This window comes from Hemibagrus wyckioides, linkage group LG11 (assembly GCF_019097595.1).
Source record: "Hemibagrus wyckioides isolate EC202008001 linkage group LG11, SWU_Hwy_1.0, whole genome shotgun sequence".
NCBI lineage: Eukaryota > Metazoa > Chordata > Actinopteri > Siluriformes > Bagridae > Hemibagrus > Hemibagrus wyckioides.
In genome coordinates this window covers 27,421,922-27,494,010 of record NC_080720.1, presented here as the reverse complement: position 1 = coordinate 27,494,010, position 72,089 = coordinate 27,421,922, and the positions used below count along the sequence as shown (strand labels likewise).

The 72,089-nt window shown below is 37.7% G+C and overlaps 2 protein-coding genes across 2 annotated transcripts; both read left to right on the top strand.

The window, feature by feature from the left end:
* Positions 1 to 13,090: 13,090 nt before the first annotated feature.
* On the top strand, positions 13,091 to 27,238 carry cacng4a (calcium channel, voltage-dependent, gamma subunit 4a). Its single transcript, XM_058402238.1, has 4 exons — positions 13,091 to 13,788; positions 20,938 to 21,021; positions 23,633 to 23,773; positions 23,985 to 27,238. Exons 1-4 carry the CDS (start codon positions 13,560 to 13,562, stop codon positions 24,506 to 24,508), a joined length of 978 nt encoding a protein of 325 aa, XP_058258221.1. The 5' UTR covers positions 13,091 to 13,559; the 3' UTR covers positions 24,509 to 27,238.
* A 2,661-nt stretch (positions 27,239 to 29,899) lies between these two features.
* cacng1a (calcium channel, voltage-dependent, gamma subunit 1a) lies at positions 29,900 to 46,868 on the top strand. The gene is made up of 4 exons (XM_058402192.1): positions 29,900 to 30,411; positions 40,200 to 40,274; positions 44,809 to 44,946; positions 45,577 to 46,868. Exons 1-4 carry the CDS (start codon positions 30,177 to 30,179, stop codon positions 45,807 to 45,809), a joined length of 681 nt encoding a protein of 226 aa, XP_058258175.1. The 5' UTR covers positions 29,900 to 30,176; the 3' UTR covers positions 45,810 to 46,868.
* Positions 46,869 to 72,089: the final 25,221 nt, after the last annotated feature.

The window sequence follows — 72,089 nt, the reverse complement described above, 5'->3', positions numbered from 1 at the left end:
GTGGAAGCAACTCAGCCACGAAGTGGTAGGCCACGTAAAATCAGACAGCCGGGTCAGTGCATGCCGAGGAGTGTACACAAGTCGCCAACTTTCTCCAGAGTCCATAGCTACAGACCTCCAAACTTCGTGTGGCCTTCAGATTAGCTCAACAACACTGTGTAGAGAACTTCACTGAATAAAACACCTTTGGGATGAATTAGAGCGGAGACTGCGAGCCAGGTCTTCTCATCCAACATCAGTGCCTGACCTCACAAATGTGCTTCTAGAGGAACGGTCAAAAAAATTCCCATTAACACCCTCCTAAACCTTGCCTTCCCAGAAGAGTTGAAGCTGTTATAGCTGCAAAGGGCGGGACAACTCCATATCAAACCCTACAGATTAAGAATGGGATGCCATTAAAGTTCATGTGCATGTAAAGGCAGATGTCCAAAAACTTTTGGCAATATATCCAATAGCAAACAGTCAAAGAACAGAGCAAAAAATTAAAACTGGTACACACACATCTAATGCATTTTAAAATAGAATAGAATATTTATTTGTCACATATACATTACAGCACAATAAAATACTTTCTTTGCATATCCCAACATTGGATGTTAGGGTCAGAACACAGGGTCAGCCATGATACAGTGCCCCTGGGGCAGTGAGGGTTAAGGGCCTTGCTCAAGAGCCCAACAGAAGCAGCTTGGCAGTGGCAGGGCTTGACCTTGATCCGATCATCAACCCAGAACCCTAACCACTTGAGCCACCACTGCCCCAGTATCAGCTTATTGTTTTGTTTTGCCTCAGATTTCTCCTTTTCAGACCCTTAAGTAAAAATTTAGAGCTGTGATTGTACAGTGACCGCATTACATGATTGCGACACATTGATGAAAGTGAAATGCAATGCACATGGAATTATATTATTAGAGATCAGACAGCATAAAGACACAACGTGAATGACGGTTCAGTGTTTGTTTTCTGCATGGCATTAATGAGAAGTATGAAGAAGAGGAAACTAAAAAGCTGGAAATGATTCGGATGATGATGTAGTTCTTCTTACATTCTGAAATATATACAGACTCTGCTTCCTATTTTGCTAAAAATATACACTGTTTATTCAATGTCTTCATTTGGGATAAGTGGAAAATTGTGATTTTATTAGATTGTTTTTTATTTATGCACATTTTTACTTTTCCTCAGTTTGTACAGTTTGCATGTGTCCATTTCCTGACAAATTTGCAACTGCTCCTGGTACTGAAACCTTTTTGCAGCACTATTGACTAGAAGAGGAGATGAAGGGAGAGCTTTTCTTTTCCTCCGAATAAATAGACAAGTAGCTCCCTTTAAACGGTGTTATGAGTCCATCTAGTGGTCTAAAGCATGTTTATAAGCAGGTTTATTTCTTTTTTTGTCTGCTACAGGGTGCTCTAAATGCAGAACGAGTAATAAAATACCTTACTGCTGGAGTGTGAAACTATACTGAGTTCAGAATTTTAATGTATAATATAGACTGGAAGAAAAAACTCCAGTTATGTAATTCTACCATTTGTAATGAAACAAATAAGCCTGCTTTATCTTTTTTTTTTTAATATTTTTTTCTGAAGACATGCAACAGTAACTTATGTGGCACAAATCAAGAATATTGCTATATGCACAAAAATATTTTCTAAAATTCTGGTCATCAGAATGAAATGTTTTAGACCAAATTTTTACGCCCGTTTCCTACAGGTATGTTCTGATATTCAGATACATAGACATCACATTTACTTTCACAACATTCAGTGTATTTGTTTTAACCCTGAAGGTTTTAACCTGGTTTGTTGCTGTTACAAGTAAACGGTTTGAGTCAGTTTGATTGTGTCAGATTTTTTGTGATTTAATCAGCAGGATGTGGATTTTTTCTTCTCTCTCTAACCAATCAAGTCCTAGAATTCAGAAGGATATGAAGTGACATATACTATATTGCCAAAAGTTTTGGGACACCCCTACAAATCACTGAATTCCGGTGTTGTTTTTCAGGGGTTGGGCTCGGCCCCTTAGTTCCAGTGAAAGGAACTCTTAATGCTTCAGCATACCAAGACATTTTGAACAATTTCATGCTCCCAACTTTGTGGGAAGAGTTTGGGAATGACCCCTTCCTGTTCCAACATGACTGCACACCAGTGCACAAAGCACGACTGATGTGGAGGAGCTTGACTGGCCTGCACAGAGTCCTCACCTCAACCTGATAGAACACCTCTGGAATGAATTAGAGGGGTGACTCTCAGCCAGACCAAAACTGGGACGTCTGCGTTTACATGCACATGAATCTAATATGGAGTTGTCCCGCCCTATACAGCTATAACAGCTTCAACTCTTCTGGGAAGACTTTCCACAAGGTTTAGGAGTGTGTTTATGGGAATTTTTGATCATTCCACTAGAAACACATTTGTGAGGTCAGGTACTGATGTTGGATGAGAAGGTCTGGCTCACAGTCTTTCATTCCAGAGGTGTTCTATCGGGTTGAGGTCAGGACTCTGTGCAGGCCAGTCAAGTTCACACCACACTCGGTCATCCATGTCTTTATGGCCCTTGCTTTGTGCACTGGTGTGCAGTCATGTTGGAACAGGTAGGGGTCATCCCCAAACTGATCCCACAAAGTTGGGAGCATGAAATTATCCAAAATGTCTTGGTATGCTGAAGCATTAAGAGTTCCTTTCACTGGAACTAAGGGGCCGAGCCCAACCCCTGAAAAACAACACCTGAATTTAATGATTTAGAGTGGTGTCCCAAAACTTTTGGAAATATAGTGTATCTCTGATATTATTTTGTGTCTGTCTTTTGTGTGAATTGCCCTCGGATCAGATTCTCTCTCTCTCTCTCTCTCTCTCTCTCTCATAATAAACACCTTTTTGACTGAGCCTCCGAATTCATCTTTAGTATCATCCCCTCTGTTCCTCTTCACAGTGAAATTTTCTCCACCATAATCTTCAATAAATTAAAAAAAAAAATCATTAGACTGAGTAAATTGCTTTGGTATAAGAAAGATAAAACACTTCAGGACATGCAGTTATTGGACAGTTCAGTTATTGGAAAACAATCAGCTAGTGGATAGGAAGAATAATGGCCAGGCCACAGCACAGCACATCACACACCACAGCATAGCACACCCTGTAGTTTTATATTCCAGACATATTATATGTAAAATTGCATGATCCCAAAACTCTAAGCTGTCTGAAGATGCATCACACACTGTTCAATAATGTACATCACACACACTCTGTGTATACATTAAGAATAAACACCAACACAACACCTGGCTGTGAAGATCCTGAAATGTGTAAGATTTCAATGTCTGCTGATTTCACTCCTGCTGGCTTCTGTGATAGCTCTTTGAGAGAGAGAGAGAGAGAGAGAGAAAGAGACAGAGACAGAGAGGAAGAGAGAGAGAGAGAGAGAGAGAGAGAGAGAAAGAGACAGAGACAGAGAGGAAGAGAGAGAGAGAGAGAGAGAGAGAGAGAGAGAGACAAAGAGGCAGAGACAGAGAGAAAGAAAGAGAGAGAGTAAGAGAAAGACAAAGAGAGAGAGAGAGAGAGAGAGAGAGAGAGAGAGAGAGAGCATGACAGATCAAACTGCTCCTTGACTTATTTATCATCCTTACACAGGGAATCAAACATCTCCTGACAGAGTAAATGTTAATGTTGTCAATGTGTGTGTGTGTGTGTGTGTGTGTATTGTATTGTTCACTACTCTGAAGTCTTCTCAGTGTTTTTAATGTTAATACATGACACTGAATATGATACCAGACTCTTACATTATCTATTGTGCAAATATTGTTTTTCCAATCAGAATATTCATCAGAGTAGTTCTCCTACACACACACACACACACACACACACACACACACACATGAAACACCACCCCTATTTGTGAATGCTCAGTAAAAGTCTAGCCAAATGGGCAGTAATAGTTTTGACAGAACCTCACACTGCTCATATGTGAGATGTGGTTAAGGCTTGGGTTTACTGATTGGAAGGTTGTGAGTTCCAATCCCAGGTCCACCAAACGTCCACTGCTGGGCCCCTGAGCAAGGCCCTTAACCCCTTAATTGCTCAGTTGTATAAAATGAGATAAAATGATAAAAATGTAAATGCTCATATTAATAAAATACCCTGTGGTCATCTGTGTTGCAGGACCACTGAGTTAAAAGTAATAATAATGAGACATGTAGAGGGTCAGTGTTGTGCTAATTACAGTAACACTTTGTCTTGTTGAACTGGTTTGCTTTTTATTTCTTCTTCACAAGGCTCTAAGTCATTTTCTTCATGCCGTGTTAGATCGACAAACATTTCAAGAAACGTATTGATGCGCCAAATCGTTTTATTGCTACTTTTATTTTTAGAAAGTTATAACACCCAGCACTCGGTCTTTCATCTCTCCTTCTGACCAGTTTCCCTCCATTGACTTCCATTGACCATCAGCTGTTTAAAAAATCGAAACCTTCTCGAGCGCTGATCGGACCGAACTCTCTCCGGCTGTGTTCTTTGCCTCCATATGGATAAGAAATAATAACAACTACATTTCTGAATAAATGATGAACTCTGTAAAAGTTTGTTCTTGGGTTTTTTTACAGTTATTTATTGGTGAACTCTAATTTACCTGAATTACAAAATGATGATATGGCTAACATTTTGGAAATTAATTTTTTTTGGCTAGATAATTTACAGAAAAATACTGTTTTTTAGAGGTTTTACATAATTTTATTGACAATCCTAATTATAAATAAATATTACAATAAAGCATTAAACTGGATTACAAGTCAAATGAAATGCTGATTATTATTATTATTATTATTATTATTATTATTATTATTATTATTATTATTATTAAAATAAGTAAAGAACCAAGAAAATGAACAAATAAACAAATTGATTAAATAAATAAATAAATGAATAATTATAAGAAATAACTGTACCTACATTTACCTACATGTATAATTCAGTTATAAATTACAATAATTCTTTTTTTTTAGTAATTAATAACATTTTCTACAGTATTTTTTAACTTTTCCTCTATTTATTTTCTCTAAATCCACCAGTTTTTTTTTTAAGAATAAAGAACACATCCGAAAAGACCAGCAATGTTCTAGTCAACTTTTTTTTTGACACCCCGTACCTCACATCCAAATTAACAGCTTACATTAACAAGTTTCTAATCCTGCCTTGAACCTGAACTGACGTTGAACTCTGCACAGATTTTTCTGTTCTTCCTGTTCCGACACCTCAAATCCTGCATGATAATTAACTGAAATGGGAAATGAAATGTGTTTGTGATATGAATCAGGCAGTGCAAGAAAATGGCAAGTGGAGATGAAAAGAAATCTCCACATTGTATTATCGCCGTCGTAACAAGGCGGAGTGATGACGTGGTTTCAGCATCTCCGAACAGATTTGTTCACTCAGTCTGTCCTCATATGACTCCACTTTATCTTTCTCCTAAACTGTTTGATGCTGCTGAATACAGCAGAACTGAATACAATGAAAATCAGTTAGAAAACAGAAACGTGTTTCTCTCTGGGTTAAACCCTGTCATTATGTCTGACCACTCCAGGGCTTGAAATACCATAACTAGTCATGGTTTTTCTAATGAAATGTATACCACAGAGATGAATTCTCACTTCTGATTGGTCAGCAGGTCTGTCAGTAGTTCTATACCCAGATAGCAAAATAGGTCTGGCCCACACAGTGCACTTACACTCGGCCCACATACCACAAAGAATGACGGCCCTTTGGTTGCCCATGTCTGGTTTGCCAGATGTGGGCCAGCACTGGGCCACACCACATAAACCAAACCATAACCAGGCCACATCTGGCATGCCATCATATAAGCAGTGCCATCACTGACAGACCTGCTCCGCATCTGGTTGACATACCACTTGCCATGCCAGAACTCAGCCAGCATTGCCGGCTTAATGCCAGATCTGGCCCAGACCCATCTGCTATGTGGGTAGTAACAAGCTGCATACTGTTGGGAAGTAAATACATAAACACAGTATGTTGATATTTTCTGCAAGGAGACATTTATTTATAATTTTTGGTCTCCAGTGCTGTAACCAGTCCAAGCTTTAAAGTTAAAACGTTAAGATTTCCAACATGGGATGATTCCTAAGTAACATTTACTTTATAGTATAACTTTTTTCTATGGTGTGGGTGTGTTTTGTTTTGTTTTTTATTCTACTTTATTCTAGTTGCATTTTTATCAACTTTTCGAAGAGAAAGTGAAAAAAAAAAAAAGAGGCTGGTGATGGAATGACTGCTGTTTACTGCTGTTATAACATACACTATATTGTCAAAAGTTTTGGGACATCTGCCTTTACGTGCACATGAATGTAATTGCAGCTATTACAGCTTCAATTGTTCTGGGAAGGCTTTCCACAAGGTTCAGGAGTGTGTTTATGGGAATTTTTTGACCATTCCTCTAGAAGCGCATTTGTGAGGTCAGGGACTGATGTTGGACGAGAAGGTCTGGCTCGCAGTCTCCACTCTAATTCATCCCAAAGGTGTTCTATCGGGTTGAGGTCAGTTCCTCCACACCAATCTCGCTCATCCATATCTTTATGGACCTTGCTTTGTGCACTGGTGTGCAGTCATGTTGGAACAGGAAGGGGTCATCCCCAAACTGATCCCACAAAGTTGGCAGCATGAAATTGTCCAAAATGTCTCGGTATGCTGAAGCATTAAGAGTTCCTTTCACTGGAACTAAGGAGCCAAGATCAATCTCTGAAAAACAACACCTGAATTCAATGATTTGGAGGGGTGTCCCAAAACTTTTGGCAATATAGTGTGAGTAACAACACGAGCTAACTTGCATTGTTGGATTTCCACAATGTTCAATTGTCATGAATTTAAGTAGAAGTGGAGGCTTTTATTGTGAAAGAAACAAATAAGAAGAGAAAATAAATTCAAAAGAGCAAAATACAGAAGCTGTGAGCAAGCCTATGGAAGGCAAAGCAACAACAACTGAGGCAGAAATGCAAATCAACATGAAATGAGAAACAGGATGGAATGATTAGTGCGACATGTAGCAAAGAAACGTGCAGGGAATGATGGGTAATGAAGCACTGATTCTGCATAGCCATGTCAGTAAATAAAAACAAATAAAATAAAATGTTGCTCTTCAATTAAAAATAAAAAAAAAGAACTGTTCAGTCAGGCACTTCAGGATATGCTGTTATTGGAAAATAATCCAATCAAGACAACCGGCTGTTAATTATTTTTCTGATAACAATTTTCCAAAACAGCCCTAAGTGTATTTTTCCTAACTTATCAAATTAGATGAGGTGGAACAAGTATGGTGGTGATATGAAATGCTTCCGTTTGCATATCATGAATAGAAATCAATCAGTCAAGGTGTAGTAGAATTATAGCGGTTAGATTCTCCAGGACATGAGTGACACCTAGCTCCAGACCAGATCTCATACAAGGAAAAGGTAGTGTGAGTTAATAAGAGGAAGCTAAAGATGCAATACTGAATAGTAGAGCGAATACAGAGGCAGGAATAAATTATGACTGCTTGTGTCTTCATCCAGTCACAAAGCAAGAGTTTGGTCTGTCTTTCTCTGTCAAGATACAAGTCCCACTCCCGAGCTCCCAGTGTTCTGAGTTCCCAGTGTGACCACTTCTTCTTTCTGGACCTGCCTGATCCATCCAGATGCTCTACCCCTGGTTGGAGTCTCGTCGCTGCTGGGGATCAATCTGCGTGGACAACCTGTGACCCAGGTTACTGCTGTGGATGGAACCACTTGGAGACTTTCACCCTGTCTCTGAACTGCCGATGCATCAGTTAGCTTTCAGCAGGAAAGAATCAGTGCTAAGTCTATAATCAAGTCTGAAACTACACTGACCTATTAGTTCCTCAAGAACTCTTGGTTGCAGTTGAAGAAAGGAGTTATCAACATTGACATTATTTACTGTCCAGTGTCACCCAATTGAGGATGTGCCTTCCTGGTTCCGCTCAAGGTTTCTTCCTCATATCATCTCAGGGAGTTTTTCCTTGCCACCGTCACCTCAGGCTTGTTCATTAGGGATAAATGTTGGGATAACGTTTTATAATTTTTTTTCTACGTTTCAATACTTCTGTAAAGCTACTTTGAGACATTGTTAAAAGCTATACAAATAAATCATACTGAATTGAATAATTTAGTACTAATTCAATACGAATTCACATGTCAAGAGAGCAACATTTCTATTGGTGAGATATTTGGCATGCTACATGAAGGTACTACATGGTTAATGGTTAATGCTGGTATTAGCTACTTTCTATTCAGATTGGGGCTTGATCATCTGTCAAAACCTCCAGAGACACAATACCATATCCAACTCTGTGCACTCTCTGTCTAGGTTCCCTTCTAGGTTAGAAAATGTCACGTTCTTCATACGTGGCACTATACATACTGGCCCTCATTTTTTAAATTGTGTTTAAATGTATTTGTTGATAAAATCGCACCAAAAACATCATGAAAATGTACAAAATATTCATTAATGACAAGTTTTAAGGTTCTCATGTGTATACGATGATAAATTAGCATGTGTGCTAACAGCACAGCTGATTTAAATGTAGACACACCCACAAAACTCCATAAAAGGCAATGCTCACAGAGAGCTGAAAACTACCAAATGACAGCTAAATGGTAAAAGAGTGCTGACTTAATGGATCAAGAACTCTTCCTCTTTAAAAACTGTGTCATTTAACTGAATATCCAGTCCAAATAATTTATCTTAATTTTGGATTTTTTTTTTTTTTCAATTGCTTTGCTGAGTTTTACAAAATTTCATAAAATTTGCATTTGCAATTGAAATAAACTTGACTTTTTAAAAAAAAAAAAATTCTACAATTCTGTATATAAATCTGCAGTAACTCATAATTAATTATAAAGTTTGACACAGGTTTACTTCAATGTGTCTCTTTTTTTATTTTCTTTTAAAAATCATGGTTGGTAAAAAAATAAAATAAAAAATACAACATTTATTCTCCTAAAATATATTCCTTCACATCCAGGTTGATAAATGATGCAATGATAATCCATCCATCCACTGTCTTTACCCACTTTATTCCTAATTAGGGTCACAGGGATCTGCTGGAGACTATCCCAGCACACATTGGGGTACACCCTGGACAGGTCACCAGTCCATCACAGGGCCACACATATAGACAGACAACCACACACACTCACAGTCAACCTAACGTACATGTTTTTGGACTGTGGGAGGAAACCGGAGTACCCGGAGTAAACCCACGCAAGTACGGGGAGAACATGCAAACTCCACACAGAAAAGCCCCTATGCAATGATAATAAAGTGTAAAATAAATTTATGTCCTTGTTTGAATCCTATACATCTCACAATACACACCCACACACATAACCTCCTTTTCATAGCCTGTCTCATCTATTTATCTTATTCCTGTCTGTGCTTAACCTGTCCTCCTTTGACCCAGATGAGACCTGAGACACACCAAGCACTTATGACTAATACAATGTGACTCTCTGTGGGGCGCTGACAGTAATTGCTCAAGTCACCGCTCCATAAAAGATAGGTGTACATATTGAGGGAAGCACACATAGCCTGAAGCCTCCATTATTTCCTCTGATATTATCGCAGACGAGGCTGATGCGCTGATGTCACAGGCATGGAAGTGAGTAGAAAGGAAACGCTACATCTCAGCTGTATATGTTGGCTGATTTGCCGGTGTGGGCGCTTTTCCCCTCGGGGGCATGGAAGCAATACAGAGTGGCAGAAACTGGGGGCCTCTGTGAGAGAGACAGAGAGAGAGAGACGCAATTCAGAATGTTAGCAGACACAGCAGTCTCTGTCTCTTCCTGTCTGCTCCGATTACCTCCCCCCCACGCCGAGAAGAGACCTACAGCCGGGGTCGAAAAACAGTGAAGAGAATAACCTCACATACGTGCATTCAACAACATATAGGTCTGTTCTAACTGCATGTACTTATATTTAGCGATATTTATCCCTCTCTGTCTTATGCTAACTAGCTTACTCTCTGGTGCAATCTCAGCTGGAAAGAGAAACTGGAAGGAGATGATAATTAGAATTCTGAAGACACTAACCGCCTCGCCCTCATTTAGCAGAGTTCACACAGCACTGGAAAGGAGGCGACTGTTAGATTGCAATAGTAATGCCACATGGTTTTCAGTCTAATGATGATCACGAGAAGAAAACGAGCATCGATTTGAAAGTGAGACGATGCACACAGTCAAAACAAGATGTTGTCTCCACCTCATTCTTATTTAAATGTCCTTGTTAGATAGTAATGAAACACTTCATAACAGCCTTGCTTATAACAATGTAGTCCTGTTTTTATAACAATGTTATTCTATTTTGTCCTTTCCTGGACATTGTGTGTAATAATGGTGTTAGTGAGCCAAATATTGCCCATCATTTATCTGTCTTTATCAGTGTGCCAATCTTTTCAAATGTCAAACCTGCACACAAATTCCCACCGGATTTTTAGGAAATGTTTCCCTGTACTCAAATGTGTATGCTGATAAAAATCGGTCAGCCGTAAATGATCGAGTGCCTTCATGGTGCAGGTGGTGTACTTTTAGTGATGCAAACAAAACTCCAATAACGGCTAAAATCTTCTTAACAATAACAAAATGAAGAATAAATTGTAAAAGAGCACTTCTTAGGCATGGCATGATGTAGATCCAGTAATCCAATAATGCAGCATAGCCGCTGCACAGGATCAGCTATCATACACACACACACACACACTTCCAGTTTTTACTTTTGTTCTCGTTGAATGGCTAGTCGTTTCTGTCTTTCTTCATGTCTGCGTTATTGAAATTAATAATAGATTTGAAATTAAAACCATAAATTTGGTTTCATAATTGACTTTCACGTTACGTAAATTTACATAAACTCAGGAGCTTTGGTACAATCCTTTTGTTTCAGTACACACTAAAAGGATTCTCATGAATATCACATTTCTCTGTGTAAATAATCTTGTTTGATAAATGTCTTCTGAGGTGTGAGAGAGTGACCATTTCGGATACAGTGTGCAATGCTAAACCGGTGGCATAAGTTTTCCCTGACCTTTCAGCAACTTTAGCTTTGTCTCTAGTGAAAAATTAAATAATCAATCCTGTCTTCACTGATATTAAATACATCTCGACTACTTGATATATTCTCAGATCAAGGTGAACCCGACCCAGGAAAACGTTCAAAGAGCAGCATCAGTTTAACATGGCTGATGCTGGCTTGGCAATAAATGACCGCTGATGTCTTTGGGTGCACTGTGTAAAATGATTATCATCATAAATCAGCCACTGAGAAATCAGATTATTGTTCACCGTGCTTGTTTCCACGGCTAAATTAGGTTAAACCACATCAAGCAGTCCTGGCGATATCTGTTTTTTTTTTGTGCTTTATTAAGTGGAATAACATTCCACTGGTTTGCCTCACGGAGCAGAAGGTGTGGCTTCTTGACACTTCATATGAGATTCACAAAAGAATCACGTCTCCTTGAACGAGTCTTTTAACTGAGTTGATCAGGCGAATAGATTCACATGAACGAATGAATCAAAACTTTTGTAAAAGATGACTCCTTCTTACATGATTTACACCAGCCAGGCATATCATTATGACCACCTGCCTAATATTGTGTCAGTCCCCCTTTTGCTGCCGAAACAGCAAAATGCACTGTGTATTCTGACACCTTTCTATCAGAACCAGCATTAACTTCTTCAGAAATCTAAGCAACAGTAGCTCGTCTGTTGGATCGGATCACACGGAGCCAGTCGCTCCACCACCACTGTTCCTTCCTTGGACACTTTTAATAGATACTGACCACTGCAGACCAGGAACACCCCACAAGAGCTGCAGTTTTGGAGATGCTCTGATCCAGTGGTCTAGCCATCACAATGTGGCCCTTCGTCAAACTCGCTCACATCCTTACACTTGTCCATTTTTCCTGCTTCTAACATCAATTTTGAGGACAAAATGTTCACTTGCTGTCTAATATATCCCACCCACTAACAGGTGCCATGATGAGGAGATAATCAGCGTTATTCACGTCACCGCTCAGTGCTCAGAGTGTTATGGCTGATCGGTGTATTATTTAACGATTTCACATTGCGCTAATGATTGCCATTTGAAAGCCATTTTTATCACCTGAGGTCACGTGCACATAATGAAATCTAGTCGTGTAGTCATCTATTTGTGAATGTCACATAAGCATCCACTGATATTTAATTAATGTATTATATCCAAAACAATATGTTGGTTCAATCCCACAATGCAATACATTGTTTGTTTCCAGAGCAGATTAACTGATTACTTACACTGTGAATTGTACTGCTAATACTCTGTAACGGGAACTTATTTGTTATAGGATGTTATACAGACATCAATATATTAATAGTGTAAATCATAAACCCATGACTGTAGCACTTAAATCCCAAATTTTACTGAGCTGTATACAGAAAGATCTATGATTCTTTAGTGATGTTTTATTTGTGTGGCTATGCAGCCAAAACTGCATGTGTCGAAGACAGGAAAGCATAGGAAGTCCAATCTGGTGAGTCTGTACACACTGTACCCACTCTGATTCCTGTTGGCTGACTTGAGTGATTTTTTAAGGTGCTTTTCAGCTGACTACAACTGTAAAGAGTGATTATTTGAGTTACTGTAGCCTTTCTATCAGTTCAAACCAGTCTGGTCATTCTCCTTTGACCACTCTCATGAACAAGGGGTTTCACTGTTGTCAAACTATTGTATGTGAGTTATTATTATTATTATTATTATTATTTATTTTTTTTTTTTTATTATTTTTTTTTTTTATCTGTATGTGTATGATATTATGCACTGTACTCCTCCCAGGTGATTAACTTTTGGATAACTGAATGAATTTGCAAGTGAAAGAGTGTTCCTAATAAAGTGGACGGTGGTTGGGGAAAAAATGGAACATGTCTATCACAGTCGTGATCTTTATATAAGACTGTTCTGACGGGGATTTAGACCGAGCTGCTGTCAGACAATGAGACTGAACGGGTTGAAGGAGTTTGTTTGAAAGAATCGAATCAGCAAAGTGACTCGTCAATGATTATTACTACCCGAGCGCGCGCACTTCACCAACGAGGGGTGGAAAGGGAGCACGAGAGCGCAGAAGAGCATCGTTTTCGTACCTTGGTGAGAAGTTTGCTACCACCCAACGCTCGGCTTGAACCATTTCTTTTTTGTTTCTTTGTTTGTTTAACAAAAAGATTCCAGGATGCTCGGGATGAACGCGCGTTACAGGATCCGCACGTGCGCTTGCCTGTGCTGATCTGATCCCCGTTGCGCGCGGGCTGTGAGCTTGGGGACGCGCTCTATTGAGTCGCTCCATACCAGTTTAAAAAGAAAAACTTTTTTTTTTTTGAACATTCGTTTATTTTTTAACTTTTTTACATTTTAACGCCAAAGACTGAGGGCTTTTCTGAGGATTAGGAATCAGGCTCAGCACGTGCGCTCGCCCTGCGTTCGTGGTTAGGAGCGCGCGAATGTTGACGCCAGCGCGTGCCGGATGAGCATGAATCCGCTGCCATGGCTCGCTGTGATCGCGGCGTTCAGACTCTTCTCACGGCTCTGGGCGCGTTCGCCGCCTTCAGTCTCATGACGGTGGCCATTGGCACGGACTACTGGCTCTACTCGCGCGCCTATGTGTGTAACGCCACCAACAGCAGCGCGGACGAAGCGGAAAACCTGCTGCAGCCCAAAAAGACCAAAGGAGACCTGACACACTCTGGCCTCTGGAGGATCTGCTGTATTGAAGGTAACACTGGATTTTGAATACACTTATTTGAATTGGGGATTCCTGATGTTTTAATAAAAAAATTCCAAGTCCAGCATTCCAAAAGAATTCCCATTATTAGGATCTGCCTAGGTTCTGTCTAGGTCTGAATCTACACCACACCTAATGAAAGAAAGCGAACACACACACCATACATTCATTCATCTAGTCAGTAACCACTTGATACTGGTCAATGGATCTGGAGTCCCAGAAACACTCAATGTGAGAAGGGAATACACCCAGGATAGGACACCAGTCCATCACATGCCACTATGCACACATACACACACATGCACACACACTTAGGCAATCTACCTGAATGTTTTTAGGAAGTGGGAGGAACCCAGACAGCCTGGAAACTCAGAGACTGTAACTCGAGCACAGGATTGAACCGGCTCCCTGGAGCTGTACAACAGCAGCACTGCCCTCTGCATCCTCTCCAAACACAGACAGAATTCAGTAGGATCAAACATCGCTTGGTTTTATATAGCTCTACAAGGCTCTTCTTGTTATTGAGCAAACTCCCTTTTTAATAAATAACTAATAACTGATATAACTCATTATAGAAATATATTTTTAAGTCTATTAAGACCACATTATTATGATTTTATTTTTTGGAAAAGTGTACTTTGTAGTGTTTGCTAAAGTTACATTTTTATATTCACAATAGCTGTTTTTAAGTAATGCATTTTACATTAAAAGATTGGTAATCACTAAGATTTCTCAGATTTTGTCTCCTTTGGATAAGTAGATAGAGCTGAATAAGATTCTAAATAATTTTCCCCTCCATGAGCACAAAGCAGTGGTTTAAATAGATTTAATTCAATTAAAATTTAATTCAATTCGATTTAGATTTATATGTTAACCATAGGTACAGATGTAGACTGATCCCCAATGATCAAGCCAGAGGTAACAGTGTCAGTTTAAAAGTTAGTCGGCTAATTATAGTTAGTGTTAGCAAGGATTGTCATGATTTCACTTTCAAGAGTACTATATACACGTACTATAGTACTATATTACTATACTATATATAGTACTATATAAGTCTGTCTCGTAATGATGTAAGAGAATGGCTACAAGTGCATGTGGATCCTTCTTCACAGTAAGCTCTTATGAGCATCAGGTTGTGGAATTAGCATGTTAGTTAGGGGCGGGGTAAAAGGTTTTAAGGGAGTGGTCTATAAAATGACATCGATTCTGGATCATATTTCCTCAGCCATGTAACTCTTCTGTCCTGAAGTCATGGCTTAAATCATCATTTTTGAAAATTCTTGTTTTATATTTAAAAAAAAAAAAAATTGATTATTTATTATTAGTAAGAAAAAAATTATTTTTTAAAAAAGTTTTATTTTAAAGCCATATAGCTATTTTATAAAACATATTTAAAAAATATTACATCATTAAGCACTTTATTTCTTTCTAAAAGTTTGATCATTTTTAATGGTCATGTTCTTTGACATTAGCTACACTGAAGATTTTCTAACGTTCCACGAATTTTACGCATCAAAAGACCGGCAAGTCTGACAGACCACTGCCAGTATGACTTTGTACACATACATTAAAACTTAAGCTGATTAAAATTTTCTTTTCCAGTTAGTTTGTCATTCTGAAAGTCTCAGAGAGCTTGACCAGAGTTTCTCATGGTCAGTATTCACCCTGCATGACATTTCTGAGAACTTTTGTCTAAATATTACACTAAAAATATCCCCCACTTTCTTGTGATTGACCAAAATACCAGACAGAACGTTATAATATTGAATATTTAATATAGAATATCTTGTGTATAGCTGTAAACATCACTCAGTCTTCTACACTCATTGGTCCAGTCTCTTTGTAGATATACAGTTATTATCTGTAGTTCATCTCACTCAGCACACTTCACTCGAATGGACTCCAGAGTACCACCAGTGACCTGAAACACTGCTGACCTGAAACACAGCTGACCTGAAACACCACTGACCTGAAACACCACTGACCTGAAACACCACTGACCTTATAAATATGATGGTCTTTGGCATTTGGGTTTATGGCCAGAATTGTTCTTTTTCTACCTAAGACATACTTTGGTGCCAACTTTCAGAAACCATAAAAAATTTCACCAGACCAACCTTTTATGTACTTTTAAATCATCCTGCAGCGATCATGTTGGATAAACAATCCACCACATTCCACTATAGTTCAACAAACACCATAGTAAAACAGTTAGTCTGTCTAAATAGATCTATAAGCTTCTAAATCACTGTGATTTCCTCATAAGGCGAATGTCAGGCTTTGATTAATGGAGATAATGAATTGCTATGTAGTTTTGTTTTGTTTTTTAGGAGTAACCAGATTTTGAAATGATAAAACTTTAATTATAGAAAAACATTTCATGCTAAAGAATATCTGTAAAACCTTTTTTTTTTAATTATTTGACCATATGCATTTATTCCTTGAAAATCTGTAGGTACCTCATGCTTTTTTGGAAACATCACTTTGTTTTTATGTCGTTTTCTGTCCACTGATTTCTGGGGTAGAGAGAACCAATGAAATGTACATAGCAACAGCTGGCTCAATATTTTATATATTTTTTAAACAGAACACCTGTACACTTGGTGTAATTGATAAAATGGAAGTAAGTGTAGGTACGAGGTGGGTGTACCTAATAAAATATCAACCTGAATATCCGTACTACAATATAGTACACTTTTCTAAAATACTACTGTAATAGTGTTATTATGCTATTTTTAATTTGATTTAATTTGATTAAAAGAACAACAACAACAACAACAACAACAATAATAATAATAATAATGATGATGATGATGATGATGATGATGATAATAATAATAATAATAATAATAATAATAATGATAACATACATTATTATTATTTATTTTATTTTTTTATTGCTATTATTTGGACAGTGTATTAATTATTACTGAGTTTTCACAGACATAAAAAGTGCACCTCAAAGGTTAAGCAGCCCCACCACCACCCCATCCCACCCCCTCCAACTTTCTTGTAGTTGATGCTGTTGCCCAGCAACCACAGGTCTCCTATTGCTATGGAAACCCCCCTAGAGTGCAGACAGGGGTTGCTATAAACTCGACAGTTGTTCATTAACTGACGCAACAGTTTGTTAACTGACATAACAGTAGGACTGTGCGCTCACTCTAATGACACTCTAATGACTCACTACTTTATTTTTTCATGGCTGCTTCGGTGCTCGTATTCCCGAAGGAACGCCAGCGCCTCTCCTTCAGACTCCATGAATGAATTATTAGAATCCGGCAGTCATGTGGTTCACCGTGGTGAACTGGTGTAAAGGAGATACCGGCTTTCACACATGCATGGGTTTTAATTAATAATTCATCTGGATGAATTTAAATTGAACTGAGCGTGCGCTTACAAACAGTTTCCTTTACAGTTCATTACTCTCTTTTTTTAACACACACACACACACGATACCACACGACCCGTGTTGAGTTTACTCTCTAATCTGATGATCTCTGCTTTAATACAGTAAAGTCTCAGTGTGTGTGGGTGACCCATGGGTGTGTCAGTAAAAAAGTTTTTCAACCGCAAGAAATCTCTAAATGTTCTGCTGTGTGTTGTGATCATCTTGACTAATCCGTGACATTCTGAATGAGAGCTCTGTGTGTTTGGATGAATCACGGCATGCGCACAATCTGGGCAGTCAAAATAGCTCTGGTCAGTATACGATATCATATTTCGTTACTCTCAAGAACTTTTACAGCAGTTAATGTGATCTTTAGACATCTCAGTAATGATACAAAAACGAATAAATGTTCCTCAGTGATGGATTTATCAAAACTTTATGTAGGTGTTCAAGCCTAAACATTTACGGATGAAAAAGAGATAAAATTTGAGCTGGTGTTACGTAAGTGATAACGTTCAAGAACATTAAACGTAACTATAAATAAACTTCGAATTCAGATTTCAGGCTGGTAACAGTATCGACTATATCATTTTTCCGATACCTGCAGGCCACATTTCTGATCTCCCTTGCATATGACTTTTGGATTGCGTTCTAAACGAAAGGTCACATGACCAGATATGCAAACTGATGATAAGCGTGTGCAGGCAGTGAGCCATTTTGTGAGCCAAATATGGAATTTTCTATCCAGCTCTTTTAAATGTTGAAAACAATCATGGACAGATGGAGTTTTTTTATACAAAAACATGATCGAATGGCACTCATTTCAAACATCATGTCTATATATAAAATACTGTTGTTTTTTGACCCTTTTGGCTTTCCATATATACGAAACACTGTGGCTACTGTTATCACTCTCACTAATCGGTTCTTTTTTGTGTCACGATTACTCAACGAGCGTTGATGATGAGGCTCAATCAGAGCTCCGTATGCATTTCTTTCTCACGAATTTTCTGGAACTGGACCGAAACACGGCTAATATGAGATTAAATGTCACATCTGTAAGGTCAGATTTGCCCTTTAATAATAGGGTGTGCAATACGAATTCCTTGACAACACCCTATTATTGCTGTCTATTTTTAAAGTGTGGGAAAAGACAGTCTGTGTGTTTCCTGCTTTAATAACAGCAGAGCCTCAGATCCAGGATATTATAGGGGAAACAGATGAAAGCCGCTCCATCTTTACCTGAGTTATCAGCGTGGAAGCCGGATTTAATAACGCTGGCATGATATGAGAGAGAATCGGCAAAGTTCTAACAGCTTTCAAGTATTAACTGCTTATTGTTTGACATTAACATACACACATACACACACTAATGCTCATACAAATCCTGCCTCAAACTCCACACACACACATAAACACAGACTACATAGACTCAGACTCTAACACAGAGCAGTGAGGGTACCTTATTCGACTCCAGGAGTGTCAGATCTTTCACATTTTTGGTTTTGTGTCATCATTCTCACCTTCTTTAGCACACTATATTCACGCAAATGTTGTTTTATCCAATCTAAGTGCCTCTTAAGTGAGAGCTGAGCAGTTGACTCAACATTTTGTTGACAAAAGTAGAATGAAATAAAACTTAATTAGAAAACCTAAATAAAAAAATAATAATAGGCAGTATGTGCAACATGGGAGTGGCCCTGATGGGAGTGGTCCTGATGGGGGTGGTCTTTTTTCAGGCCTCCTCCTCCAATCACAGGGCCATTGAGGTCGCTCAGTGAGTTCCTACAACCTTCGCAGTCACCAAAACTCACCCTAGATGAACACCAATAGGAGATTTTGGATCGAAGTTACCATAACCTACCACATAAAGTAATGATATATATATATATATATATATATATATATATATATATATATATATATATATATATATATATATATATATATATATGTATATATAGGAATAATAGTGTTTATCACTTCCAGAGGCTGTAAATTCATTTCTAAGCTATTTTTGAGGCTTGTTGTGGCCAAAATCTTACTAAAACACTATATTTGACTTTAATAAGTCGCCCCAGCACTGTCACTTCTCTAATGGCCTAGAACATAACATATAAACAGGAAGCAGGCCATATGTACAGCACTGAATGGAAAGCTAAGTGAACTGAAGCATTAAATGGACTTGAATGCATTATAGAAAACACATCATGGAGCTAAAATGGCAAACACAGCATTTAAAATATTCAGGAAGTTTAGGATTGCTGCGACATGATAGCTGCATTAAGCACATTCGGAGGGCTCGGCTTTACGTGCGAGGTTTTGCTGTCACTGTGTGGTGTTTGATTAAAGTCATTATGTATACAGTATATAATAAAACACACAAATGTACAAACACACAGTATGTGTACATGTTGAATTCATGTTATTATGCCACTATGATGCCATGAAGGTTAAAAACAATGACTTCCCAGAAAATTGACAGTGGCTCATTCTTCAAACGAGCTCAAACTGGTCAATTTCAAATGTCCCCCAGGTAGCACTGCTGTGGTTTTACAGGAAGGACCGGTGTGTTATCTGGTTTAATGCTTACATTTAAATATACCATACATCTGTGGAAACAAATGGAGCTGTGCTTTCTCTCACATGTATGTACACAGATCTTTTTCAGCCAAAAAAGTTCTCTCCTGACTGCTAAGAACCGGAATAACCGAAGAACAATGTCCAGACTGGTTTGAGCTTGCATGGACTTGCAACTGAAACTCATGCGGAGCTGAAAAGCACAATACATGACCACTGAAGACTCAGATTTGTGTTTTTGGGCCGACAGGGGTGGAAAGAGATGGTGCTTTTGTGCTGCTGTAGTAGCGTGTTCCGGAGGAAGAGGTAGCTCAGGGGTTATGGTGCTGGACTAATCAGTGCGGATTGTGAGATTGAATCCCAGGTCTACCAAGCTGGGCCCTTGAGCAAGGTCCTTATCCCTCAGTTGTAATAAAAAATTATATAAATGTCAGTCGCACTGGATAAGGGTGTCTGCCAAAATCTGTTTATTTCTCAAATATACATTACAGCACAGGAAAATTCTTTCTTTGCATATCTCATCCTTGGAGGGTTGGGGTCAGAGCACAGGGTCAGCCATAATGCAGTGCCCTTGGAGCGGGGGTTGAGGGCCTTGCTCAGGGGCTCAACAGTGGCAGCTTGGTGGTGCTGGGTCTTGAACCCCAATCTTCCAGTCAACAACCCTGAGCTAACACCACAAACTACACAAAATGTAAATGTGAGATGCTTTTCTGCTCAGCACCACTGAGAGTGGCTATAGAATTCCTGCCAGCTTGACTCAGTCCTTTCTAACCTGTTGACACAAAAATTTGTGTTTTTAACTGTAGCACTGCTGTGCACAGGATGTTAAAATACAATATGTGGAGCCCACACCCCAATCAGGACACCCCCCCAACACACACACAACCACCACATTATGTAGTGTTACAACCTGGAATTGAAATTTTGATTTATTTAATTGATTTTCTGACTCTGTAAGTGTCTATGACTCTAGAACTTTCCATTGTGTGATTGGTTTGTGGGGTTTGTTTGTTTTGTTGGGGTTAAAGGGTGGTGGGGGGTTACAGTATGGTATGCAGTAGGGTTGGGATGGTAAGAAAATGGGGCTGATAGGGAGACTATTGGGTACTTTATACATCACTGCTGACTCACAACCACTGCCTCTGATTGCTGCTGTATGTGACTCACAGGAATCAACAAAGGAAGCTGTTACCGGATCAATCACTTCCCTGAGGATAATGACTACGATACAGACAGCTCTGAGTACATCCTGCGTAAGTCTGCCCTTCTTCCCCTTCATAGTATTTCTCTTTCACATGCACATATCAATGAATGAGCTTCTTTTCATACTAGACGTGGATAAAAAGCAAATCCATTGCCCATTGTGATGACGGGATGTTATGTTAGTTTATTCATCATAAACTGTTGGGTGTACTGGACACTCTTTATACTATGTATGACCCGGTATGAAAGCTAATAGGACAGATTTCTATATAATGTAAAAAGGGTAATGACTTTAACTTAAACCTTACAGTTATATTGAGCTGGTAGTCACCTTCTTAACCCTCTTTCTTTCTTTCTTTTTTTTTCATGGAGACTAAATACAGTAAACTAACTATGTAGCTTGGAAGCTGACAAAAGTATATAAATATGAATTTTTGGATATTTAAAACATAAACTCTTTCAATTAAAAATACTTCATGAATGCTAATTACATTGATTTTATTTATATTGAATTGCTAGGGGTGAGATTTGCATTTAAACACTTAATATCAATTTAAATTTAGATTTCATTTTTAATTAAAAACCATTTTTTTAGCAGATTTGATTTAAAAACCTAAATACAAATCCCTAAAAATTCTCCAGGAATTCCAAACAATGCATGTGTACAAGAAACGCCTTGACTGCTGTGACTTATTCCATCCATCCATTGTCTATACCCGCTTTATTCCTAATTAGGGTCACAGGGATCTGCTGGACATTCCAGCACACATTGGGCAAAAGGCAGGGGTACACCCTGGATAGGTCGCCAGTCCATCACAGGGCCACAAATATAGACAGACAGCCACTTACACTCACTCCTATGGGCAATTTAGAATTACCAATCAACCTAATGTACATGTTTTTGGGCTGCGGGAGGAAACCAAAGTAAACCCACACAGGCAGAACATGCAAACTCCACACAGAAAGGCCCCTGCCTGTTCGAACCCGGGACCTTCATAGTGTAAGGTAACAGTGCTAACCACTAAGCCACTGTGACTTATTCATGCTATGTAATAAATAGATAGATAGATAGATAGATAGATAGATAGATAGATAGATAGATAGATAGATAGATAGATAGATAGATAGATAGATAGATAGATAGATAGATAGATAGATAGATAGATAGATAGATAGATAGATAGATAGATAAGTAAATAAATAATTAAATATGGGGCAGATGATGAATTCGATCACTGATGGGTTCGGCATTTCATTATTTTTTAGCTTGCACAGTACTTATTTTATGACCTTAGCTATACACTTTGCAAAGTGTTTCCCAGGTTTTATTTACCTGGTTTTGCCTGAAATGACTCTTAATAAATATCCTTTTTAATGTGATATATGATCATTAAATCATTATAAATTCATTTGAACTCATTTGACCTTTACTGACCACGTCTTACCTGTTTAACACAGCTTGATGTTTATTGTCAGGACCATAAAGTGCTTTAAGCATCAATATACAATGAAATTCTTGTGCTATGATTTTCCACTGCTTCTCAAATTGCAAAAAATTATATGTGAAGTACAAAAAGTAGCAAAGTGTAAACGTAACAAATCGTGCAACAGCAATGTAAAGTAAAAAATAATAGTATACTGCATTTTACGTATCAATAATAGACTTGTTGCCTGAAATTACCATATAACATAAATCTAATATAATCAATGGCAGTTTTACCATGAAACTGATCCCTGATTGTTCCAGCACATCCATGTAAAATCTCCTTTTAAGGAAAACTGAAATGACCCACACACCTGCAGAATGCTGAGGGTTTGGGTTCGGCTTTACACTCACATTACGATTCCACTATGATGCCTTAAGTGTTAAAAAAATGACTTCCCAGAAAACTGTCAGTGATTCATTCATCAAACAAGCTCAAACTGGTCAATTCCAAATGTTCCCCATGAATCACTGCTGTGGTTTTACAGGAAGGACAGGTGTGTTATCTGGTTTGATAACGCTTTTCTGCTCAGCACCATTAGAATTCCTGTAAGCTTGACCCAGTCTGGTCATTATCCTCTAACCTCTTTGACACAAATGTTTCTAACTGTAGAACCCTTGTGCAAAAAATGCAATATGTGGACCCCGCACCTCAATCAGACCCCCCTCACCCACCTACAGCCTCCCCACCCCAGGCCACCCCAAACACTCCCCAAACATTGTGTAGTATTACAACCTAGAATTGAAATTTTGATTTCATTTAATTGACCTTATGACTCTAGGGAAAATTGCCCTTTCCATTGAAGTGTGTGTGTGTGTGATGGGGGGCAGTATGGTTGGGGCGGTAAGAAATGGGGCAGATAGGGTGACTATTGGGTACTTTATACATCACTGTTGACTATTTCAAAATATTTACTATTGAAATCTCCTGTTTATTTCAGTTATTAGTAAAACAATATAGATGGAAAATGAGTCTTCCTACAGAAGGCCTTCCCTCCTAATGGTAGCTGGGAACATGAAATAGAAAGCTGTAAATGGTTTTAAACATTATTTTAATGTCAACTACTAAGTTAGGATTCCTGCCTCTTACATAATAAGATATCTGACTGTCCTGGATGAAACGTAGTCAAAAAGTGAAGCAGTGCGAGCTCTAACATGAGTGTTTGCTGTTTGTATAGGGATTGTGCGAGCATCCAGCCTTTTCCCCATCCTGAGCACTATCCTGCTGCTGCTGGGAGGAGTGTGTGTGGCTGTAGGACGAGCTTACAGCGGCAGGAACAACATCCTCCTTAGTGCTGGCATCTTGTTTGTTGCTGCAGGTAAAGATTGGGTCTGTGGTGGCTTTGTGTCAGAAACATCACCAAAGTCAGCCTTAAACTCCAAGATTTTTAGATAAATAGTATGTGGAACAGTGTATGATCTGACATAAAGAACAAGTTATCACACCTGTAAAAGATTTTATGTTAAAGAATGCTATAATCAGAGGGTCTAATGCTTTTTCTTTAATGACAATATACAATCTTTTACCAGGTCTGAGCAACATCATAGGCATCATTGTGTACATCTCGAGCAACGTCGGCGACCCCAGCGACAAGAAAGGCGAAGACAAGAAGAACCAGTACAGCTACGGTTGGTCCTTCTACTCTGGCGCGCTGTCGTTCATCGTGGCCGAAGCCATCGGCGTGCTTGCTGTCAACATCTACATTGAGAGAAACAAGGAAGTACACGTCAAACGTCGCAACTTCCTGAAAACTGGCCCGTCGTCCTCCTCACCATACATGCGAATTCCAAGTTACCGCCAGCGCCGACGGCGCTCTCGGTCCAGCTCGCATTCCACGGAGCCGTCTCGAGACAACTCGCCCGTCGGGAGGAAGATGGCGGCGTCCGCTCTCCCTCTAGGTGAGATCTCCATGTACACTCTAGGTCGAGAACACCCACTGAGGTCAGGAGGCGCGCTCGGACCCTACCCAGAACCACCCAACTTTCTGCAAGTTCACAACTGCTTCGCCAAAGGCACAAAAGACGGCGTTAACCGCAGGACCACGCCCGTTTAAGCAACACATGTCGGCTTCAAGATGGCTGATCGTCAAGGAGGAAGTTTCAGCAGAGAAATTAACAAAGAAATGTTGATTTAAGGGAGCGAGGGTTCGTTAGCACACGTTTTAAAACTATCTAATAAACGTTGTAGCATTTTCTGAGCCATGTCCCTGGCTCTGAGTTTCATACTGTATATCCATATGCACAGTCTGCAGTCCAAGTAGCAATATTTCAGTGCACCGAATATTGAAATATTGAACTATTATCTCAATTGTTTGAGTATTTTCATGTTTTCTTTGTGCTGGTGTCTTTGACACTCAAGACCAGTGGACACTGGACATGCCGTCACTTGTAGCTTAACATTACAGATCATAGCCCATTCTCATTCAAATCCATTTTTTAAAAATGGGGTGGATTTTTCAATCCACCCCAGCAGCATTAGGGATTAGAGGCATTGTGCTTGCATACTAATAGTCTCTTCCTATCTATTTTTTTTTCCACCCACGTTCAGGGGTTTAGTGTAAACTCCACAGAAAGCCAGTAAAATCTTAAAACCACACTTTCTATACACTGTGTATTTGAATTAAGATCACAATCTACAAAGATGTCGTGATTATGCAACTTGTAGTTGCGAAGCATTCGTACGCTATGATACTCATTTCACATCACCATCGAAAAACAAAATAAACACACATGTACATGTTGTTTGGAGTCCTGCTGTATCATGCCACGTTTCTTAGGTGAACAGCTTTTTAATTTACAGCATGGGCAAAAAAAAGGGGGGAGAGCAAACAAGACTTAGCAACCTATGCTCTTCTTCACCTTCTTTTGCTTTTTGGGTGCTTTATATCCAGTGTATTGTATTTGCACCCTTTGCAATACAGTTTGCAAAAAAGAAAAAGGAAAATAAAGTAGCTATGCACCTACTGTAGTGGAGTCTGGAGCAGAATCTGTTCTAAGGAAGAAGCTGACGGACAAATATACAGGAAATTAAAAAGGTAATCTGAGCAATTGAGAAGGTGGGAGTTCACCCGGCTAGGCTGAGAGGGGTGTGGCTAAGAAGGGCCATGGCTGAGAGGAGGTGTGGTTAAAAGGGGCAAACTAGGCATGTTCCTTTAATTATTAAACATTAATCAAATAGTCTGATATCTCTCTCAAAACAAAACATACAAGAAATGTAAATTCATCTACTCATTATGGATAATCCTGAAACTGCCAAAATATGTTTAAAAAAATGTACAGTATGCACATTCTCCTGCCTGTCCTTTGCTGAGACGTGTCCAGCGTGGATTGTCCTGACATGACGATAATTTGATGTGACTCTTACACAATGCATCTTTTGAGAATTTAGCCTGAGACACCATGGGAAAAAAAAGGAACGCTCGAAAGGTGCTTATTCAGTACATGAACTCGTCTGGCTCAAGTCTGGTCCTCGTCCTCTTTTAGGAGATTTTATAGCTAGTGAAGAAGCCATTTTGTACAACCACACTTTCGAACCACTGCCATTTTGTTTACTTCTGATGTTTACATTTCGACGACTCTGCCGACGTGAACGAGTTCTGTCTTATACATTCCTTTATATCTAAAGACTAAAGAAAGAAAAAAATCGTCGTCATATAGTCAATTCTGTGGATGTTTAAAGGAGTTTTTCGCTCAGGGAAGTTTCATAGTAATTGGCTGCGACCTAGAAATATAACACGTCATCCTTTACATTGGACCAAACTCACAGCACTGTTGATCTATGAATCTATGCGTCGTCGTCTCTGAACTGCCGTTTTGTGTTGGGACACAAGTGTCAGGACATATGGTCTAACACGTGGCTAATTTGCTCCTGCCGTGTCGTCGGTGGCTTATATATCTTGACACTCCATGCTAGAAAGGAGCATTTGACTAATGAAGCAAGCCTGATTGCCTTATAACACAGAGTCCATTCAGCAGCACCACAGAACGCATTAGAGCATCCACGGGGTGGCGAATTAATGTACTACAGTGCTGAAAACATGACAACGAGTCTACTGCAGCATTCCCAAACACTCAAAGATGTTTGCCAGGATCTCTAGGAACAATGAAATGTGGGTAATTAAAAAAAAAAAAGTAATAACGGTCTGGTGGCAGTCGAGACTTACAGATGATAACTTTCCAGACAGAGGATGCCACCGTGATGTTATAACTGCCAAGAAGTCGATTTGCTATAATGTTATTGCTGTGATCAATCAAACATGGACAGTTGTTGTTTCTCTGTGGACGCTGTGAAATTGTCTCATATCATAATGGCATTACCGGAGGAAATATCTTTCTATTCCCAACAGTTATTGTCATGGCAACAGTTAATAAACACTAAGTCAATTCTCCTATGATTCTGAAGTAGTCTACATTTCTCTAGAGACCCAGCGAAGACAAGAACCTTCTAGTTGGTTAGTTTTCCCATAAACTACTAAACTACCTTTTAATAACTGTGTAACAGCAACCGTAAAAAAAAAAAAAAAAAAAAAAAAAAAGAGAGAGAGACACGGTCATGCATACTTGTGATTTAGCACAGCGCTTTCTGTTAATCGATAACACGTTTATAGTGCATAATATTTTTTGTGGAAGATTCGCTCTGTGCATTATGATGTAATTTTGTCTGCTTTTTTCCTGACTGTAGTCAACGTAAATAAAAACGAAGACGTTAATGTTGTGCTTGTACTCGCTGATCATCACTTCATCACCAGATTCCCCGAAGAATAAGTCTGTATTAAAAACAATAAATGTGCAAATTGGAACTGTTTCACTTCGTACATGCTTCCTTACGTACTTACCTCGGTCTGATGCTTGTTTGACATGATTTCATAATGAAACATGGTTTTTAAGTGAGTGTGTGATGATTTAAGTACAATACAAAACTGGTAGATATGAGCCGTGCTTACTTCCAGTACGAAGCTAAAGAAGGAAACGCCATTTGTACACCATTTTATATTTAATAACATTCATTTTTGGCTGCTAGTCACCAGAAGGTTGTGAAGTAATTTCTTTTGAGCATTTGGTCTCAGTTGTAAAGTACATAGACAAAAATTTTTCCTAAATATCAATACAGCAAATATATTCAGACCTCGTCTGAATATGCCATCACACGATGTTGCTGAAATGTAAATATGAATCCACATAAAGGCACTGCTTTCTATAAGAGTGCACTGTGAGATGAGATTGCTAAGCACTCCTTTAAAGCACATTATGCCATTTCTTATACACTTTCTGGTCATGTTTTATTTCATGCGGTCCTTTAATCGTGTCGGTTTCTGACCTCAAATTTGCGGGCTGGATTGGAAGGATGTTTAAAAATCTGTGGCATTATATTCAACATCACAGTTTGAAAAGAGATATCGCTCAATTTAGTCCTTCCTGAAAGCAAACAAAAAGCTTATGGGCAATAAAACAAGGCTTTTTGTGTAGCAATGGTTTTACAATTAGGTGATTTAGCTAGTGAGTGAACTAGTGAGTTCCTTGCTAAGTTTCCAGTAGCACCTCATGACTAGAACCCCATGTGGGTAATGTAAAAGTTCCTTGCTAGGTCAGGTTTATTTCTTGTCAAGCATAATGGTTCAGGTGACATGGTGACATAAAAAGTTTACCTTCAGAGGAAATACCATGTTTCAACATGACAATAATACACCTGTACACAAAATAGGGTAGATTAAGACATGGGTTGCCAAATCTGCAGTGAAGAAGCTCCATGGTCTGAAAAGAGCCTTGACCAGAACCCCACTAAACACCTTTTGGAAAAACTGGACTGTGCCCCAAGCCTCATCACATGACATCAGTATCTGAATGCTTTGTGGCTTAATGGGCAAATCCCTACTAACAGATGCCAAAAAGCATAAAATCAGGTGTCCAGATATAGTGGATATAACCTTACACGCTGGATTTAGAAGTCAGTTTACTACAAATGAATGGAGGCTGTGTATCAGCCACCACAAGTGTTTAAAATAGATTCAGCAGATTCACATTCTTCAAAATCATTGGTGGTGCAACATTTTCAGGTTTCACTACAAGACTCATATGTCAATATGAGGCCACCTGCAATTTAACAACTACTTCAGTGATCTATGTCTTCCATCCAGAAGGCTCACAAAGCACACAAGTCAAGCCTCATGCTATTGAACAGTCTCCAAGCTCCTGTAACCATGCAACAAAGGAGCTTTCCTTTTCCATCCCAGAAGGGTATTGCCGAGTCAGTAGTAATCCTGCAAGCATCATGCATCACAATAATAAGCAGGGGAAGGCTCTGTCAGGACTTGTCGAAGCTTGTCATACCTGTCCCAAACAATCAACAATTCACAAGAAGATGCAAAATGTTAAATTTATGACATTAGTTACGCTTGTCACGCTGCATCTGCAGCTACTATACAACTCAACATAAACATTATGCCATGTGCCTGCTGGACCACAGTCAAACATATGGCAAATATACTATTTAAGAAAAAAAACTTGGGCATATGGCAAGAAACAAGAGGATTAGTGTTTATTAATGTCTGAATTCTTCAGAAAGACATGAGTGAGAAAGTGATAAATTAAAGTGGGAAACGTTTTTTTAAGCTATCCATGTGGAGTCAGGGTCACAATAAGACAATATTACGATTGTAATCAAATAATAAGCACTAAGCACTAAGTCTCCACTATTTTCAAGGGGGAAACCACCCTGGCAGTCTGGAACATAGTTCAACTGAACGTATCTAGAGCCAAATTTTCCACTTACTACCAATTTACTCAACCAGCCATGACATGTTTTCCAGTATACAGTATAAGGTTCCTGTATACTCATGTCTGTTCATAGATCACTGCATTTATAATAAGTGTGAAAGTCTAGAGAGGTTTATTACTACATTATTACATTATTACTATTATTTATTATACAACACACATGGAACCTCTATGGGCAGTTTTATTTTGTTCTCAGTTCTTTGTATTACTTTACACAAATGATGAACTAGCCACAAAGCTCATGGCCCAGTTTCCCAGATATGTCATGAAAGAAATGTAATACTTCTCTTAACTCTGGTAATTAACTGATAAGATGATTCAGATATGTTAATTCTGGGAATGCCCAAATTGTACAGGGACAAATGACACAGCTTGCAATGGCACTCGCAAAGATTTTATGGAGATTATATTGCTAAGGCTCATTGTCACAGAACACATTTGCTCTACCAAAGATGGTAATAAAATGCAATGTTATCAACCAGTATGGTTTCCACTTTTATTTATGTTTATGTGTGTTTTAATGCTGAACTTATCTTTGCATGAGCAGCCATACCCCTGCCCACGCTTATGAAATGTGAGAGGCCAACTGGCTGACTACTTGATTCATCACACATTTATAGAAGCTCCACTCACTCCCCGTCCCCGTCTCCCTAAAGCTCACACAAATGAGACAGCACGTATGGTCATCAACTTTCCTGATGTACCTCAACAGCTGCAGGCCACTTCACAGGCCCACTCCCTGTGTAAATCTATGCCGTTGCCATTTGGCTCTCAGTCCTCACACACAGTGCTGCAGTGCCTATCCAAGTGAAGACTTCCACCAGGACCAAGCTGACCATATACACCCGCTAATCCCTAGAGCATACACTAGGCCGACTCAGCGTGGCCCAGTTGTGTTTTATCTTGACAGAAGCAGAGCACAGAAGAGCAGGAAACCTGTGAGGCACCATGCAAAAGAGCACGAAGTTGAAGATCACATTCGTAGTCATCCTGGTAGGCATAGTGTGCATGTTCATGGCCGTGGTGTCGGATCACTGGGCTGTGTTAAGCCACAAGGTGGACAGTGTAAACAGTACTTGTGATGCAGCCCATTTCGGCTTGTGGAGGCTCTGCAAGAAGAATATTTACATCGAGGATCCAGAGAGCGTGGGTAAAGGATGTGGACCGCTAAGTCTGCCAGGAGGTAAGGCTCTTTGGAGGAAAAGATGTGATATTAGATTCATATTAGATGCCTGTTATTTTTATACATTTACCAAATATAAAGTTTAAAGTTCATATTGTTTTGTAGTTTACTAAATACTTTCAAACCATAATGTGCTTAACTTGAGAACATTACCCAAGATATAGGATCAGCAAAGTTTAAAGTTAGTTTTACACTGTTGCTATGACAGTAATGTGGGTACTACATTACATAATGTATATATATATATATATAAAATATGTTGAGCATAATAATTAAAGTTTTGGTAAATTAGCAGGATTTTTTTGTAAAGGGATATTTACATACCCTTTCCTTTCTTATTCCTATCTTTCTGGATTGCTTATGTTAAGTTGTAATGCGTCATACATAAGCATGTCTGTGTAATATTACCGAAGACCTGCATACAATCTGAGGACGGATATTTTCTCTAAGGATTTTGGCTGTGACAGATGTCAATTAGCTCAAGCTATGTTAGCTTGGCGTGTAGCTACATCGGCCTAGCGGAAGAAGCTAATTGCGTGTTTACAAAAGAATTGTACCCAGTGGTAGCAAATATAGGGAAGTATACTATATATCTGAGCCTAGAAACTGTGTTAATTTAATTCTGAATTTATAGCAGTGTATTTTAAATGCTATCAATGTAGAAATATATATATTTGTTAAATGTCTGTGATAGAAGATATTGCAATGGCAGGGTAAAAACTGGAAATACAGTGTGTAGGGCATTCAGAATTACATTATAAATGATTTGCTAATATGCACATGGAGCATCAACGGTATGGCTTGCTTTCATATGGTATCTGGTGCTCACACTATAGTGATAAGCTAGCGCCACACAGCTGTAAAGTTTATCTAAAGACGTGTCTCCATGCTTTGTGCCAGCGTTTTATAGTAAGAATTGCTGTTGTTCGTTTTAAACAAGTCTGCAGGTTGTTGATTCTGTGATTCATTATTGTTATTGTTATTTAGGTCAGAGATATTTAATCCGTAACGAAGCTGCAGACATCCCTGCAATGTTGAGGCATAACCTTTCATCAGTGCTAGCAACTGAGCAGGCTGCAATAGAGGAGGCAGATAGGACTCTCTGGGTGGTTTAAATCTGACACACTCGCTTAGCACGCAACACAAATGTTCAGCTGACAATCTCAAACTATACATGGTACACTCAAACTGCACGCTACCTTTATACTTTTAACAATTACGCTACATTCCACTCAAGCTAAGTCGCTGATTGTGTGAAGTAAAACAGCCATTAGCACAAGATTATGTTTCCAAACTGTACAGTATCTATGAGCTCCAGTAATTTACTACCAAAGCCAAGTGACCTTAGCCTACTATTATCCCTAACTTGGCTGCTTCCCATTATACCCCTATATTATTTCCAACCCTGTAAAAGCAGAGCCAAAAGGCTTCTGACAGGCGGCGCATGCTCTTTCTAGCCAGGGCTTTGTGGATTATAGCAAATACAGAGGCTTGACTGTGATATAATCAAATAAGATTGCTCCGTTTGTTTAAGAGATTATAACTGTAATGGCGTAATAAGAAATGTGAGATTTGAAAACAGCTGCTGTGTTGAGATACAGGGTTTAATGAGTCTCCAATGAGGGACTGCTAGCAGATCCTAGCAAAATAGCTTGGGATAATCGTGGATTTTCAGGTTTTAATTAATTGGATGTGGTGGAATAAAAACACAGAATCATTGAGGTAAGATGTTTAGGTAAGAATTTATCTTAAATGAAATCTTTTAGCGGTGCTTACTGTGGGAGAAATACTGTGTCAGATAGTGTCTAATAGGATTCAGGTTCACAGACAGATCAGAATTTCTCCTAACAGACAAAACATCAAGGCTCCTTGGTAACGTCTAGCATGGAAGTTAAATGATGCAGAATCTCACTTGCCGGTTTACATTCTCATCCTGTATCACCTCAGACAAGAATGCAGACAGGCAAGTGAAGCAGCCTCAAAGACAGCAGAGAGAGACAAAAAGATGAACTAGATGACAATGGAGACAAACAGGATATAAAAAAGGGGGAGAGGTGAGTGACAGGCCTGAAAAATCCATTTAAAAACCCCAGTGTCTGTAAATAACTGTCAGGAGAGTTTTTGTTATGGTCAGAAAAAGCAAGAGGTGAACGGGGTGTTAGGAGTTGGACGCTAACAATGATTGAAAAGTGATGTTAAATGTAGGTATGATATTGAGTTCTCAGAGTTTTAATTTTCTTTCCTATGAGGGTTTAAAACTTTTTAGCAGTACGCTGGCGTTCAATTGTTTTATTGCTGTTTTATTGCTGTTTTATTGCGGCGAGTCTGATATAAAATGAGTTGGCTTTCAGTGAAAGACGTCTGTTTGATAACCTTACACAGAATTTTAGTGGTTGAAGATAACGCCTTCAAATTTTACATGATTATGAACAAGCACTTGAGGCATCTCAAGAGGAGAAATGGGTTCAATATCAATATTTACTGTGAACAAAACTAAACATTTTGGAACTTTTCTATGAAAATATGGCCAAGGGTAGGCTAAGAAAGAACGGGGGGAAAAAAAACAAATGATTAAAGTGTCTAATTTAAGTTACAGCAAGTTATTAACCACCACTGTGGAGTGTGACATGACAAAGGCATTCAATGCTGAACAGGTGCAAATTCCATTTTCCGACCTCTGGTTAAAAGTGTTAAATGACCTCGTAACAGGTGAGACTCAGGTGCTAACTCAGAATAAGGATGACAAATCCTTATTACAAATGAAAGAACAATGATAAGTTGTTTTTGAGGATCCCTGCCAATTTCTTATGGCTAGGACTGTATTTATTAGATGTGACAACAGGCCAAGGAACCAGTCATCATTTGCTGTCTGCCTTTTTTTGTACAATTTGAGAATTGTGGCTGATTGAGACAATCAGGATATAGATCAGAATATACACATTTATATGATAAAATACAAGAAAATGGATTATAAATGGAAGATAAAGTTCATCTGATCTTGCCAAGCCATGCCTCAAAACTCTAATAACAATTGTCATTGTGTAGTCATCTGTAAAGCACATTTTATTTTATTTTTTTAAAACCAGGTAAGTCTTCATACGGCAGTGCCTGTAACTTATTTTAACTAGCTGGAAGTGGGTTGAAGCAATGAAGTGCATATAAACTTCTTCTTATTAGTATTATTAGATTTTGCTTCCTTTTGTGAGAACTGTGAGAAACTATGTGGGGCTTTAAAATGACTTTTTTTTTGTTTTGGAAATTATAATAGTATGTTACTTGATTCTTTTCTGCAGATATAACTCATGTAATACAGTAAAGGCTTTAAACTAGCAAAATCAACATTTACTGCATTAATGATGAAACACAGCTTTAACAACAGAAGAAAGGATTTTAGCCGAGTTTTAGAACAAATGGTCTTTCACTAAAAAGCAGTGTGAAACTTTATCTTTATTTCTATTGCCATTATGTCACATATATTTACAGTTTCATTAAGTTATAGTACCATAGGACAGCTATGTATTTTGTTCAGATTGCCCCAAATTCCCTGTCATTTAAATCGATGTTGGGTCTAGTTTGGAAAGTGAAGCATTTGGTCATCTCAGTAATTCAACTTAAAATACTCTAGGGGTTGTCTCACATTGGGTGCATCATTAGGGATAATTGGTTGAGCATGGGTGGCCTTAGGGATGGGTTTACAGGGTTTAAACACCATATGTCCTCTCCTTCTAGCACCGTCCCTAGTGCCATGGCAAGCCACTGTCATGAATTTAATGCTGTTGGCACATGATCATCAAAAATCCTGCCAAATATAGCTGGGAATTTACCCGATTTTCCTAATTTCTGACAGCCTTGAGAAACTGGGAGAACTTTTCCTGGAATACTTGATTTTTTTTTTTTTTAATAATAAATATTTAAACATTTTTACCTATTGCTATTTTTATTGGAGTGAGTTTACTGGAGCCTCCAACTGATTCATACAGTCTAAAGTGATTCTTATTTGGCAAAGGTTTCTTCATATTCTGGCACTTGTCAACACAGAAGCACCACAGACTACATTAAACACGAGAATTCTAAAGCATTTCCACTACTTCCAGCCAATCAGGATGTAGACTGCCGATAAATTATCATTCATCATGCCAGTAAATTTAGGAAGCTTCCCCTCCCCTCTTGTACTACACTAATCAGATATTTGGCCTAGCTATATGTATTTCAGTGGTTTTGCTTAGGATGAAACACTGAATATAGGGATGCAGAGAAGCACAACCTGAAGTGTTGCCACCTCACAGCTCCAGGGTTGATGAGCTCAGTGTCCTGTCTGTTTAGATGTTCTTCCCATGTCTATGTAGGTTACTTAAAAGTATGTGGATTGGCTCCATTAAATTGCCTCTAGGTCTGAATGGGTGTGTGACTATGTCTATGTATGCTGCCCTTGCAATGGACTGGTTTCCCATCCAGAGTTTATTCCTCCCTGATCATTTCCCAGAATAAGCTTCCATCATGACTCTAACTGAAGTGATGCACTGTATTTGTTTCAATTTTTATCCATGGTCCAACACAGTAATATACTAAAACTCCCATACAGCTTCCATCTGGAACCTTTCCAGAAAAGGACACTATGTGTTTGATTTGCACACACCCAGTGCTGTACCAAATCCAAGTATTACTATGTTCTTATATGGCGATAAATAATCTTCAAGAATCTCAAGATTCTTGACTCTTGAATCAGTAAAACTGAGATACATTTTTAATAGAATAAGATATCAACTAGCATAAACACTCAATAAATCCTAAAATACACCAATAATGCAACAAAGCCTAAACACATAAACAAGCTGATGTGTGAATTGATAAATGAATGACTTTTAGATGGATCATAATTAAAATTTTGGACTGTAATCAGAAGGAATAACTTGGATTGCAAATAATTTGGTATAAATTATTGCCCCTGTGATGTGTGACAGGACGTCTAACCTTCTGGAACTTGTGTTAAGAAATTATAGTCACATACAGCCAGGGTGAGACAGCAATAAAATCCCTAAGCCCAAATTTAGGCTGTGTAAATAGTCAGCTGTCTCACAAGAGATGCAAGAGGGGTTTGAGCTATAGCTTTCAGTCACACAGTGACTGACATCCACACCTGAACATACCAGCTGTAATGTATAAAAGACAGAAAGAGGACTGAAGTGTGGGTGTTTTATAGACAGCAAAAGAAGAATCATTCTCAGAGTTCATTAAAGGGGATGAATCACAACAGTTCATAATCTTATTTAGAAAACCAGGACAAATTAAATAGAGGAATACAAGCAATAACGCCCATATTATAAGGTTCAGACTTAATAATAAAACAATGGACCATCATGGTGCAAATAGAGAAAATAATCAGAAAGATAACAGAACAAGAGAGCTTGATCAGGAAATAAAACAATAGGCCAGGGGCAGGTCCAAAAAAGAAACAGAGGGAAAACCACCCTCCACATGAACCAGGAAGCAGATCAATGATGGAGGGCAACTGACCAAGGAACTCATCTTTTACTGAGTCAGCAAAGGTGCATGGAGGTTCGGAAATCAAGCACTCTAACAAGTCAGCAAAGGCACCTAGAAAATCTGTAAAAGCATCACGAAACATGCATGCTGGGAGTCTATGAAAATGTCTAAAAGGTCTTTGAAAGTGTTTAGAGGATCAGAGAACACGCTATGCTCAAGGTTCAGGAAACACCTCATGCCTACAGGAAGAGAAGACTAGTCTGATATGCAGACATTATGTGTACATTCGGTTGCTTCTTGGCTGATCATTTGGTCCACATATTTTGAATCGAACCCAGGCCGTGGAATGAGAGCACGGGATCCTGTCACTGGATGACCAGGAGGCTCATATGCAGACATCACATGACATAGGCAATTCGCCTCAGTGCAATGGCTTCTCTGCTTCCTCGTTACTGGCAAGGACTGGTGCAATGGTATGCTAAGCAATGGCATAGGGCATAACCAGGAGAACAGGGAAAGCCTTGGTGCAAGAGCTGGACAGGCTTTTGCATATGCACTGGACAGAACAAGAGAGGCCTTGGCACAAAAGGGTGGATCTCCCTCTATATCTCTCCATCTCTCTCTCATATTGAGCTGAGGATCTGCCAAGAAATGATAAACACATCCAAAAATAAAAACAACCAAATATCCAGATGGAGTGACACAGGAAAATCCACTGAATCAGATGACAATGTTGAAAGCTGGGAAGGCTTATTGGACTCCAGTTTGGAAGTACAAGTTCTTCTCATGGGATTGGCTGGTGAAGAGACAGCTTAGCTTTCAGAGCATTTAGAGATCCTGGTTTATTGCTCCATCTGAAGAGCAGAATGCTTCATTGCTCTCATCATTTACCGAGGGACACTTAAGAGGAGATAAAAGCATTCTCCTTTGTGCAACCACTCAGTATTTGGCCAGTTAAGGATCAGTGTTGGCTCAATGTAGGCTTAGTGTTGATCCTATATGTAGTCAGTATTGAGCCAGTCTAATCAGTGCTGGAACAGCGTAGGTACACGGTTAGTAAATCTAGACTTCTGATTTGCCCCACTCTGAGATCAAAATTTTCCCATAGAAGGATTTTTGTCAGAATATAGAAGTAACTTTTGGTCAGTGTAGACTCAATATTGGTATAATGTATTGTTTGTGTTGGTGACTACATAACATTTAGCAAAAAATGAAAAAAAAAAAAATACTGCCACAAAAAACCTGAAAACAATTCCAAGGAAAACTTGAACACGTTAACTGAGCTATGGTTCATTCAAAATTTATATTAAGAGATGCGACTAAAATAATACCAGCCACATATCCGCCCATCAACCAGCAATCTGATAAATAAACTGCTAATTTACTGCTAATCTGACTACATAATTACAAAAGTGGTACATCTCACCTGGCCCAATAAACAAGATACCATTTGTAGTGTCTATTGTATTAGATTAGTGTTCTAATTAATGTTCCTGGAAGGAAAACAAGACTTAGTGCCATTGAGCTCATTCACTCCTGCATTTAGTTTAATCTTGTTAGGTTTTGTTGGTTTCTTGCCTAGAGGGCTATTCCCCAGAAGGTAGCACTTCTGTAATTGGGAGAGTAAAAATCATTCATTATCGATTCGTCTATTTAAGGCTGAAACTGGAGGCTTTTTTCCCTGCAGGCAATTATTGCAGGACTGGTAAACAAGATAACACCAAACACACTATATATTTTATGTCCAAAACAGTGGAAAACTCATAAGATTTTTTAAGGTTTTCTTATGAAAGTTATTCTTGCAATTTGGCATTCAAGAGGACGTGTGGAAAATCCCAAAAAAAAAATTTTATATTGAAATAAGAGTCTGACAAACAACTATAGAAGCAAGTGTTGGGCGACATGTGCAGCACATAAAATACATTTTAAAAAATCACAACACAGGAATTGAACTGTTTGGTCCAAAATAGAATTCCCAGCTGTTGCCACACCCAGTACAAGCTGCTTTGCGTGGCTGTGAGACCGGGATCCATTTCACAACAACCTGCATTTGGTTGAGCCAACTGTGCAGAAAGCATGTGGTTCACTAACCCAATCTAATGACTGCACATTTGTAAGAAGTTAATAATAATTATAGTTATTGCAATATTCGGATGTGGTAGGTTATTCTTTATGAGTTCATCTGTGTAAAAAACAACAAAATTGCTTGGTACAATTCTACAAATTCCGGTTTTGTTTTGGGGGTTTTTTCCATCAGAACTGGTACACATAGAACAACTCGATTATCCAACATGAATTACGTTGATGCATCTGAACTCAGTGTTCATCTAGCTTCAAGATTGAGTTTACTTAAAAGTTGAGGTTGGGAGTTGGTAAAGCTCACATAGTGTAAATTGGCTCACTATACAGTAATTTTGGGGATATCTGTTTCAATATATATGTGAAATGGACTAATATTTTGGAATTCTGAAATTATTATAAAGAAAATATATAGAAATTATAATATTCGATTGTTTTGTTTTCTCTTGATGTATGGAAAGGAGATAAATAATCTGCTAATAGAAATATTTTAAAGCTTGAAATTTATTGAAATAATAATAATAATAATAATAAGAAGAAGAAGAAGAAGAAGAAGAAGAAGAAATATTTGATATATTTACCTATATTTAATTTGTTTTTACTTGTAAGATGTGTTTTTTTTTGTGTGTGTACATGGTATAATCCTCTACTGCTCTCACTTTTGGTCATTTTACCAATATTAATGCTTTGACATGGAATAGATTTCCCAGGCTGAAAAGATTCTCCATACAATTATAGCTTCTTATCATTATCATAGCTTAACTCATCTACTGTAATCACATTCTCAGCCGTAAAATGTTTAGCCTCAGTATCTGGGATTTAAGGCTTGTCAGCAGCCTTGAGTATCTGGTTTATGGATAAGCAGCTGATATGCACTCACATTCTTCTAGTCCAAGAGTTCAGGGTTCCCTATGTGTGGTGGTGGTGGTGGTGGTCATGTAGGCTCAGTGTCTTACACTGAATCATATTTCCCTTCTTGAAGTTTATGAATGCAAACGCCTTCATGGTTTTACAGCTGGGAGGAGAGTGAGGTTTGGCATTACCAAAATAGAGTTGAAACAGAAGACTTAGTCATGTGTGTTGGTTTGATCAGTGTGGTGCTATCCATTCGGATATAAATAGCATCAAATGATTCTACTTCATCAGTAATTAAATTTATACCACAATTCTCAAATTTGATTGGTCAGGAGGATTTGTTTTCGATAAAAGCAGATCTGACAGCTGGAATTAGAGCAGACATGCCGTATATAAGTGCTCCAGATTATCAAAATGTGTGTTGTTGATGTATGATGACCTTTTCTGTGAGGAGACATTATCATTTTTAGAAGAGGTCTCCGGTGACAGTGAAGTAAAGGTGTACCCTTCTGACACTTTGCGTAAGTTTTCTGTTTGTAAAAAGTGATCAAATTAATATGATTTGTAATCATTAGCAAATTGCTGTATTATAACAGGAATAAAACGCTTCAGGAATTGCTGTTATCGAAATATTTCTCGTAACAGCATACACCGTAGTGTTTTGTTGCTTACTTGATACATGTTCTCGGTTTTCTGCCACTGAAAAGCAATTGTGCCACAAGTATCTAAATTGGTATACAAATTGACAAAGAGATATTTGTGTCAGGCAGCAGAGGCAGTTGCGAGTGCATGGCAAAAGGTTTATTTTTACAACAGGAAAACTCATTTAAATTCGTAATAGGGAGACAACAGCAATGGTCAGATGTTGAACAAACAGGCCAAAGAAGGCGAGCATAGATTCAGAAACCAGGTGACCAACAAAAGCATAAATAGTAAGGCTTATGTCAAGAGTCAAGGATTCATTGAGCAATAAACATGTGCTCGCTCGCTCTCTCTCTCTCTCTCTTTCTCTCTCTCTCTCTCTCTCTCTCTTTATATATATATATATATATATATATATATAAAGGGAGAAATAGATAGAGAGAAAGAGAGAGAGAGAGAGAGATACACAAATTATAGAGAGAGCGAGAGCACTTGAGTATTCGGAATTGGTGTCCTTAGCAGCCATGTTTGTAAGCCGCAATGTCTCTTGGGAGCTGTAGTTGGACGTTCTGAAACTGATGTGACAATTTGATGAATATTTCATGGCCGATAACCAATAACGGAAATTACACAAAGTAGTAGAATTGAATTTCCTCAATGCATTTATCTCTACATTTATCAGTAGATTTAATTTCCCAAGTAACCGTCATTCTGTTTATCCTGCCCAGAGGTCAACTGCTCCTACTTCAGACACTTCACTCCTGGACAAGACTCTGAGATCTTTGAGGTTAAGACACAGAGAGGTAATGTGATCTGTGTGAGACAGAAAACTGTCCACTCGAGCATGCACTAATTAACTAATGTAGCCCTGAAATACTAAATCAAGTGCATGATATTCTAATCTGTCTGCACGATGCACACATTTTTAAACTGGCTGTATTCATTTCTCTGCATTAGGCTGTATTAAACATATACCCAGGGTTATATACAGATACAGTGCAAATCACGTGGCACTGACACCAGCCAACATGCTTAACTGTTGCTTAGCTTAGCAATCCAAATGTCTGGATTAAATCATTATTACTAAGTGCACTTAACTCACCTACATGTATAGATTCATGGAGCTAAAAAAAAAGTTGTTAATGTGAAAGACTCATGTACAGTGTAATGTAGGATGTAATTTGTATCTTGAACACTGTCCCCAAGGGGATCGTGGCAGGGGGTGTGATGAACAATTCTCATGCCTCAGTGAATGGCGTCGGTGGGTTTCTGGGTGATGAGCCTGAGCCTGGTACTTAGCATACCATTCTGTCTTCGTGATTATTTTATTATTCTCTCTGCACTGTCCTTACAGCAGACGGTGCACATAATACTCCATCTGAGCACGTAATATAGCAGTGACTACACCCCTAGGGCTGCACTACAATGCACAGAGGACCTTAATTCCGGAAAACAAAATGAACACATACTATGAAGACATCATATTATTAAGCCAATCTCAGTATAGTGTTTGCTTCATTAATAGCAAAAGCAAGAGATTTGTCTAAATAGCCATAAGTGGCAGATGTTGGCTGTAATAATTAGCAAAAAAGCAATCATTTCTGGACTAATTCTGCAGACTGGCCCGAAGCGCAGAAACTGAGGATCTGCTCCAGTGGTTTGTGGCAAAAAAAACCCATTCTAAAGCAAACTATGTTTCTGTCATGTTCAATCTGATCTCTGATTTCACAGATCTATAAGCATCTCCCAGATTTTCCGCTTCTGGCATTTGTGGTGCTACAAAGTCATCCCTTTTTCTTTTTTTTTACCCTGCTGTCTGCTTTTTGACTCTCTAATAGAAGTCTCTAATATGTGAATGATATCAGTTGATCTAATCATGTTAATTTTAATTTCTATTGAACTATGAACACATTCATGTCATGTTATAATGCACTGAGTATATCAGCATGTTATAACCATGAAAATGAAGTTACGAAGCCTTTATTTGTTAACTATACATTACTGCAGAGTGAAAATCTTTCCTTACATATCCCATTCTTGGAGGGTTGGGGTCAGAGAGCAGGCCATGATGCAGCAAGGAGGATTTGGGGGTCTTGTTTAGGGGCCCAACAGTGGCAGCTTGGCAGTGCTGGTGCTTGAACCCCAATCTTCCAAGCAACAACCACACCACCCACAAAATAAACACTTTACACTTTGTAGTTATCTTTATTTATGAAGCATTAACATCATATATTACATTTGCCCATATAATGTGTTATAATCACTACACATACTATAAACTGTACTGGCTTATAATAATAACTATGAGTATAATCCTTTTTGAGTGCGTTTTAATGCTATAAATGTGTTTATTTAAGATTAATTATTTTATGATAATTATAGTTCATAATACTGTAGATATGGTTTTTATAGAAAGTCCTTTTTCTTTCATCTCAGTGTGACTAACCTGATTAAATAATGGTTAAATAAAAGCAAAGAGAAAATGTTTACTTACTCCATGTGGAGTTTTACACAAGCTAAGATGTTAAATAAGTGACATGAATTTTTAGTTAATAACAGATATCAACACTCAAGTGCACTCAAAAAGGATTTTTGAACTAAAATTTCATTCCAGTCATAACTAAAGTGGTACAGAAGCTCAGTGGGCCTTGTTGCAGTCTCACAGCTCCTGAACTCAGGTTACGGTCTGTGTGGACTTTACCACTTTCTTTGAACACAAAAATAATCAGTAGGTGGGCTGACCCTGTAAGTGTGAACGAGTGTGCCAATAATCCCCTGCTATTGTCTGGAATCCCATGAAGGGTAAAATCCTGCCATGTGCTCAGTGTTTCCAGAATAGGCAAAGGATCCAGACACTGACCAGTATATGTGTGAATGATTGAATAAATGGATGGATGGATGGATGGATGGATGAAAGAAAGAATGAATAGATGGATGGATGGATGGATGGATGGATGAATAAATGGATGGATGGATGGATGAATGGATAAATGGATGGATGCATGGATGGATGGATAAATGATTAAATGGATGGATGGATGGATGGATGGATGGATGAAAGAAAGAAAGAATGAATAGATGGATGGATGGATGGATGAATAAATGGATGGATGGATGGATGGATGGATGGATAAATGGATGGATGGATAAATGATTAAATGGCTGGATGGATGGATGGATGTATGGATGGATGGATGGATGGATGGATGAAAGAAAGAAAGAATGAATAGATGGATGGGTGGATAAATGGCTGGATAAATGGATGGATGGATGGATGGATGGATGAATGGAGGGAAAAATCATTAAATGGATGGATGGATGAGTGGATGGGTGAATAAATGAATAGATGGATGGATGGATGGATGGATGATGGATAAATAAATGGATGGATGGATAGATGGTGGGAAAATCATTAAATGGATGGATGGATGAATAAATGAATATATGGATGGAGGGATGAATAAATCAATGAATCAATTACGTCTAAAAATAAACATAATATTGATCAGACACAATTCTAAAGTTGAATGAATTGTTCAACTTTCAGTTGCCTAATGTAAACGTCTGTCCAAAAGACATAGTTGATGTTATGACATATTACTTTCACTATTGTTATTATAAACTTTACTCCTGACATCTGACCAAGCGTTTGCCCTATTACTGATATTATGTGAAATATATACTTGAAGTCACTGTTCTTCTGTGGCTTTATACCTAAAAAAAATTGAATTTGCATCCGTGTAGTTATGTCCATGTTCAGCCCTTGCAGGGATAAGACTATTCGTTTGTTTATACTGATTGAAAATGTTCAACAAGTCGATTTTTGAATGAATGTTCAAGTGGTCATATAGTGCACTGAGTAGGTTCTAGGAAGTTCTAACTTAGACACAAAATCAGCCACAATAAAAAATAAAATATTACCATGGGTCATGGTACAAAAAACCCATGTGTTTGTAATGAAATGACAATATAATGATCGTATAATTTTCTTTGCTTAAGAACATTTACATTTACATTCTGTAGTTTATGCAATGCAAATTGAATTGAAGATTTCGGACCTTCAGTGAGAAGAATCCAACCCTGCAAGGATCCCGAGGCATCTAGAGATGCATCTTCAGACATGTGAAGAGAAGACGCTCACCCCATTCTACAAATGCTGTATCTCCATCATTGAGCATCTGAAGGCTTCGGCATGGAGGAGTTGGTGTTCAATCTATAATGAACTCAGATGTTGAGTTGCTCAGGAGCTCCTGGTTACACAACTCTGACTGTATATGACTGTAGAAAGGACATTATTCATAATCACACTCTCCAGTGTTTATAATAATTTATAATCACACTCTCCAGTGTTTATAATAATTTATAATCACACTCTCCAGTGTTTATAATAATTTATAATCACACTCTCCAGTGTTTATAATAATTTATAATCACACTCTCCAGTGTTTATAATAATTTATAATCACACTCTCCAGTGTTTATAATAATTTATAATCACATTCTCCAGTGTTTATAATAATTTATAATCACACTCTCCAGTTTTTATAATAATTTATAATCACACTCTCCAGTTTTTATGGTAATTCATAATCACACTCTCCAGTGTTTATAATAATTCATAATCACACTCTCCAGTGTTTATAATAATTCATAATCACACTCTCCAGTGTTTATAATAATTTATAATCACACTCTCCAGTGTTTATAATAATTTATAATCACACTCTCCAGTGTTTATAATAATTTATAATCACACTCTCCAGTGTTTATAATAATTTATAATCACACTCTCCAGTTTTTATGGTAATTCACACTCTCTGTGTCACCCAGATGAGAATGGGTTCCCTTTTGAGTCTGGTTCATCTTAAGGTTTCTTCCTCTTACCATCTCAGGGAATTTTTATGAAATATAAGTTTAATATTAATCTTAAACTTTTTTGTACTATATTTCTTATGTTCTATAAGCTGCTTTGAGACAATGTCCATTTTTAAAAGCACTATACAAATAGAATAGAATTGAATTGAATTAAATCGAACTGCGTCCTATAACTTGAAGCACTGCTGCTGATAGTGTTGAGTGTTCAAATGCATCCGAATTTCTTACTCAGAATTTGAATGTAATATAAGAAGCCCATATTCAGAAGTCATTCTAACTCAATTTAAGCTCTAATAATATTCTAAAAATAACTGCTTTATACCTTATAATCCTGTTGTTGCATACATCATAATAATACTAATAATAATGCCATTATTCCTATTCTTCAATAATAATGCCACCTGAATAATAATTATAAAGCAAAAGTTACACATACTTGACTTTACTTACTCCTTTTTCCAGAGTACAATATCTCAGCAGCAGCCATTGCTGTTTTCAGCCTGGCCTTCATTATTCTGGGAACGCTGTGCCTGCTGGGATCTCTAAGGAAGGGCAAGGACTATCTCCACAAACCTGCTGGAATGTTTTATGCATTTGCTGGTAAGACGACGAGTGTCTAGACATTGTCTAATATAATTGTGTAAAAGTTGTACTCAAGCTGCTCATTTTGTATTTTATTTACAATATTTTACCATTCTTAGAATTCATTTTTAGTTATTTAAAACTATAAAGTAATTATTTAGGAATAATGCTGTGAAGGTTTGCCATGATACCATGATGGACCTTCACTCAAGAGGCATTTCTCAAGTAGCCAATAATACTGTGTATACATTGCTTTGCATAAATATTCACCCCCTTGAGCAATTTTCTTACATTTATTTATCATTTCTATGGTTATTAATGAATTAACCAAAAAAGCAAACATTTGTTGGTTGCATAAGTATTCACCCCCCTTGGAGAGAACCACCTTTGCTTAACTAATTGCAAGCACACATCATCCCTTGCCTGTGGCATCATGGGATTGCTCTGACTGGTCAAGAGTAATTGTAGTGAGCATGTCAATTGACATCCCAGACACACAGCAAGCATTGGAGGTTTGTCAACCAAGTGATTTCTGTATTTTACAAAAAAAAAAAAATAAGTTCATCGTCGCTGCTGATTCTGTCTGAGATTCTCCATCACTTTACTTCCCACCTCTTTATCCTCTCTGATCCCTCGTCTCTCCCACAGGTATATGTGCCATCATTTCAGTTGAGGTGATGAGGCAGTCAGTAAAGAGGATGATTGAGAGTGAGGACACCATCTGGATTGAGTACTACTACTCCTGGTCCTTCGCTTGCGCCTGCACAGCTTTCGTCTTCCTTTTCTTCAGCGGGATTGCTCTTCTCATCCTCTCCATGCCTCAAATGCCTAAGAACCCATGGGAGACCTGCATGGATGCCGAGCCTGAACAGATTGAATAAATCCAGGCCATGTTAAAGCCTCATTGTTCGAATAGGGCTCAAACAAACACCACGAATTATTTTCTTTTGTTTTAGGAGACACCCGTGTCTAGTTTTGATGCTGTATAACCAGGGCGTAGCTGGAGGGATTTCGGGTTTGAACCTCCCTGAAATATTTTATAACAAATCCATTTAATGATGTGTAAACACACTGGTTTAACTTACTGGAACTGATTTGACATGTTTTGAGCTGTAAATGTGCATAATTATGTTAAAAGGTCTATAGATTTAACGTCAAATAAACGCACATTGGTTTAATTGCAGTTTATCGCCTACTAGCTGCTAAACAAGCTTCTCTGAGATCAGACAAACTTCCTGTTTGTGTTTGAAAGCTAACAGAAAGCTAGCTATAATCTAAGCAAAGTAACCAAAGTAGTATTCAATGAAACTACTGATTTACTCAGTGATTTACCCCAGGAGGAGAAAATATGTAGGATAGATTCAAAACAAAGATAAAATGTCTTTATGAGCTGATTGTAATAATTTCTGTCATAAAGGTCTTCCATCTATTAATATTATTGATATAGCAATATGAGTTGATCATGACAAATTATGACTGAATATCAGTATTGCTTTTACTGCTATCACATTAGCATGTCACACTTAGCAAATGATTTTGTTCATATTTCTTTACCCTAAACCCACCTCTGAAATGAATTCCTAGCTATACCACCGTAGTCAGGACATTAAGAGTTGGACACATATATACTTTGTGAGCTGTGGTTTCTAAAAATCCTTATCTTTATTGAAATAATAAGGTGATTCCACTTTTATTTCAGTTCTGCCTTGAATTAGCCATCAGAGATTAACTCTGTATAATATTATTAACACGTTTGAAGCCCGATGCGACTGAATAGAGTTCTGCTTTAAATGTGTGTTTTGTTGCTGTACATATACAGACCCTTTGTATCTTTGGCTTGTCAGGAACTTGTAGTATTTTGCCTGTGTACATTTTAAAAAAGGGTGTGATAATCATACTATTCTAACCTATAAATATATATATATATATATATATATATATATATATATATATTTATTCCTGCTTGATATACCAAGCTGCAGATTGGTGGACATTGGTCTGTACAAGTCCTCTATGCTAGCCTTGTTTTGAGACACACTAGATCTGTGTCTTTGCTTTCAGCTCTGAACAGAATGTTAATATGCAGTTCGCCGTGGCCTCTGAATGTCTGGCCAGGAATTTTGGAGTGCTTTCAGTTCTGGCAGGTGTGAACACAAATGCCGTCTTTTGGTCTTTGGGAGTTTCAATTGTAAAAAAACCCCAAAAAAACAAAAAAACAGAACAGCAGTGCCAATCCATCCTCACCTGCCTTGCAGTCTTATACACACATCTTACGCTGCTTTTAAAATGCTTCCAGTCGAGATATTCACGATTTTCAGTATTCGTGCACCAGAGACACTTCGAAGCATTGTTAATTCCACTGGACCTGGAACTTGTGCCTTAAAATTGTATGCATGTATGCTTTTTTACTGGCACCTCTTAATTAGTTAGCTTTAAAAAAAAAACACATTGCAGTACAGCTATGAACAATTCTTCCAGAGTTTTTCATTATTGTACTTCATGGAAAATATCAAATAACATTAAGTTCATTAATACGTAAGTTTATTACATTACTGTATGTTAGCTTTGTGTTATGGAAACATAAATATTTCACTTACACTCAGCCTGGTGATTTCCTCATTAAATATATCTGATTAAACTCATTACGTAAGCAGGTCTGATGTATATTATCTGACAGTGAAGGTTCACGAAGCTCATAGACAGAACAGAAATGATGGCAGCATTAAACGAGACTCATTTCCCTCCATTAGTTTATTGCTGTTGCTTCTAGCTATTGAAATTTCATTCACTTGGTTAACCGTAGAAGCAAATGGAGAATAGATTGGAGCCTTGAGATTCAGGGTTAGAGCTGTGCTGCATATAGATTTCTTCTATATTTTAATAAAACTCATTTTTGGAGAGCCCTACAGTCTAAATCGTTATTAGAAATTCCATTTCTAACTTAGCGAAGACTTTCAGTTTTTCAAAGTGTGGCCTTTAATTTTTTATTTATTTCTCTTTTTTTTTCTTCATTTTTTAATGATAAGGTGCATGTGTAAACGGAGAGCTGTCAGATATATATTGTAGATACTGTATTTCACCCTTCTTTATCTGCTATTCTGAATACGTTCAGATGTATGCGTCTCTTGTCATGTATTTTTATTGGGAAATAAATGCAGTTAATGAGATTTGGGCTGTTTGTATTTCCTGGGACTCGTATGAGACTCTTCCTTGATTCTGTTAGGGCTTTTATTTTTGATTTTTATTGTTGATTTTTCCAGACAGTGTTTTATAGATTTTGGTTTAAAGATCATTGATTATTATTTACATTACAAATCTCATTTCATTTCTCCTAAGAAATGAGAAATAGATCCTGTTTTAAGTCTCAAATTAAAATTGTATTGTTTTTTTTTTGACAATCTCTTCCTTAGCTTTCATGCTTATACCAAATATCTTCAAATGTTCTTTTTCACATGCTACACTTCTCTCCATTGTTCATCAGGTACAGTTTTGAGAAATCTCTCCAAATTTCATAATCGACAACAGAAAGCGTATTCCAGAAAAGTAATCTTTTGGGGAATATATGAAACTGGTCAAAATGTAAATGGCCATCCTCCCACATGGCATATAATGGTTTTTAAGTGCTGTGTTTTTTTTCCAAACTCTTTCTATCTATTCTTTGTTTGGGATTTCGTCGCTGAGGGTGGTGGTGGCTCAAGCCCCAGCACCACCAAGTTGTCAATGTTGAGCCCTTGAGCAAGACCCTTAACCCTCTCTGCTCCAGGGGCGCTGTATCATGGCTGACCCTGTGCTCTGACCCCAACCTACAAAGATGGGATATGCGAAGAAAGAATTTCACTGTGTTGTAATGTACATGTGACAAATTCTCGTTCCCACTTGATATAGCTCAATTTGGGTTTTTTTTTCTATTCTCCATCATGACACGATGGTATAAGAGTCTTTTTCACTCTTATACTGCATAAGATTTTCTCCAGTTGTTGCTAGTATTCCCTTGGTTACTCTTTTTGCCTGAATAATCCGGGTTCATGATCCAGTTATGCTGGTAAAGGCTTTTTGTATAGTTGGGATAGTTTGTTCTATCCAAGCCCACTTTCTTCTCTAGATTTTTAACATATATTCTCTCTTTGTCCACTGAAAAGTGTTTGGACAACGTTTTATCAGAGTCTTCTTTTAAGAAGTTAACGAAAACAAAAGTTACATCAATGTTCACATAGGGACATGTTCTGTATTCAGATTCTTCTTAAGAACCTTCTCTTTGTTTGAATTTCTGAAGTGTGTCTGCTGTTTCAAAGTTTTTGAGTGTATTTATTTTATCCAGAACATGTTTCAGGGTGACTTATTGTATATCAGACAGCGGCCCTGGATTTGTCAATGACTCCTCAATCAATGTCTCTCTCTCACACACACACACACACAAACTGGGATTAAGGTTAGATTCATGCATTACTGAGACAAGGCTGTGTTTTCAACAACCTTGTTTTCTAAAAAAAGTCTGAATACTGACGTGAGTAATTTCGGTGTTAAGTCACTATGGTTGTTGGACTCAGCTCTGAGTACTTCCTCTGAGTACAAGGAATATTTTACAAAGAGGAACTGTTGTAAATAACAGCAGATGCCGAATAAATAAAATAAACAATAGTTTTATTTTATTTTAAAATGGTAAAAATGGCTTCGGCAAATTTATTACATGTCCTTTGGTAGTAAACACAGATAATCTGTTCCAGCCACCCAAAAATATTACCAATTTCCAAGGATCAAGGGTCCTCACAGGAAGTCGTGCCACCAAGTTTGGGCTAAAAATAGAACAGACCAGCCATGCCACCAATCTGTTAAAAAAATCACCTAGCTTCTGAACGCATGCCTAAGGCGACATTGGTTTCGTGGGTTGCCTCTTTCGAAGCAGCTTTCGCTGACTGAAAAAAATTTGTAAAAATCACAAATTCGCTTCGGTTGGCTTTCCGCTGACACAAACAAGCCATCAGACATACATGCAACTTTGCTGGTGTTCATATCCTGAAATTTCTTCGTATACTGATGCAAAGTCCTTGCAAATTTTCAATTCTTAAGGCGAAGATTCATTAGGGAGGGCTTTCGTATACCGTGGTGCCACTGTATGCATTAAAGCCACACTGTAAACTCTATCCCAAGGTTTCTTCATCTGTTACTTACAGAAGCATGAGCTTGCCAGAGGAATGACAGATTGCGATGTTATCATAGAGCGATTGAAGCTATTTCCTCAAACAGAACGGTTGCCAAAAAGATTTCGACTCAGGTGAAGAGTCTCATTGCACATCTTGTGATTGACAAGCATGTGAAAGAAGTTCAGCGTATGCAATGCAAGCAATTCAAAACTCTCTTCGGGAAAATGTTAATGGACTGACTGATTTAATTGAAACTGGCACGTCCGTCTCTAATAAACATCTAATAAAGCAGATTAAAAAACTGGAGCGAAGCACGGACGACCTAATTCTGTCATAATTGTCGTTTATCGTACATCCTGATGAACAGTGTTAGGAGTAGGAGACATTATTTATATAAATTTGTGTCTGGAATATCAGATGTAAGTTAGAAAAAGTTATCTATTGTAATCATGTATAAAAAATCAAGTAAAGTTTATATAGTCCCACTCGTGAAAAAAGTGAAACAGAATTTTATATGGAGCGAGTTTCAATGATGACTTTTTGAGAAAACCAGTGATCTTCATACATTTAGAGGGGATTCCTAATTATGTTTTTTTTAAAAAAGGCACTTCACAAATTACATCCTACGAAAAAAAAAAATGCAGTGATCGACCTCCAGCTATTATGTGGTCCTTCTTCAGGTTTCGCCTTTGCCAATCATGCCCATTCACACTGGGCTCAGTGACACGCAGAGAACGCAATCATGACAATAACGAGGGCCGATGAATCAAACATCAGAGCAATCGGCATCGCCGGGCCAGACTGTGTGGAATTACAATGAGCGTGAATCAGGCGATTCACACTCCCCGAGGGAGCAACCGGCAAGTCTCAAAGCATGTGTGTGTGTGTGTGTCAGGAAGGAAATGCTGTTATCTGCATGAACCTCTGGCCTCTGACTGCATTATCATGTATAAGTAAGTGTTTTAATCTTCTGTTGGATACAGAAGTCTCAATGATAATCATGCAAAATTTGCAAACGACCAACTGTGTAAAAGCAGAAAGAGGAACTCGTTCATTGAGGTGGAAAAAGTACTGTGAAATTATATGTCATTTCTATAATGTTTCTCAGGGACTTTTTTCTCAGTGGAAGTATTCAAGAAAATATGAAGTCAAGTGAATTTATTGCTACTTTTAAATGTTTTTAAGTGATGAAATTAAGTTTCCATGTCAAAACAAATTGTCTAAAATGATCTAAAATAGTTTTTTTTTGTTTATAAGGTAACTCAGCGTTTTTTTCCTGAAAACATCATTTTGTTAATGCTGTGTAGTTTCCTAAGTAGGTTTCTAATTACTAATGAAGTAAAATATCAAGTAAACCTGGAACCTAAACCTATACTCAGGACACAAGCTGGGAAACACGCTGGATTGGATGCCTAACTGCTCATATACTCACATTTTATAGATATCAATAAGCCAATAATGCATGTCTGGGGACTGGGGAAGGAAACCGGAGTACTCAGAACAAACCCCTAAAGCACAGGGAGAACATGCAAAGTCTACAAACACAGGATGGAGGCGGAAATCAGAACCCCATCCCTGTAGGTGAGAGGAGAACGCACTAATCACTAAGCCACCATGACCCTGATTTGTAATACTGAATATAATTTTCGGTATTAACTCACCGCACTTGTTTAACTGTGGTCACCAAGAAGAACTGTCTAAATACCATCGCATCCAAACTAAATGGAGGAAACAATATTGAAATATGGTTTTATTTTGTCTAATTTTGACTGTATATGATTGTAGGAAGGGCATTATTCATAATCACACTCTTTAGTGTTTATAATAAATTATTATCACACTGTCCGGTGTTTATAATAATTTATAATGTCACCTAACTGAGAATGGCTTCCCTTTTGAGTCAGGGAGTTTTTCCTTGCCACAGTCGCCTCAGGCTTGCTCATTTAGGATAAACACAAATAAATTTAAATCTAAGTCTAATATTAATCTTGAACTATTTGTACTATATTTCCTCTGTTCTATAAAGCTGCTTTGAGACAATGTCCACTGTTCAAAGTGCTATTAAAAAAAAAATCAATTGAAAATTTTATACCTGCCCTTTGAATTCGACTTTCTGCCTTTATGGTAGTTACTGAAACGGATGCTAGTCTAACCAGGCACTGGCAAAGAAAACATTTCAGTTTAAGTTTAATATAGTTAGTTAATGTTAGACAGTTTTTGAAATCTGATGGAGTTTATAATCCATCCATTGTCTATACCCGCTTTATTCCTAATTAGGGATCTGCTGGAGACTATCCCAGCACAGATTGGGTGAAAGGCAGGGGTACACTCTGGACAGTGATACCAGTCCATCACAGAGCCACATATAGACAGACAACCACACACACTCACTCCTGTGAGCAATTTAGAATTACCAATCCACCTAATGTACATGTTTTTGGACTGTGGGAGGAAACCGGAGTACCCGGAGTAAAGCCACGCAGACACGGGGAGAACATGCAAACTCCACACAGAAACCCAGGACCTTCTTGCTTTGAGGCAACAGTGCTAACCACTAAGCCACCATGCTGCCCGGAGTTTATAATCACTGGACTAATTTTATAGTGCTTACTTCACATCATATTGAAATACACTATATTGCCAAAAGTATTCGCTCACCTGCCTTGACTCGCATATGAATTTAAGTGACATCCCATTCCTAATCCATAGGGTTCAATATGATGTCGGTCCACCCTTTGCAGCTATAACAGCTTCAACTCTTCTGGGAAGGCTGTCCACAAGGTTTAGGAGTGTGTTTATGAGAATTTTTGACCATTCTTCCAGAAGCGCATTTGTGAGGTCACACACTGATGTTGGACGAGAAGGCCTGGCTCTCAGTCTCCGCTCTAATTCATCCCAAAGGTGTTCTATCGGGTTGAGGTCAGGACTCTGTGCAGGCCAGTCAAGTTCATCCACACCAGACTCTGTCATCCATGTCTTTATGGACCTTGCTTTGTGCACTGGTGCACAGTCATGTTGGAAGAGGAAGGGGCCAGCTCCAAACTGTTCCCACAAAGTTGGGAGCATGGAATTGTCCAAAATGTCTTGGTATGCTGAAGCATTCAGAGTTCCTTTCACTGGAACTAAGGGGCCAAGCCCAGCTCCTGAAAAACAACCCCACACCATAATCCCCCCTCCACCAAACTTTACACTTGGCACAATGCAGTCAGACAAGAACCGTTCTCCTGGCAACCGCCAAACCCAGACCCGTCCATCAGATTGCCAGATGGAGAAGCGTGATTTGTCACTCCAGAGAACGCGTCTCCACTGCTCTAGAGTCCAGTGGCGGCGTGCTTTACACCACTGCATCCGACGCTTTGCATTGCACTTGGTGATGTATGGCTTGGATGCAGCTGCTCGGCCATGGAAACCCATTCCATGAAGCTCTCTGCGCACTGTTCTTGAGCTAATCTGAAGGCCACATGAAGTTTGGAGGTCTGTAGCGATTGCAGAAAGTTGGTGACCTCTTCGCACTATGTGCCTCAGCATCCGCTGACCACGCTCCGTCAGTTTACGTGGCCTACCACTTCGTGGCTGAGTTGCTGTCATTCCCAAACACTTCCACGTTCTTATAATACAGCTGACAGTTGACTGTGGAATATTTAGGAGCGAGGAAATTTCACTTTATTGCACAGGTGGCATCCTATCACAGTTCAACGCTGGAATTCACTGAGCTCCTGAGAGCGACCCATTCTTTCACAAATGTTTGTAAAAACAGTCTGCATGCCTAGGTGCTTGATTTTATACACCTGTGACCATGGAAGTGATTGGAACACCTGATTCTGATTATTTGGATGGGTGAGCGAATACTTTTGGCAATATAGTGTATTTTAGTAAGGATCCTCAAGTTCAGCACTGCAGTTTGGTGGCTTATCCATCTTCAGATCCACATCAGAGAAAATGTGTAGCACGAGAAGGTCATAATCCATAATCATTTTTTTTTCTACGTTGATACATGTGATTGGATGATAAACTGATATAATAAACTGAGCTCATTTCATTGATGTATAGCTTTCAGTCACTGGCTAGAAGAAAGAAGGGACCTTGATGATTTTTAACAAGGACTTTGAAAGTCTACATATAAATCATATAATCGTATAATCGTAGTATTTGAGTAATACTGTATTAAAGTATGAACATCAGCTGAGTAATAAAGTATAATTTCTTAAATATTTTCCATCCCTACAGAAAAAACAACCTCTGATAAAATCAACACTTTCCTCCGTGAAGGCTTTGTATTTAATTCGGGTCTGCAGTGTCATGATGCTCGTGGTGCTTTGGTTGTTCAGTAAATCTCCTTTCCTCTACACAGAACACAGAAGTTTTACTGCAAAGCGTGTCCCAAAAATGTCAAACATTCCATTTTGTAGTTGTTTTACTGTGTTAGTATTCATATTAAACGTCTTCCAGGTTGACTACACTAATTGCGAGTTGAGACACAGCTCAGGACTGCGCTAGGCAGCAGATGCTGTTTTCATTCGAAAGCCAATCATATCACTTCCTGGTGAGTCTGTTAAACAGACGGTAACGGGAATAGGTCTGAATGATGAACACACACACACAAACACACAAACACACACACACACAAACACACACACACCTGCGCAGTATTAGAGCTGTGTTCTAGAAACCCCTGTTGTGAGTTCAAACAGTTTGATTCTTTGCTAATCCAAACCTATTTCTCGCTGCAGTAGTTTTATCTAACTTCAGGATTTCGATTCTGGTGACGTTACATTTTGGATTCTGATGCTGCCATATGTTTTTGGTGATCCTAACTTGCTGGATCCAATCTTTATTCCCCATTGTGCTGTAATACTACTAATTAATGGCCAGCATGTTTTTACCTTAAATTTATTTAAACTTAAATAAAATTACTAGGTTAAAAATTCTAGGTTTTTCTTAAGTAAACAGAATTTAAAGCATGAAATAGCCCATTCTTAAAGACTGATGAAATGTGCTTTCTGTTCTGTACAGCTAATTTAATTTAATTTAATTTAATTTAATTTAATTTAATTTAATTTAATTTAATTTAATTTAATTTAATTTAATTTAATTTAATAGTATCATCATGTATTGTTTTCATGTGCAATATTTTTTATATTTTGTCAATTTATTTTTCCTCTGTTTCATACAACTTATTTTATTTTATTTTATTTTATTATATTTTTTTAAATAGTACCATCAGTGTTGTATTCACATGCAGTATTTTTTAATATTTTGTCAATTTATTTTTCCTCTGTTCTATACAGCTAATTTAATTGCATTTAATTTAATTTAATTTAATTTAATTTAATTTAATTTAATTTAATTTAATTTAATTTAATTTAATTTAATTTAATTTAATTTAATTTAATTTAATAGTATCATCATGTATTGTTTTCATGTGCAATATTTTTTATATTTTGTCAATTTATTTTTCCTCTGTTTCATACAACTTATTTTATTTTATTTTATTTTATTTTATTATATTTTTTTAAATAGTACCATCAGTGTTGTATTCACATGCAGTATTTTTTGATATTTTGTCAATTTATTTTTCCTCTGTTCTATACAGCTTATTTAACTTAATTTAATTTAATTTAATTTAATTTAATTTAATTTAATTTTACTTTATTTTATTCTGTTATTTTATTTTATCTTATATAATACATATAGTCTTAAGCTTTTGACTGCATGTCTTTACTGTATATGATTGTATATGTGACTAATAAAATGTGAATTTGAACAGATACAGATAAGAATCTATAGTCATTCCATGGAGTCTGTAAGTATTTAATTGCTGGGGATTGAATATGGGATCCAGCAGAGTGTGTTTTCTGTAACTAGCATATTAACAAGAAATACTCAGGAAACTCTGCACTTTACTAAATGGTGTGTGACTGTTTATTAATTTATTATCAGTCGCAGATAACGGAGTGAATCATGTCTTTCTTTATTATTTTCAGCCATATATTAACATGTTTGTTTACTAGCTTTGGCGGAGGAGGTCGTTAAATATTCTGCTTGTTGTGTGTGAGCAGTTTGAGGCAGTGTGATGGACTGATTGATGTTTTTGGGCTGCAGTCTCCCGATCGAGCTGCTCGCCGGGTTGCAGACGCACACTGTTTCATCTTTCAGAGGCAAACGGTCTGTGACAATAGTTCACACGAACGCAGAAAAACAGCATTTAAAAACCTGCTTTTTACACATGAAAGTAAAAAAAAAAAGAATATGAATATAAAAATACAAAGCAATGAAAGAGATGCTGGGATTAGAAATCATTTGATTTGAGCTTTTTTCAGGGTGCCAGATTGGAACGGTTGAACCCTTACTGCTTAGAATAGTAAATTTAATCAGAAATTATTTCTGATTCGTTATGTCCAACAAACTTCTTCTTTTCCTGAAGCCCATGCTGCTTGAATAAATACTCAATCATTCATGTTCTCAAAAAAAAATAACGTCCAGTGCCTATGTTTTTCTTTTTTTTTAAAAAAAAAAGGGAGACTGAAAGGCATGCTGGGCCCAAATAATTTCATAATTAGAAATAATTATTCTTCATTATGTTTTAAAGACAAAAGTGCCTTAATTAATTAAGTTAAATGAAAACATCACATTGCCCCAAAGGATAACTAAACATGAGACTTAGAGGCAACAACAACAACAACACCAAGAAGAAGAAGACGAAGAAGAAGAAGAAGAAGAATGAATGAATGAATGAATGAATGAATGAATGAAACTGTAACCCTGTGAAATGCCTGCTCAAATCTGATTGGCTGTTGAACGGTCATTTTATTTTACCTACAGTTTATGAGAACTGTTAATTAAACATAACATTGCCTCCAATAAATGCTGCTATGATTAGTTTGCACACATTTTTGATATTTTGCAAATGACCTATGTACCAAATTGTTCTTAAGGCTTTTCGATTGGTTGAACCCAGGAAAAAAGAAGACGGCATTTCACCTACAAAGTGTGAGACACAACGTAAACAAGATGTTATTTATAGACAAAACAGCAAAGTTCAGTTCTTGTTATTAGTCCAAAATAAAGGAAAAAGCAGTGGACATTGTGGAATGAAAGGTCAAGTAGGCTGTGTGGGAGCAATTAATGTAACAGAGAGCCTTTCAGATTTTTACAGGTATTGATATTGCATCAAATTTGCTCAGGTAAAAGGTCAGAAAAAGAGAAGCCAGCACCAGTTAATCACCAAGCTTAAGATAAACACAAAACTGTTGTGGACTCCAAGCTTCCAGGACCAGGGATGTGCTAGCTTTTTGGTTAAGATGTTGGGCTACTGGTCAGAAGATTGTGAGTTTGAATCCCAGGTCCACCAATTTGCCACTGGATTTACATTTCTGGCATTTGGGAAACACCCTTATCCAGAGCTCCTTACATTTCATCACTGAGCAAGTTAAGGACCTTGTTCAGGGGCCCAGCAGCAGCTTGGTGGACCTTCAAACTCACAACCTTCCAATCAGTAATCCAACACCTTCACTACTAAAATACCACATCTGGGACCCTGAGCAAGGCCCTTAGTTGTTCAGTTGTTAAAAAAAAAAGAGATGAGATAAGAGATAAAATTGTAAGTCAATCTAGATAAGGGTGTCTGCCAAATGCCAGAAATCTAAATCTAGGACTGAAATGAGATCATAGAGTTTGATACTGGAGATATTAGTTCTCCAAAATTCATGCAGCTTGAGAGTAGATGGAAGCCGAATTCTGCAGAAAAACTTAAGTTCTTCAAAATTCATTCAAAATCAGTCAACACAGCAAGTTCATGCTTATGAGTCCAAATCAGTTGCAGCAGTTTTTGTACACAGAGTTTTAGTTAGTCTTAGAAGGCTTGCAGGTTGAAAAAAAAAAAATGTCATGTGGTGCTTGTACTTTTCCAGCGGTATCTCTTTCCTGAGAGCAGCTTGTGAAACAGGTGGTTGCCTGGATGTGTGGGATCAGTGAAGATCTCGTCAGCTCTCGTTCTGATTCCGGTCAAATGCTTGGGGATGCACTATAATGGGAGTGTGAAGAAAATGTACAGCATGAGCAGGAGCGTTAGCGGTGAAGTTCTGCAATGATTCAGAGACTCAGTGATCCCTTTTTATGTAACACAAATATGCAAACAGATCACAATATGAATACACATCAGTGACTTCAACTTCAATGCATCTTTAGGATCCTCAGTACCGTGAATCAGAAGCATGACTTAATTTGTATACAAATCTAATAAAATTTATTTTTAAACAAAACAAACTATGTATTAAATTTGTGTTCTTCCAGTCTGAGTTCGTCTTGTCAGAGAGCGAAAATAAAATTTAAATAATGATGGTCGTGCATCTCTTTTACTCAGTGGGACTTCCAGAGAAACCTGAACTAACATGAATTGTGATAATTAAATGTGATTTGGTGTGATTTTCTTTCAAATATAAATGCACTTTTCATTCCATTACTTTTAATAACATACACATTTATGCAAACAGATGAATTTCAAACTGAGAGGTTACTATTAAACTGTTAAAGAAATGTGAAAGCATGTGTCTATTAGGGTTGTTAAACAATTCCTCTATTAGTATCTGTAGCTGTATTTGTTTAATGCTCCAAATATCCAGCTCCATATCTGTAGCTGTATTTCGATTTGAAGTGGGTGTGGGCTAAGCTGGAAGCAGATATTTGTTTTGCTGTTCTTTAACACTGAGATTCTGGAAATCACAGAGAAAATATGTAGAGATGGCGATGCTAGCACTGTCGACATGGTCTATTATCACTCAAGTTGTCTGAATTAAAGAGGTCTGTTTAAATCTGCTGGTTAATATTTTGTACCAGCTTGCAATGTTTCTCATGAATGTATTCGTGTCCCAAATTATAAACAAGTACCCTGATGTGAACTACTGCCACTCTGAACAGGCAGATACTAAAGATGAATATTCGAATGTTGCTGTGTAACGGAGAACTCAAGCATACAGAGTGCGGATCCATGTACATGAGGTGTATGTACAAAATCCAGGGTCATTACCAGAGTGATCAGTTGTACCAATAAACAGATCACCAACCAGGCATAACTTTATGACCACCTGTCTAATATTGTGGTGGTCCCCCTTTTGCTGCTAAAACAGCCCTGACCCGTCATGCACTGTGTGTTCTGACACCTTTCTATCAGAACCAGCATTAACATCTTCAGCAATTTGAGCAACAGTAGCTCGTCTGTTGGATCCAATCACACGGGCCAGCCTTCGCTCCCCACATGCATCAGTGAGCCTTGGCCATCCATGAGCCTGTGGCCGGTAAACCTCTGTTCCTTTCTTGGACCACTTTTGATAGATACTGACCACTGCAGACCGGGAACACCCCACAAGAGCTGCAGTTTTGGAGACGCTCTGATCCAGTGGTCTAGCCATCACAATTTGGTCCTTGTCAAACTCGTTAAAATCCTTATGCTTGCCCATTTCTCCTGCTTCTAACACATCAACTTTGAGGACAAAGTATTCACTTGCTGTCTAATATATCCCACCCACTAACAGGTGCCATGATGAGGAGATCATCAGTGTTATTCACTTCACCTGTCACTGCTCATAATGTTATGCCTGATCGGTGTATACAATGCATGTCTTACTTTCTTGGAAGCTCTACACCAGCAAAACCTGAACAGAAGGTTGTAAGTTCATAGGCCCTTGGGCAAGACTGGTGATGTGGTAGCTTAGTGGTTAAAGTATAAACTCACAACCTTCCTACTGATTGGAAGGTTGTGAGTTTGAATCTCAGGTCCACTGAACTGCTCCTGCTGGGCACCTGAGCAAGGCCCTTAACCCTCAGTTGTGTAAAATTAGATAAATTGCCAGTTGCTCTGGATAATGATGTCTGCCAAATGCCAGAAATGTAAAAGACTGGCTTGCCTCATGGTGGACACTACCACATATTTTACCTCATTTGGACATTAGGACTCAAGCACACAGAGTGCGGATCCATGTGCATGAGGTTTATTTACAAAAGGCAGGGTCAAGACAGGTGTATGATCAGTTGTACCAATAAACACATCCAAATCTACAATCCAATATCATAGAGGTGATAAACAAGCCAAGAAATCGATTGAATCAAGGCAGGCAACAGCGAAGCAGAAGCAAAAACTAGACAAGGCAACGATGTAAAAACAACACAGGCAATCAATCCAGAAATGTCTGTAAGTCAAGTCGAGTCCATGTGCTTTTTAAAATGTTCAGACAAGAAATGAAAAAAGTAAAAGAGGGGGTTTTCAATCTCATGAAAGAGTGCCCTCTGGTTTGGTGGAGTTCCAGCTAGATGCTAACACACCAGATAAGTAAAAATATACTTAAAAAGTCCCAACTAGTAAGCTTCCACTTTGTAGTTGTGTTTTTATCTGTTCAGAACACATTATTTGTTCAACCCCAGTAATGTATTCCTATTATGTCTTTTTCTTTGTTTTTACCACATTAAAGAAGATGTCTGTTTTTCCCTTTTGTGTTCTAGCCATCTCCTCCACCGTCTGTGAGAACAAATCAGTATATAAGGCTGCCTAAGTGTATTCTTGTCCAGGATTATTTGCCAACAGCAATATAAGCATGTACATATTGTAGGCAACAACACATTCCCTAAGTAATGACACCTTTTGTGAAGGCAGTATGTCATTCATGGCGAGCGCATTAGCAATAGCAAGCATGCAATAGCGATATGAAGTTGTCAGGAGCAGAGAGACATAGAAAGGGGAGAGAATAATGAGGGCATGTCGCTGTGGTCACAGAAAACAGGGACGGCTACAAAATGGCCTTCCCACAGAGAGGAAGGTGACTGGCATCAAACACATGCTAGTCACAGGCGAAGTCCGAGTACAGCTTGGTATTTTTTGATATTGGGTCCAGAGGGGATGGATCAAAAGCAAAGGCTGTAAAAACCAGATATGCTTGACGGCTAATGGTTTTTTGCACAAAACCACCTGAAGTTTATTCTAGAGTAGTTTATATACTAGCATCTCTATATAGCCTTTTGTTTAAGGCAAGACCACACTCAGTCTTTGTCCAGTGATTGCTGATATTCTTAGTACTTTAGTAAGTATTTTTATTGAAACATTTTGAAAAAATATGCGTTATTTTATGTGAATGAATGCTTTGTTTAGCTAAATTAGTTTTAAAGTGATTTATTTGAAGTTGTTAAATGATGTTGAAGACATTCTTAATAGAAAGGCCTTGAGATAATTCTTAGTTGTAAATTGTTTCTTTATTGTTTAATGGGATAAAATGCTTCAAAATACCTTCTAAAATGTAAATATGAATCTAAATATAAAATAAAACGCTTCAAAATACTTTCTAAAATGTAAATATGAATCTAAATATAAAATAAAACGCTTCAAAATACTTTCTAAAATGTAAATATGAATCTAAATATAAAATAAAACGCTTCAAAATACTTTCTAAAATGTAAATATGAATCTAAATATAAAATAAAACGCTTCAAAATACTTTCTAAATAACCTTCTAAAACATAACATTCTATATACCCAATAATGTCCTTTCTAACAGCTTTGTAATCAGTGATGGGTCAAATGTACAAAATCTCAAAATGTCATGAATTTTCTAAAAACTATAAAAAATGGGTTTTTTTAAATATTTTTTTTGAATATAAAAATCAATATATATATTTAGAATCTTTTTACAGCTGCACTGGGATTTAATGTGTTTCCTCTCTAGTTAGTGTGTTTGTTATGGTCCATAGAGGAAATAACATTATGCCTTGCAGTGACGTATATAACGTGACATAATTGTGCCAAGTGGAGGAGCTTCCCGACTTGTTTGCAGATGCAATGCTAAGTTTCAGATAACAAAAACTGAACAAAGTAGTGAACAAAATTTAAGAAAAAAATAAATAATCTGTTGAGTTTTGATATTGCTGTTGCTACAGTTGCTAGACACAATTCTGCTCCTGCTAATATTTCCAATCAATTCAATTCAATTCAATTCAATTTATTTGTATAGCACTTTTAACAATTGACATTGTCTCAAAGCAGCTTTACAGAAAAATATATATATATATATATATATTTAAATTGATATAGTGGCCAAAACTGTCCTTTCTACCTCATATTGTCTTACTTTATTGGAAGCTCTACACAAATAACACTTATGAGTTGCAATTTCAGAAATGACACAAGGCTCTTGAACAAAACTGGTTTCCTTCACGGCAGACATTTCCACATATTTAACCTCACCTCATCTGCATTTAAAATAAAACCGAAAATAAACCATGAATAACTTCCAGATCTGTAAGACCACCATCTTGAAATCCTTTTGATATTTATAGATAGAAAAACATGTATATTCATGAGCTTGGCTCTGCTTTTATCCATCAAAGCAAAGACATTTTCTTTGCAAAACTACTTCATAATGGTTGAAAAACTCTTTACTGTCAATTATTTTCAAACCGAACCCTGTGTAGCTGCCAAGCAACTGCATGTTTGTGTGAGGGACACTCACTGACCTTTATTCCTCAGAATATTTTTTTCCGATCCAACACTGTTCCTCGAGCTACATTGTGTGCGTGCGTGTGTGTGTGTTGTGTGTGTGTTGGAAGTAATATTACTCTGAAAGCCCACCTCATTAAATCCAGCCTGAACTGTGTGCATGCAGGGGGTTGGCAATGATGCTGATTTAGTTAACCTTTTCCTCAAGAGGAAGAGGAGGAGGCATTTCCACTCCAACAAACAAGAGAGAAAAACAACACCTCTCACTTAATGAGAGGAAGCACACTTTCTTTCAAACGCATCACATCCCACACACATGCACGTGCCGCCGTATTAAAGATACTTGTAAGAGTCACAAAAACATCATGAAATCCTCAGTAATATCCTCGGGTCTGACCGGTTTCTTGAATTTGAGATTTTATTGGGACTGGACGCGTAATGTGTTTTAATTAGATACAAATATGAATATGAAGATGGTTTCTTCTTTCTTTGCTTTTTAACCTAACCTTATAAAAACGTTCACATCTGTTTTAGACTAGAGTTGGACATTGGGACACAATTAAAACTTTGCGCAAGTGGGAGGTTTTACTTTCACACAAAGCTTTCACATATGATTTTGGTGCTTTATACAGTATAGAAACAAAGAATCTGAGGTGCTGCATGATGCATTCACATCATCCATTCCTTCTTCCTTAGTAACTTCCTGGTTTCTAATTATTAAAATTCTTGCCAATTAAGTTGCTCATACTGGAGAAAAAATGATAAAACCCTCCCACTTCGAAAATGGAGAGTGCCAGTTATAAATTCAACGAAGCAGACCAGGAGACTGGGTAGTAGTGTTCTGCAGGAATGTCCAAATGGAGATCAGAACACCCTTCAGTGGCACTGTAGTCACCAAGTCCAGTGGAAAGCCACATACGTTGCAGTTTTAAAGGCCTTGAGTGGGCAGGCCTTGAAGGTGGGACAATACAAAAGCATTGATATGATAAAAACAAAACAAGGGGAGGTAGACCTCACAGGTGTCCACTCCCTGGTATGACTGGTAAGCTTAGAGGTGATACTCTTAAACAAAGCATTAATTGAAAGGAAGATCACCGGAGTTGACCACCAACTGTCAGCTAGTCACAGTTCCTGATCACCGTCTGATTTGATCACCATTTGGTGGTGAGAGCTGGGATATGTAAATAATTAATCAAATAGCAATATATGTTACAATAGATTTTAGAGTGACCTCAAAATATGTCCCATACTTTACCCTTTCATACAAAAAGTATTTAGATAATCGCGCATCAAGATTCTTGAGTCAGGAATAGGACTGAAACAACAACACATGCCATCATATAAACAGAAGCACATGGAATAATAAACTAAATGAATTCTGATTATTGATAGTTATGTCATTGTAATAATGAATATTTTCAATCATGATTTCTCCATGTTACATATTATACGGTACATTTGCTAGCTGAGGGTGTTGCCTTCTCATATGTTCTCTGATAGTTACCAAGGAAAACACACACGCACACACACACACACACACACAGATACACACAAACTGTGAGGTCATTGTTAAAGATCCTGAACCCAGGATGAAATATGGGGAGCTCAAAGGGGATATTGCTATGACTCAAGTGACATTTGGAGTCTTCATTTACAGCCCTGTTTGTGTGTTTTTGTGTGCATACAAGAGAGAGAATTGATTTGCAGTGACATGGAAAAGGCTATTTATAAGTCCCCTTGCACCCTTGTTTCAGCACAATCACCCTTCAACATGGCTGCATTCGAGAACACCTTGAGGACATCCTGCAATCAGACTATCTGGCACTAATTAAATGGGTATTTGTGCGTGTCTCTGGCAGTGACGCCGCTAAAATACATCCAAGCAACCTCCTCCATATTGTCCTGGTGCAGATGAAACAGCAGTCTTTACCAAAGTAATTTGTTTAATATAATTATAATAGACCCTGTTCCCTGTCATTAGTGAGTCAGACTTTACTATAAAAAGCATCTCATGGTGGGGTTTGAGGAGAGGAAGTGGAAGGGAATGACACACTGGAGTTCACACAGAAGGCTAAGATGCAGCAAATGAACAGAGGTTCAAATCACAGATTTATAGAAGCCAACTTGTTTGGAAGTTTATGAATGGTTAAGACTTGGATTTAGTACTGAAGAATCTTCTGGATGCAGAAAAATCCCTCATTTCAGCAATGGTGTACAAGCAGGGTGGGAGGAAGTGGACCAAACCTTGCATGAAACTTCACAGCATTTGAAAACTCTAGAAAACCCTACATTTGGTAGCTAAATGAAGATGTTATTAGATGAGCAGTTATGGGATTGGTACTTTGGGAGTGTGACAGATCGCTAGCTAAGATTGAGATGCTTAGAACATCCTTGTCATTTGTTTTCATTCTTTAAAAGGATCTATACTTTAATATCACTTTATTATGTTATTACAGACAAGTGGACTGTGAGGAACAGCATGGATTTCCAAAGCCAAGGTGAATTATCAATTATACAAAGTCATACAAATGCATATCTTGATCCGGTTGATTATTTTGAACCTCAGTGTATGCTAATTTTCCTTCCTCAGCCTGGACCATATTAGGCTGGTGACCTGAGTTCATATTTACATCAATATTTACACAAGTTATTGCATGTGTCTTCAGTGATTATGGTTTAGATGAGGTAAAGTAAGGTACTTTATTGTGATTAGATACAAAACAACGAAATTTATTGTGCCAACTCTCAGATAGCAATGAGGACATTCAAACATAACAAACAAGCAGATGAATTAAACACTGTAAAATAAAAAGATTGCATATTTGTAATGCCTTAGTTAATTGAAATTTAGATTGTAAAGTACACTGACCAGGCATAACATTATGACCACCTGCTTAATATTGTGTTGGTCGCCCGTTTGCTGCCAAAACAGCCCTGACCCGTCATGCACTGTGTATTCTGACACCTTTCTATCAGAACCAGCATTAACTTCTGCAGCAATCTGAGCAACAGTAGCTCGTCTGTTGGATCGGATCACACGGGCCAGCCTTCACTCCCCATGTGTATCAGTGACGCACATGATGTGTAAACGTGATACTAAATAAAGGTAATACATTTGCAATATTTATTATAAACAAGATCCAAGGTTAGACTGTCATGTAACTGCCTTGATTTTCAGGAGACTCTGTCTCGAGGCATCCCTCGTTACGTCTGAGGTCTGAATAATGATGATGTGTGTAATTTCTTTACCCCAGTCGTACATCTTATTAAGGTCTTGAAGCATAATATGTTTTCTGGAAGAAAATCAAAGATATTGATTAAGGCTTAAGGTTAGTGTAGAGTTAGTGTATATATACGCTCATATACATGGAACATCTTGCACCTCGTGCTTGTTAAAATTCCTGTGAGTTTCCAGTGATATCCTGTGGGCTGCACAATTTTTAGGACAAGGTCTTCTTAATATTCAGGAAAAGTTTTCTACTTCTACTGTCCAAAATATGCACAAACATAAAAAAAATTTGCAGTGAAAGGGACACAGATTCCAGCTTGTTTTCAGGGATTCACACATGTGATCTCTCTTTTGCCCTGAACTCCCATAAGTAGCCCGGTTGGAGTCTATTTGTGATGGCTGCACCAAACTGCGAGCTCCATAGTCTAATCCAAAGGCTGTAAAAAGGCTGAGGCAAGCCGTGGTCGCTATGGCTACCACCAAGTTGCAGCTGGGATCAGTGTGTGTGTGTGTGTGTGTGTGTGTCACTCAAGAAATCTCGGTAACTCTCAATTCTAGCTGAGCTGCACATTTCTGAATAAATAAGTCATACACAGTCTTAAAAGCAACTAAATGTTCAGAGATGTTCCTCAGCTTAATTTCCTCTGCCACGTTCTCGCTTTTCTCCCTTCACGCTTGAGCATGGCTCGCTCTGCTGATTAGAATCGACTCATTTTCATCATATGGATCTTCTAGGGGTATTTTGTTGTATTTTTACGCATAATCCACAGAGAATGCTGTACATATAAAAAATATATACACATTTACATGCACAACACCAAAATGGAGTTTTGGGAAGGTCCAGTACTTAGAGACAGGGATATCTAAAGGTTTTTAACTTTTGCATGACGTTCTGCAGGAAAATCTCTACATGGGTATTTCCAGAGCTGCATGTGCTTCATTTGTTCATGTGTTATTTAGGACAAAAGAATATCGTCCCTCATTTCTGCATGGATTTTTCACGTCAGTGCATGCAGGTTTTTCTAATATTGAATCTCATCCCATCATATTTTAGTTGCTTTAAAAATCTATTTCATACACTGAATCATCGATCGCGTATTTAGATGAGCACTGTAATGCTGTAGAGGTTATACCTGCACTACAAACGTGCCAAAAGAAAATAAATATAGCTGAATAACGTACAAAAAAACCAAGCGGGGTTGAGTTACCCAAGCTCATTTGCATCAGTAGCTTGCACAGAGTGCAACAACAATAACAATATGTCACTCACTAATGATGCGCACACATAGCATAACTCCAGCCCTCCGCTAAAATGTATAAAATAATAAAAGCCCTGACAAAATAAATGACAATTTGGCATCAAAGGACAAATGATTTAAAATAAATGGGAAGAAAAAACAGGAGTGTACGAGAGGCAGATGACACCACACAGTGCCTTCAGCAGAGAGAATGCATGCATTGGGGTTGAAGAGATAAGAGCTTTCAGTCAGGCTGTGTGTGTGTGTGTGTGTGTGTGTATGTGTTAGAAAAGCCCTGGCAGGGATGTTCACCCCCACTGGGCCACTTCCTCTGTAGAGCTGGCAACCTGACTGAGCGTTCTCTCTCTCTCTCTCTCTCTCTCTGTCTCTCTCTCTCAAACACACACACACACACACACACACACAAATAAGTGTGATGAAACCCTGACAAATTGATTTAGCATCACACAATTGTAGTAGCTACTACAACTACTAACTAATAAGCTATAATAATAATAACAGTAATAATAATAATAATAATAAGAAGAAGAATGTTTTATGTGTTTTAATTCCACATACTTGTCTTGTTTCAGTGTTGTCATATGAAAAAATCAGTTCAGTTCAGTTATTTGCTAAGCCTTCCTGGTTTATTTGCTTACTTAAGAATCGGAATGAAAAAGAATTCAAGATATCAAACTGGCAGCAGATATTTTTCTTTCTATAATTACTTTCCTCCGAAAGATGTAGTTAAGTATCTAAATATAAACATAACTCCTTATACATTAGCTAGTTTGTCTTAACTGGGACAGCAGAAATATAACTGTGAGCTAGCAACCAGACTAGCAAATCGCTTGTAGTCATACTTTTAGTTCTGAAATATTATACCGCTTATAGTGATTTATAACCTTGTTATGGATTATTATTAATGCTGATAGTGTAGACTTTATCTTTATATGTCAGTAAATAATGTTATATGCCATCTTTGAACTGCTGTTGCCTCAGTCAGCTTTTGACAGGAAGGAATTAGTGCTACTAGTGCTATTAGTGCTGCTAGTGCTATTAGTGCTGCTAGTGCTAAGTCAATAATGAACTCAGAAACCACACTTGAGTTCCTCAAGAGCTCTTGGTTGCACAATTCTTCGTGGCTATAAACTGTTGAAGAAAGGACGTTGTTTACTTTTACATTATTTACTGTCCAGTGTCACCAAATGAGGATGAGGTTCCCTTTTTGAGTCTGATTCCTCTCAAGGTTTCTTCCTCATATCACCTCAGGGAGTTTTTCCTCACCGTCGTCGCCTCAGGCTTGCTCACTAGGGATAAATAAATAGTAACTTAACTTTAAACTTTATAATGATATTTTCTATGTTTCTTTACGTCTGTAAAGCTGCTTTAAGACAACGTCCATTGTTAAAAGCGCTATACAAATAAATTGAATTGAATTATTAAAAAGTTAGGATGCTATCACACTATTCTGCAAAAAAATTATATCTTAAAAATGGAATTATGTTAAACATATGCAAATGTAACTAATATTTCTTATTATGAGATTATTATAAATTAACAATTATGATATCATCCAACCTTTTCACACATTTCAAGATCATTTTCTTCTTTCTGTCAATATTCCATAGACGTAGACAAATATAATAGACATAGATATAATCGTAGATTTTGCTTGATTGGAATCCTATAATATGAAATGCTGACTACAGTGAAGAAATTCTCTCTTGCTGAGATCATTTCTGCAGTGGAGGTGTTTTTTTCCCCCCTCAGTGTTTTATTTTGGTAAGACGTTTCAGACCTTAGTATAATGCAATAAAATCTACAAAGGTTTCTAAGAGCAAAATCAACATGATAGGTCATGGAATAAACAAAACCACCAAAATCGAATCTTTAAATATTACAAGAAGCTTTTTATTTTTAACCTAAGGTTCATTTAAGAGCCATGCTTATGTTCAGACAAAATAATCTAAAATGATTGAGTTGTATTTGGCTCTATTTGTTGGGAAATAAATGAGTCACATTCCGAAAGTAAGCTGAAGCTAAATTTCCCTTGGGAAAGTCAGAAATGGTCGTGTTACTCTTAATGAGCAGATCAATCAATAACATAGAAAACAACAAACAAGCGCCTAGACATCACTGTTTGCTTTTTAATGTCACGGCACAAACTTTCAGGCGTTCTCACACAAAAGTGAAAATTGCTTGGGGATAGATGGCATCAATCTAGCAACCCTGCTTCCAAAGCTTGACCAGTTATCCTGGTTTTCTGAGGGACAGTATACCAGATTTTGATAATTATACGGTGGTACCTCGGTGTTCAACCTTAATTCATTCCAAAAGTCTGGTCGAATATCGATTTGGTCGAAAACCAAATTATTTCCCCATAGGAACTAATAAAAAACGAATTAATCTGTTTCAACTCGATGGCAACACTGATACCTGATTTCCCCTTTTTCAGAGACATGGCTACTGAAATTATACCACAAAAGATAGCGTGAGGTTAGAACACAAGCACTCACAGATGATGCTTTCAGAACAGATGACCCACGTACACTGCTTTATCTCTATTGTCTACACCAGGGTATATGTGTGCGGTCAAAATAGTTATTTTCAGGTCGGGTCAAACACAGAAAAATATTTATTCGTTCGAATTTTGTTCGATATGTTTATATTCGTTGCAATCCTGTATGAAACAAGAACTGGCGTTCCTGACGGTCGAGTCGTCACCAGAAATATTTTTGTACACCGAGGTCCAATTGACTCGAAAATTCGAATCGAATACCGAAAGTTCGAACACAGGGGTGGTCATGGACCGACCGAGGTACCACTGTATTTAGCTTGATCATGGACTGCTGCACATATATATCCTGATATCAAATAACTACATCATTACAAATAAAAAGATTCATAGGACAAGATTCACCAATGCTTAATGAAATGTTGTGGATTGTACTTTAAGCTAGGATTCATTAGTAAGCATCATGGAGGAAGAGACACCAGCATAGCTAAGTTAAAAACGCTGGTTTGTTACAAGGTAATGGCAATGTCGTAGCAGGAGAATTGCTGGATTTGTTATGTTAATACATTATGTCCAGCCTCGAAAAGTCTTGTCTTAAAATGAATATTAAATTGATTTGAGTTCAATTAGCGTTTGTTGGCCTATATAGCCTAGCTGACATTTCCAGTAGATCCAATGAAGTCTAACCATAGTAAAGTACAATGCTCTCTACAATAAACCAATAACTATAGCTGATCACATGATGACCATTGGTTGAGATTGATTGAGAAATTCTATATTTTAAAATCATATTGTTTATATACTATGTATGTATGTAATTCATTATGATGTAATGAATTGTATATACTGTGCTATAGTAAGGATACAGATACAGCCTACAGATTAATAAATGCTAAAGAGAGTGTTTTTCAGCAAAGTCTATAATCAACACTTCTCCCAGCTGCTGCTGTGAAGCTGCTAAAATGCTCTGCTCTATATCTGACTTAAAAAGCTCAAACGCTGCACTGAACATTGGAGGGATGAAAGGGCATGAGCAATGTGGAGACAAGCTGGAAGCCGAGGTGTAAAGAAAGAAAGAACGAAAGAAAAGAAACAGGAGGGAAAAAAGCAACCGCTATGTGACTTCTGCATCAAATGACTAAAAAAAAAAAAAGTATTCGATTCTGAAGATGATAAAATCCGATACGGCTTCCACATTCGGGAAGAAGTTATTCATGGGAAATCCATATTTATAGCACTTCTGACATGTAATTAGCTTTTACACGGTGTTATAATGTTGGGGTTGTTGAAAGCCGTATATAGAGAATGATATTCCAGCGTGTGATAGCTTGACAAACTGATCTAATTCACTTGTAGGATTCAAGAGGGAAAGATATCGTGTGATTCAGTTGCTCTGTGCATTGATCAATAATTAATTTTTAGCCATGTTCCTCACTCTGCTTATCCACAACATCTAAAATTCACAAAGTGTTTCCTTCCATTTGCTTTAGTGAACATCTATCTATCTATCTATCTATCTATCTATCTATCTATCTATCTATCTATCTATCTATCTATCTATCTATCTATCTATCTATCTATCTATCTATCTGTCCTTGAGTGTTGAGAAAGGCGCCTATAAATAAAATGTATTATTATTATTATTATTATTATTATTATTATTATTATTATTATTATTATTATTATTATTATTATTATTATCTATCTGTCTACATCACCCGTGTTCATATTTACTTTTTCCTTTTTATCTCACTCACACTCTTATTATTATTTTGTTTATATTCCCAGGATATTTTCCAGAGAATTTTATTAGCTCCATTTCCTAAAATACAACAAACTAAGATCCTGTCTAGGCAGTAAGGCTGAATGATTGAATACTTTACATGTATGTTAAGGAATGTGGCCTTTATTTGTCCCATGAGACTTTATTTATTGTGTTCCATGGGATCTCAGTTCTGATTCACCCATCTATATTCAAAAGAAATGTGAACATTTCTGGCAATGTTTCTAAAAACGACAGCAACAACAACAACAAAAAGTAGTGCAATTTGTTGTCCCATCCAGCAGAGACAATTTCCACCATGACACCAGAGAATACTAAGACACATATTTCCTGACCTAGTTATTCTTATTCATATAAGTTTTTGTGTTTGACCCTTGCTTGTTTTTAAGTTGCCCATTCTTTGAATCTGCACACATATCTTCACACATCTTCCTACTCTTGTAGGTTACACAGACAGAAACAGCCCCAATGTGAGAGGTGTGCATCAGGGACCTATACTAGGACCTATAGTAACTTGAGTATCATTATCCAGTTGTATCTGTTCAATACCCGATGCCAGTCATTTGCAGAACAGCTGATAAATGCTATAAGCAATTCTTGAAATCACGGATGCTATTTACTCCCAATGAAAAAAAACTACAAAACAAAAAAACTGACTTGCTCAGCGAGCCTATGAAATAATATGGTTCTTTTTTTTTACAAGGGCCTTCCCCAAAGTCTTGTTTAAGTCTGATTTTCATCAACGGAGAGTGAGGAGATGAAAGAGGACCTAAC

What these genes read in the sequence shown, in the direction of transcription:
- cacng4a (XM_058402238.1), top strand. Translation starts at nt 13,560, where the DNA reads ATGGCTCGCTGTGATCGCGGCGTTCAGACTCTTCTCACGGCTCTGGGC. An exon ending in CAGCTCTGAGTACATCCTGC is followed by an intron (nt 21,022 to 23,632) that starts GTAAGTCTGCCC and finishes CTGTTTGTATAG; the next exon opens with GGATTGTGCGAGCATCCAGC. An exon ending in CATCTTGTTTGTTGCTGCAG is followed by an intron (nt 23,774 to 23,984) that starts GTAAAGATTGGG and finishes ATCTTTTACCAG; the next exon opens with GTCTGAGCAACATCATAGGC.
- cacng1a (XM_058402192.1), top strand. Translation starts at nt 30,177, where the DNA reads ATGCAAAAGAGCACGAAGTTGAAGATCACATTCGTAGTCATCCTGGTA. An exon ending in ACCGCTAAGTCTGCCAGGAG is followed by an intron (nt 30,412 to 40,199) that starts GTAAGGCTCTTT and finishes TATCCTGCCCAG; the next exon opens with AGGTCAACTGCTCCTACTTC. An exon ending in TGAGGTTAAGACACAGAGAG is followed by an intron (nt 40,275 to 44,808) that starts GTAATGTGATCT and finishes TCCTTTTTCCAG; the next exon opens with AGTACAATATCTCAGCAGCA.